Source organism: Zootoca vivipara, chromosome 14, assembly GCF_965207765.1.
Source record: "Zootoca vivipara chromosome 14, rZooViv2.hap1.1, whole genome shotgun sequence".
Taxonomy (NCBI): domain Eukaryota; kingdom Metazoa; phylum Chordata; class Lepidosauria; order Squamata; family Lacertidae; genus Zootoca; species Zootoca vivipara.
Genome location: NC_142597.1, coordinates 36853930 through 36926018, shown reverse-complemented (window position 1 = coordinate 36926018; position 72089 = coordinate 36853930). Strand labels below are relative to the sequence as shown.

At 43.9% G+C, this 72089-nt stretch overlaps 1 protein-coding gene across 1 annotated transcript; it reads left to right on the top strand.

Annotated features, from left to right (window-relative positions):
• Positions 1 to 15811: 15811 nt before the first annotated feature.
• On the top strand, positions 15812 to 64469 carry WSCD1 (WSC domain sialate O sulfotransferase 1). The gene is made up of 9 exons (XM_035140151.3): positions 15812 to 16048; positions 29594 to 30295; positions 34156 to 34270; positions 36104 to 36291; positions 46076 to 46197; positions 52357 to 52534; positions 56249 to 56413; positions 57884 to 58084; positions 62658 to 64469. The coding sequence occupies exons 2-9, from the start codon at positions 29869 to 29871 to the stop codon at positions 63008 to 63010; spliced, it is 1749 nt and encodes a 582-aa protein (XP_034996042.3). The 5' UTR covers positions 15812 to 16048; positions 29594 to 29868; the 3' UTR covers positions 63011 to 64469.
• Positions 64470 to 72089: the final 7620 nt, after the last annotated feature.

Here is a 72089-nt window from a genome sequence, read left to right as displayed (position 1 = left end):
CCTGAAGGAGAGGGGAGGGCCAACGCACCCGGCTCCCTGTCTCTCCCTGTAGGGTTTCCCCTTGTTGACAAGGCTAGTTTAGTTCTGTCCTTAGGGGACAGTTGGAGAACCAATGCCTACGCAATCACTCACATATTTTGTATTTTAATAAAGTTGTGGCCAAATTCATGCCAAAAACCCAAAACAAAAATTCTGTCTGTGATGTGAATTATTTTGAGGGGTGGTTTTGGGGACCTCCACACGCAATACCAAAAAAAAACCATGTCCTCCGCCTACTGTTTGGGCTCCCTGCTTTGTGTCTCAATGGGCATCAGCCCCGATTTCAAGGAGCTCTATAAAATTGCCCTTTAGCGGATTGAAAACCTTGTGATACAGGCTCCTTATTCGTTCTGGAGAGCAAGTTATAAAGAGATACTATTAATGCTGTATTTCAAAAAGCCAATGGTGGGTACATAAATACGGGCAGGCTATTTATTTATTTAAAAACCTCTTTCCTTAAAAATAGATATTACGAAGCCAAATGCAACCCTCTCTTTGCTGGTCAATTGGGCAAGAAAATGCAGAATCACAGTGGAAAGGCTTTTGGTTATGAAAACGTTCACAATATTGGGAAAGGTCCAAAAGACCACCACCACCCCTCATTTACATCTCACAAACAGCTCGTAGATCCAACTATAGCTAAAAGCACTATAAATACATCATTTTTCCAACTCAGCATATGAAATCCTCAGAGGGTGGAAAAGCCTCTAGTAGGCCATTTAATTATATACACTTGGCTCTCCATAAAATTGCAAGGGTTGGGGAAAAAATATTTCCTTTCTGCTGGTGTGGAACATTTCAACCTACGATGAGGCCAGCAGGCACCGTGATAGAGGGAGCGCAGGTTAGGGGCAGGCAACAAGATTTTCTGGGTCCTATCACACTGTATATGTATACTCCCTTGTTTCCCTCCCTTGCTTGGGTTGCCATGTGTTCTCATTTTTCAGGACACACCCTCTTTTTCATGGGTAGAGTCGTCATAGCAGTCCATAGTTAAAAGTAAAGGTAAAGGGACCCCTGACCATTAGGTCTAGTCACGGACGACTCTGGGGTTGCGGCGCTCACCTCGCTTTACTGACCGAGGGAGCCGGCGTACAGCTTCCGGGTCATGTGGCCAGCATGACAAAGCCGCTTCTGGCGAACCAGAGCAGCACACGGAAATGCTGTTTACCTTCCCGCTATTTATCTACTTGCACTTTGACATGCTTTCGAACTGCTAGGTTGGCAGGAGCTGGGACCGAACAACGGGAGTTCACTCCGTCGCAGGGATTCGAACCGCCGACCTTCTAATCGGCAAGCCCTAGGCTCTGTGGTTTAGACCACAGCACCACCCGCATCCCATAGTTAAAAGTAGAAGTCGGCAAATGTGTCCTCTTTTTTGCAACCCTATTTGCTTATGCCCCATAGGTGAGGTGGAGACCCCAAAAATAAACAAAGGGCCAGGCACAAGTTGCTTGACAGACTGAGTGTTAATGGGTGAGGTATTCCCTATAGTTGTATTTCCATACTAGAAAAGACTTGACTTGCTGAAAGTCTGCCTGCCACACATCCATTAAAGGCACAAGAACCCCCATCCCCCCCCATTGCTGCTGCTTAACCATGCAAAGAGTTCAGTTGGTAGAGCCTGAGACTCTTAATCTGAGGGCCATGGGTTCGAGCCCCACATTGGGCAAAAGATTCCTGCATTGCAGAAGGTTAGACTAGATGATTCTCGTCGTCCCTTCCAACTCTACAATTCTATGGTTCTATGGGATGTTGCAAGTCAGTGATGTTAGTTTAGGTGTGTCTTAGGCTGACAAGACTCTACTTGGGGCAAAAACCAGTCAAGGAATTTCAGATGGCAAGGAGTGCCAGGGTGTGTTTTGAATAAATGTGCAATTAATTGTTACTGTTTTGAATGTCGTTGCTATATTCCTTAGCGGGTCATGCAAACTGCTATTCTGAATATTCTTTTAAAGGGCAGTGGATACTGGAGATGAGTTTATGGAACCAAGGAGGCAGTGGCCCCAAAACATCACTGATCTAATTAATTCAATTTATATCCCACAAATCATTTTTAAAAATCAAAATGTCTTTAAAACAATTCCAGCGTAGATGCAGACTGGGAAAGATAACTTCTTTAAAAGGCTTGTTGGAAGAGGACAGCCTTCAGTAGGTGCCAAAAAGACAACAGAGATGGTGCCACTCTGATATTCATGGGGAAGGTATTCCAAAGGGCAGGTGCCAGAACACTAAAAGCCTGGTTCCTCTTCTCCTTCTGAAGACTCACCGATTCATAAGTTTGATTGCTCTTGACATTGCTGATTACCAAGCATTTGGCACTTCTGATTAACTTGATCCTGGGGGAAAAGACGCTGGGTAAAGGGAGGAGCTGTCTCTCAAAGAATATGCCTGTGCTAGGAATGGATATATCTGTCAATTTTAGTGGCTCAGTGGTCCAGTTAAAAATTCAGTTCTCTGCATTTCTGCAGCAAATTGCAAGTAAAAAAATTATAATGGACATTCCTAGGCATTTCAGTGCAGATATATCCTGATAAACACATTTATTTTGTATGCAGTTTTGACTAACATACACATTTTGTAAGCAATTTCCCCCTCATACATGTCTCTCCCATAGTGTACTTGCAGGATCTCATGGGATAGGGATCCACCCATGAGATCTTACGAGAAGAGGGAGGGATCAAGGTCTTAAAAAGGTTTCAGCTGTAATTGTTTGGGGTAATTTTGCCTTGTGAGCACTGGTGGAGGAACAGGGGTGCGGGGAGAGCCACAGGGGTGTGGGGTGCCATTGCGGCTGCTTCCTCCCCCCCTGCTGGGCGCCACACCCCCGGGATGCATGCAACACCCCTGCGGGTGGTGCACCACTCCCAGGGACATGCGCCAGCCATGCCCCCGCCTGCTCTCCGCCCCCCGGAGCTTGACGCTCCGCCACTGCTTGTGAGCTTCCCACCCACCTGCCCTCGGTGTTAGAGCCTCTCTGGGTCATCAAGGTCACTGGTTGACAGGGCCAGAAATAAATTCCTTTTCAATCTCAACTACAACTGGCCTGCTGTTTGGGTTTTCCCCTCAACTACCCCTAGCAGCCTGGCTTGCACCATGCCAGGGTTCAATGCTGGGTCGTTCCCATGGAGTAGGGCTAGGAGCTTCCCTAACCCAACACATTGCTATTCCACCAGAAGGGGCTAAGCGGAAAGCCAAAATTATCCTTGCCTTCTGCCACCCCAACCCCGGTTTCCAGGTGCACTGACTCTAGGAGGCAAAGGTGCCACCAGTCCCCTCAATATTCCTTAGCAGGGGGCTCAGCCCTCCCAACATTGAGGGCGGAGGAGGCCAAATTGCCAAGAGGAGCATGGTTCAGCATCCTCCTGAGCACAAGAGAGGAGGCATGGTGGCCATTGAAGCTGGGCAGAGCTGGGCAAGGCCTTCTCCAGACATTGTGTCTTCTGACAATGCATGTGTGATTTCACATGCACAACACAACACTAACCTCCCAATCTTTGGCCCAAGACAGCACCTATGCCATTTTCTGCTGCAGTCAGTAAAGGCTGGACCCGATTTCACCCGACACCTGTGCCCTGTAGTATTGGTTAGTCACCTGTTGTCTAATACCCTCCAACATTTTGCCAGTGAAAATAGGGGCGTCCTATTCCATTATTATTATTATTATTATTATTATTATTATTATTATTATTATTATTATTACCCATCTGACTGGGTTGCCCCAGCCACTCTAGGCGGCTTCCAACATATATAAAAGCATAGTTTTTAAAAAGTTCCTGTACAGGGCCGCATTCAGATGACTTCTAAAGATTACTTAGGTCCCTGGCTCCAGGTCGCATAATTTCATACCCTCCGATGAAAATAGGGGTGTCTTTCTGTGCCCTCCAACCTTTCTCCGGTGAAAATAGGGATGTCCTAAGGAAAAGTGGGACATTCTGGGATCAAATCAGAAACTGGGACAGCTTCTGTAAATCCGAGACTGTCCCTGGAAAATCGGGACATGTGGAGGGTCTGCTCTCTCGGGGCCTGGGAAGAGGCTGATAGGTCTCTCTTCCTTTGAGCAACTGTGCTGTAGAATTCTGCACTAACCGCAGTTTATGGACAAACTTTCTCCTTCAAAATTATAGGACGGTATCCTCCGCTGAATTCGTCACCAAGGAAGGACGGAAATCAAACGGTTCTCTGGCATACCAGGAAAAGGTGTTAATTGTGTGGTTTTTTAAAAAATAAAATAAAATAAAACAATCTCGGTTGCTCTCATTCATTTCCCGGCCTGGCCAGCTTCCTGCTAACTATCCTCTCCCCTTTGCTGGGCTTGCTGCAAGCATATTTTCTCACCCTCAATGTCCTGAAAATTAATGTGAAAGCAAAGGAATGGCGGCATGCCTGTTCTCACAATTTAGCTGAAGAAACAATAGTGATGGATGTTTAATAGATGTGAAACACCTGTTTTTAATCTCCTGTGCATCAGGTGCTACCTTTGCAGCTAAAGGGATTGTGGTGCATATTGAAAAATTGTCCCTATTTTTAATTGAGTTGCCATGTAAAAAGACATTCCGACTACTGTTACCGGTGTCTTTTTGATGTTGGAAAACTGTCCCCCTGCCCTGCCTCATCCGTATCCTCTTCACAGCATGGGACTGTTTCAGCAAAGCAAAGAAGAATAAATTTAGCATATTGGTGACAAGCCTTCACTGCTCACTTTTAGGCTCGCTTACTGGGGAGGTGGTCCCACTATGTTCCGTGTAACTTCCTTCATCCGTTAACACTGAGAACAATGCTGTACAATGCCAGGAAATGGGTATTTAGTGTCCTTTTGAAGAGAACAGGCCATGTATTATGGGGTCACAGCTGTGGCCCAATACTAAGCCAGGTGTGTTGGCTGCATAGCATACGTTCCGCAGTTTATAGTTATAACAAGTAGGCTTGTTGGACAATACCTTGGCAGGATTTTAAGAACACTTGTAATTTTAGAGTTATTATGGGGAAAAATAGGCTGAATTCTTTTTTTCTTTTTTTTCTTTTTTCGAGTAATAAAAAATGCAGTTGAAAAGGAGAATTAAGGAACCAGGGGAGGGGTGGGGAGGGAAGTCATGGGATTCGGAGAATCCCTAAATTTGGATTTGAAATTATTTCTGTATATAGTTTTGTGTATGTGTTTTCTATTACTGTTGTTACTATGGTTTCTTTTATTGTTGTATGGTTGGGAAAAGTTAATAAAAATAAATAAACTGTATACTAAGTAATATAATAATAGTAATTTGGAGCTCTTTAAGCAGAGCCTTGACAGGCATATGTCAAGAATGCTTTGATGGTGTTTCCTGCTTGGCAGGGGGTTGGACTGGATGGCCCTTGTGGTCTCTTCCAACTCTATGATTCTAATTTATGGGCAGCTTTCAACAGAACATTGAAAGCAGAATAAAACCTCCTCCTCCTCCTCCTCCTCCTCCTCCTCCTCCTCCTCCTCCTCCTCCTCCTCCTCCTCCTCCTCCTCCTCCTCCTCCTCTTCTTCTTCTTCTTCTTCTTCTTCTTCTTCTTCTTCTTCTTCTTCTTCTTCTTCTTCTTCTTCTTCTTCTTCTTCTTCCAAAAACACGGACCACAGTAGTGGCATACATAAATAACCTTTTTGACACCTGGGAATTCCCATCTGAATTATCCCCAACAAAAAGGGCTCTGATTTTTTTTTTTGAAAGGTACTTTTAAAACATAGCTGCCAAGTCTCCCTTATTCCCCGGGAAACTCCCGTTTTTCCAGCCGTTTCCCGCTAGCAGCCTGGATTTTTTAAAAACCCCGCAAATCCCCCAGATTCTTACCGGCCCGAGGAGGCTTCTTCTGCGCATGTCTGGAGTCTCTGGACATGCGCAGAAGCGATTTCTGGTGCTGCGGCCATTTTGGAAATGGGCAGAGAGCATGCGTAGAAGCGACTTCCGGTGCTGCTCTGCCCAGTCCCAAAAAGGCCGCAGTGCGACTTCCGGTGCTGCGTCGCTGTCGATCCCGGATTTTTCAATCTGGGAGTTGGCACCTATGTTTTAAACATTTTTTCCAATTCATTTTAAATTATTTCCCAATACTCATACCCTCATACCTCATACCCTCAACCTCATTGCATCTCCCCATTGCCATTTAAACCCCACAACACCCTTGTGTGGTCAGTTAGGTTGAGAGGCAGTGACTGGCCCAAGGTCACCCAGTCAACGTCATGGCTCTGTGGGAATTTGAACCCTGGTCCAACCCTAACCACTACATCACACTGGCTCTCAAGTGTGTAAACTGATGTGTGGTTTGGAATTTAACTATCCTTCATATTCCACACTTTCCAAATGTTCCCGTGGAGTTAGTGGTTTTAAAAAGGGGGGCATTAAAAATCATTTGAACATGTGTGTTTTGATCGGATACACCATGCATTTAAATGCAGTTTTCTTTCTTTCTTTTTAATGGCAGATTAATTCAGAAATGTGACAGAATGAATTTAAAGTGTCAAAGTGAGATGAATCAGCAACAGATTATTTGTCCAACTCTGTTTTGGAAGAGTCCCTGCCAAATGCAAAGAACTGTACAGTGGAACCTCGGTTTATGAACACCTCGGTTTATGAATTTTCGGTTTATGAACGCCGTGGACCCATCTGGAACGGATTAATTCACTTTCCATTACTTTTAATGGGAAAGTTCGCTTCAGTTTATGAACGCTTCAGTTTATGAACAGACTTCCGAAACCAATTACACCCATGTTTCAGTTTATGAACGCTTCGGTTTAAGTACTTCGCGGACCTGTCTGGAACGGATTAATCCACTTTCCATTACTTTCAATGGAAAAGTTCGCTTCAGTTTATGAACGGTTACTCCGCGGACCGTCTGGAACGGATTAATCCACGTTCCATTACTTTCAATGGGAAAGTTCGCTTCAGTTTATGAACGCTTCAGTTTATGAACAGACTTCCGGAACCAATTGTGTTCATAAACCGAGGTACCACTGTAATAAAGAGGAGCGGGAGAAGAAGGGCAATTGTATCTGGAGAAGCCCTCAAATCTCAAAATTAAGAACAGTTGCAATTCGTAAAGAACTGAAGAGAAGTGAAGAGAGCTATTGGAAGGGGGACACATGGTCAGGGTTCTCTTCATTCGTTATTCTTTGCCATTCCAACTCCTTTTTGAACGATGGCACAACGCCTTTCTTCCTGCAGCTCCCTTCTGTTCGTGCCAGCTCCAAAATTTCAAAGTGTGTTCTTGTGAATGCAGCAGGGATATTGCAGTTGTTGCTTGGTAACTGGCCGTGACATTTCAAAAATGCCTTGCTTTTCAATGAAGCTTCCCAAACTAATGACTTTAAAAGGAACAGTTGTTCTTTCAGAATCATTTTGTATCTCTCCTTCTTTTAAGCTTCTTTTCAGAGGCGAGGGTATATTCGCATCTGGGCTTGGAAAAACCTGCCCTGTCACTGGCCCCGCCTGGGAATCAAAAACCCTTTCGAAAACAAACAAGCTCCCTTTTCCTTTGGGAGTTGATAAATTGTCGCTCAAGAGCGTCGTCAGTCTTTTGGTGTCTCCACTCCTCTTTTTACCAATGTTATATGTGCTGTTCCTCGAGGAGATTCCAGGAGGTGGGTCTGTCTGCCGCCATCTACTGAATCAGGCCAATTTGCTTCAGGCTTCAGGCTTTGGCCAAATCCCATGAACAGATAGATATTGATATGTAGGTAAGGGCTTTTAACAGATAATGCTTATTTTTAGAGGACTTTCCGGTGCATCGTGTTGCAAAATAATTTACCCGCTACACGTAGCATATTGTGTGTTCTGCAACTTATTCAGAACACACTTTCCAAAAATAAAAAATAAAAGATACCTGTGTTTCAAAAATGCAAGATATACACTTCCAAATTGTGTTATTATCTTGCCATTCTGATATTTTGCTTCAGGTTGGCTCTGTCTTATATGTTTTCCATAGAAGTCCGCTTACCTTAAACGGTCAGGTTAAAGGGATCCGTGAAGAGTTGTTTCTGTTCGATGCCCTGATGAGGGTAGGGCCTTAGAACTCCTCCAGTGGGAACCCCTATTTGATGTAAGTAATAGGGCCCCCCAATGTTGTACTTTACCCTTAGATACACTCCCAGCAGACAGGCTGGAGTGAATTAGATGGCTTCACCCAGTGCCTATGCCAAACTGTCCACGTCTTTATCCAATAAAGTCATGGCCTATTTGTCTAGTATGTCTAGTATGGTTATTTCATCATACAGGGAGTGACTGGGCCATGGGGCCTTGGCACACAATTACTTAATCACCCCTTTCAGCTTTTAGTCTCAACGAAGCAATGGACCACTACAAGCTTTCCAAATCTTTCGTGTTTCTGTTGTGAATAAATTACAGTTCCACTCCTCTCATCTTTGGATGAGGCAGCCTGACAGTTCTCTTAATTTTGTTGGTTGCGTCCTTTAGAGGAAAACTCCCCCCCTCCCACTGGAGTGGTGGTGGTCACTCTTAATTGGCTGGACTGTCTTCCGCCCTGAAACATTATGCTAATGGAGTTGAAATTGACCGAGGTAGACTAATTGCAGTGTCTTTACTATTTCTCCTTCTGATGCCAGGGAGGTAGGGAATGCTAACGACAAGAGCTGACCCATGAAGGAACAAAGCACACTGTCATTGCTCTAATTTGGAGTCTGGATCAGCGTGATCGCCGCTGCTCTCCGTGTCGGCCGCTTGCTAATTGCTGCTGTCAGTTCCCAATAATGAATGACTGAGTCAGCACAGCATGGTGTTTGGGGGGGGGAGGGCAGGGAACCCAACCCTGATTTAATGCTGCAACCATCTTAACTATGCTCTGCCTCCCTAAAGGCTTTTCTTAGATGTTGGGGCTGTTGTTTCCCCCCTCTTCCGTCAGCTATAGCCATTTGGTAACTATGTGCATGACGACACACACACGCCTTGCACCGGGAAACACCCCCCCCCAAAAAAAATACTGGGAGCGACTTGGTGCCTCTGCTAGCCACCAAGGCTACCTAACAGCACCTTCATCTTTGCAACCCACTTAGGTTGTTGAACAAAATTGCCCTTCTTTTTATTATATACAGTTGTACCCAGGTTTTCGAACAGCTTGGTTCTCGAACATTTCGGCTCCTGAACGCCGCAAACCTGGAAGTGAGTGTTCCCGTTTGTGACTATTTTTGGAAGCTGGAAATCTGATGGGGCTTCCACAGCTTCCGATCAGCTGCAGGAGCTTCGGTTTCCGGATGTTTTGGAAGTCAAACGGACTTCCTGAACAGATTCCATTCAACTTCCAAGGTACGACTGTACAGTATATTCTAATATTGGTGGGGTTTCCTCTCTCTCTCTCTCTTTCTACTCTTGGCTCCCTCTGATTAGTCAGATTTTTTTAAAGCCAACAGCTGAAACAGTCCTTATCATCTTATCAGTTTCAGTTAAACTTCTTCAAAAACCTTGTTGTTGTTCCTGCAGAGCATCCACACACACACCCCCGACATTGTGTTGGCACCATGAATGAAATCATTCACAAACTACTGGCCACTGAAAGTGAATGCTAGCGATTCTCCTCCACACACTTCAGAATTGGCTCAGTCCTATTCATCGGGCTTACGATATTGGTGCATGAATCTCATGTATGTTCTTTAATGTACTATCCACTAGGAATTTTGGCTTCCAGAACAAACCTTGGTGCCAAGTTACTAAGAAATGCAACCACCTGATTCCCACTTGCCCATCCTAGCTTTGTTCAGGTTTTGTGTATCTCGGTGGTAGATTTTTGCATGTGGAATATCCCAGATTCAGTCTTTGACTTCTCCAAGTAAAACTTGGAGTAGGGAAAGAAAGGACCTCTAGAGGTTCTCCTATTTCCAATCTTAAATTTGGTTCTCATTTCTGCTGCAATTTGCAATATGAAACCAAATCTCTCTACTTCCCCTGCAATCCCTAAGCGTAAAAGAGCACTCTGGAAGATGGGAGTCGGTTCCCTGGAATGTCAAAGATACGCAGACAATATTTTTCAAATGAAGAAACTTGGCTAAGATTAAGGCTAAAGGATGAATGGCATATCAGAGAAGTAGCATAAAGGGGGAAACAATTACTCTCTAAATACTGTACAGTGGTACCTCGGTTTAAGTACACAATTGCTTCTGGAAGTCTGTACTCAACCTGAAGCGTACTTAACCTGAAGTGAACTTTCCCATTGAAAGTAATGGAAAGTGGATTAATCCGTTCCAGGCGGGTCCGCGGAGTACTTAAACTGAAAGTACTCAAACCGAGGCGTACTTAAACCGAGGTATGACTGTACATGAAATACAGTGGTACCTCATGTTGTGAACAGGATCCGTTCTGGCAGCCCGTTCGCTACATGAAAAGGCCGCAACATGAAGCGCCGCATCTGCACACGTGCGTGGCGCAATGCAGCGCTTCTGCGCATGTGTGCAGGTCACGGATGCGCCGAACCTGGACTTCCGGGTTCGGCGTGTCTGTAACCTGAAAAGACGCAACCCGCAGTGGACGTATCCTGAGGTATGACTGTAGTATTAAAGAGAGATCTCCCAACCTGCAAAAAAGGGGGGTATGAAGCAAGTATCACACATGCCAGGCCTTTTTTTTTCAGCCGGAACTCACTGGAACTCAGTTCTCGCACCTCTCAGGTGGGCACCATTGTCATTATAAGAGAACGAGGGAGATGTTCATGGTGAGTTCCGGCACCTCTTTTTCTAGAAAAATAGCACTGGAACATGCTCCTTAGCTGATGGTAAACTGCTGTCAAAATTCATAAGGCCTTTTTTTATCCCTGCAAAATAAAATAAAAAGGGGCGCTGAGGGAATGTAAGAGAATACACTGATCTAGTGTGACTGTGGTGGGTGTGATGTACTCAACATGTAGGCAAGGCACACCTGTGGAGATTAACTATTAACACTTCCCTCCCCTCCAAAAAAAAAATCTGTAGGAGGAAAAGGTGTAAACAGGTAGGAGTCTCTAACCCTGGTAGACAAGAATCCATGATGGGAAATCTTAGCTGCTTATTCATCTGAGAGATGCTTGAGAGACATGGTTGGAACAGCTGCTCTGAAACAGAGAAGCCAGGTCATTGTGGCAGGGATTAGTGGATTTTAAAAGTCACCGCCATTTTATCCTCCTGCCTTTCGACACAGGGAGTGCCAAAATCTTGGTGCAACCACTGTGGAGGCCCTCTCTCAAGTTACAACCACACCTACATTTGATGCTTAGGGACAGAACATGAGCAGGGAGTTTTAAAATATGGGGAGAGAGAAAGCACAACCCTTTGTATTTCCATGTGGGCTGCAAATGGCCCATGTCTGAACCCTGAAGAGCTGTTGCCAATCCTGTAAACAGTACTGAGCTATTGAGAATAATAGCCTATTGGTCTGGCTCAGTATAAAGCAGCTTTCTACGTGCACCTTAAATATAATAACGCAAGGTCTGAGGGGGCACGGCACACCCACCATGTTGAAGCTAAGCAGGGCTGGATTTGATTCTTAACCTGGATGAGAGACTGTCTGGCACCCTGTAAACTAGAGGCCACCAAACTTTTGTGGCAAATGGCCACATCTGGAGATTTGAGAAAGCACCATGGGTGCCAGTCATGAAATGTGGCTGTGTGGCATAGCTTAAAATGGCTGCTGTAGGGGTGTGGGACAACACAAAATGGCTGCCATGGTGTATCTGTGCGTGGCTTCCACATCCAAAAGAGCAGAATAAAATGTAGGGCCACGGAATAGTATGAGGGTGCCCATTATCAGTCCACCCTATGAACGGGGTGTGAGGGAGACACCACACTTGCTCACAGAGATAAGCTGTCCAAAATGGGTAGGAGGATGGAAGTCCAATTCTGGCATCCAATGCAATGGGGACATGTTTAAAGCGGGACGTGTTTAATGTAGGAGAGGTCAAGACAGCGCAAAGAGGAACTGAGCGAGGAGAACAAAGTCTCTCGTGTCTTGTGGGGTTTTGAGGAGTTATTTCCTGAGACCTTTTGCGGGCGCCATAGGAGGTTCGGCCAGGTACACTGGTGCCCATAGGCACCGTATTTGCAATCCCTGCTGTAAATATTGCATTGAGTTCTATGATGAACTAAAAAAGGCAATGGAATTCTGGGCTGCATCAATAGGAGTATAGCGTCTAGATCAAGGGAAGTAATAGTACCACTGTATTCTGCTCTGGTCAGACCTCACCTGGAGTACTGTGTCCAGTTCTGGGCACCACAGTTCAAGAAGGATACTGACAAGCTGGAACGTGTCCAGAGGAAGGCAACCAAAATGGTCAAAGGCCTGGAAACAATGCCTTATGAGGAACGGCTTAGGGAGCTGGGTATGTTTAGCCTGGAGAAGAGAAGGTTAAGGGGTGATCTGATAGCCATGTTCAAATATATAAAAGGATGTCATATAGAGGAGGGAGAAAGGTTGTTTTCTGCTGCTCCAGAGAAGCGGACACAGAGCAATGGATTCAAACTACAAGAAAGAAGATTCCACCTAAACATTAGGAAGAACTTCCTGACAGTAAGAGCTGTTCGACAGTGGAATTTGCTGCCAAGAAGTGTGGTGGAGTCTCCTTCTCTGGAGGTCTTTAAGCAGAGGCTTGACAGCCATATGTCAAGAATGCTTTGATGGTGTTTCCTGCTTGGCAGGGGGTTGGACTGGATGGCCCTTGTGGTCTCTTCCAACTCTATGATTCTATGAAGGATATGGATGCAATATTTCTGTTGTTGTTGTTGTTGTTTAGTCGTTTAGTCATGTCCGACTCTTTGTGACCCCATGGACCAGAACACGCCAGGCACTCCTGTCTTCCACTGCCTCCCGCAGTTTGGTCAAACTCATGTTAGTAGCTTCGAGAACACTGTCCAACCATCTCGTCCTCTATCGCCCCCTTCTCCTAGTGCCCTCAATCTTTCCCAACATCAAGGGTCTTTTCCAGGGAGTCTTCTCTTCTCATGAGGTGGCCAAAGTATTGGAGCCTCAGCTTCAGGATCTGTCCTTCCAGTGAGCACTCAGGGCTGATTTCCTTCAGAATGGATAGGTTTGATCCGCTTGCAGTCCATGGAACTCTCAAGAGTCTCCTCCAGCACCATATTTCTGCTAGAAATACAGTGGTACCTCTACTTATGAATTTAATGGATTCTGAACGCACATTCGTAAGTCGAAAATATTTGTAAGTCAAATCCCATAGGAATGCATTGGGAGAAAAAAATTCGTAAGTCGAAGCAACCCTATCTAAAAAAAAGTAGAAAAAATCCTATCTAAACCGCATCCAAGATGGCGGACGGAGCTCCATTCGTAAGTAGAAACATTTGTAAGTAGATAGTTACAGGTAGGTAGCCGTGTTGGTCTGAGTCGAAACAAAATAAAACAATTCCTTCAGTAGAACCTTAAAGACCAACTAAGTTTTTATTTTGGTATGAGCTTTCGTGTGCATGCACACTGATGTATCTGATGAAGTGTGCATGCACACGAAAGCTCATACCAAAATAAAAACTTAGTTGGTCTTTAAGGTGCTACTGAAGGAATTTTTTTATTTTGATTCGTAAGTAGAGTTATTTGTAAGTAAAGGTACCACTGTAGTGTAAAACTGGGGTGGGTGTCCATCACATTCTGTCCCTGAGTTATCAGGCAGATCCACCCTCCTGACTGTGACTCACCTCCAGGTATATTTTCCATCTCCACCAGGCTGAGTATATAAGGACATAAGAAGAATCTGCTGGATCAAGTCAATGGCTCATACAGTCCAGCAGACTGTTCTGGTGAAGGCGCACAAGATGACCCTATGGGAAGCCCCAAAGCAGAACATGAGCAGAAGAGAGCACTCTCTCCTACTGCAGTTTTCTAAAGCACCACTGCCTTCAACGTTGGAGGCAGAGTATAGACACCATGAATCGACTGTTACATTTTTAAACTGTTGTTTTAAAATTATATATAGTCAATTAAAAGAAACTAATTAAAGAGAAATCAGCACCATTTTATTTTATTTTAAAAAAGAAAATAACATCCCGGTTGCATCATTATACTGCATCTCTGTTGAGTGAGACTTGCTTTCAAATCCAAAATCTCTGCATGTCTCTTGGTAAATTTTCTAAGCAGTTGTTTACAATCTTAAACCAAACGGTGGAAGCAGGTGTTTGCGAGAGGTGTTTGCAAGAACGCAGAAATAGCTAAGACTAAATTATTAGCTTTTATTTCATTTATGACTCATTTCCCATGAGGCATGCTGAGGTGATCTACAATATTACTATATACGAAACAGCAAGATACATAAAAACAGTTGAAAAAAATGGATATATATTTATTTATATAATTGGTTTTTTGAAATCGTTTTTATGTGTGCAATTGTTTTAACAGTTTTTATGTACATAACTATTTTATAAGTGGTAAATATAAACTGTTTTTATTTATTTATGCACAATGTGTGTGTGTGTGTGTGTGTGTGTATTTTTGCATTTATTTATAAAAAAAATGTATATTTAATTTTATTTATTTATAAAAAGTGAATTTCCATACTGCTCTATCACTAAAATATCATGGTGTTATACACTGACACCCCCCCCAAAAAAAAAAACATTTTGAAAATAATATAATCATTAAGATGACTAGTTGTTCAAGAAAAACCTGGATGTCAAAGATGAGGTTGCCTGGTGAACCTCTCCTGGAAGGGTTTCCCACAGTCTGGGACCAGTGACACTACATGCTTGGCTTCTAGTTGATGTCTTTGGGGCCTTGGTAACACAGGGGACACCAAGCAGTGCTCCTCCAGATGGTCTAAATCAGGCATCCCCCAAACTTCAGCCCTCCAGATGTTTTGGACTACAATTCCCATCTTCCCCAACCACTGGTCCTGTTAGCTAGGGATCATGGGAGTTGTAGGCCAAAACATCTGGAGGGCCACAGTTTGGGGATGCCTGGTCTAAATGATCAAGCTGGGGTGTAAGAGTTCAGGTGGTCCTTAAAGTATCCTGGGCCCAAGCAATTCCAGCCTTGAACCTGAACCCAGTAGTCTATGGACAGTCATTGCAGAGTTTTTAGCAGAGTTGTCACATTCTGCCAGCCACCTGCCCTCCTCAGCTGCATTCAGCACCATCTCAAACTTCAAGACCTGGACCCAAAGGGCAGCCCCACACAGAGCACATTGCAGCAATCCAGCCTGAAGGTTACCAAAGTATGGAATATAGTGGCCAGCGCATTCCAATCCAGATATGGCTGTAGCTGCCAAACCAGATGAAGCTGCATTACAACGATGAAATAAATAGAAAACAACAACAAATAAAATCCGTGCAGATTTATATGATTTGATTTACATTCAGCATAGTAATAGCATTAAGGCATTGCTTATGCAACTGTCATCTTCAGCAGCTTTGCGAAAACCCACAAAGAGAGGCAGAACAATTGTGGAGAAATTGCGGTCATGAGCGGTAGAAATGTTAACAGCTTCCTGGGGATGTTTGGGGAGGGGGGAAAACCTTTATATGCCATCAGACAAAACCAAGCTGCTGATATGGATGCCATTTCCTACCGTGTGTGTGTGTCCTTCTCTTTCCTGTAGCTTGCAAGGAAAGCAGACAAGGCAGCGCTCTTATTTCCCCGAGTACCAAAGTCAACACAAGTGATATTTTGCATCCTGTGCTGCTGTACTGAACGGTGGCTGGGTGAGTCACTTAGGACCCTGGAGAGCGCCAGCTTGTGCAGTGGCGAAGCCCGGTCCGCAGTGAGCATGTGCGAAGTGGGTCTGCTCTCTTTGGGCTCGGTTAGTTACTGATATAAACAGCTGGAGGTATTCAAGTGCTGAGCTTAGAGACGAGCAGAGCTGCGAGAAGGAGGATGCAGGAGGATTACAGCTTCTGTATACTGAAATCTGGGTGGTAGAAGGAGGATTAACGGAGCAGGGCACTGGGAGACGGATTGAGCTGCTTTACAGAGCTGCATTACAGTTTTCTGGTAATATTTCACTGGATTTGCGGAGGACTTTGCCTCTCTCTCTCTCGAATTGGAGTTCTGATTACATGCGCAACTATATATGTAAGGTGAGTGTTTCTTCCCTTCTTATTGGCACGCTGAAAAGTGTTTGCAAATATCCATCGATCACTGCCTAAGTCAGAACTGGACAACTTTTCTTTCTTTCTTTTTCTTCTTCCACCGTTGCTCCTGAGCCATTAGCAATTGCATGCATTACGGAGGCAGGTATCTGTGGGGTTGATGAAAATGATCTGTGCTATCTCAAGCATGCGGTGTGTGTGTAGCAGGATTGTGTTGTGAAGATTGTGCTAGGAGGCTGAGGCACCGTGAAGCCTGGATTTTGTATACTTGAAAAGGGAGACCATACATGTGCATGTCTGCAAGAGAGACTGTTACCCCTGTGTTCTGAAGACCACAAGGAGAGGCCAGTGTTTCTCCGAAACCCCCCTACCCCAAATGCATCCACATACATTTTTGCAGCACTTTATAAATAACATTTCTCTCCATTTTTGCTTGGTTGCTATTGCAGCCCTGTAGTGTTTCCCAAACCCTCAACCGTAGGGCCTCTCGAAATATACATTTGGGGTTATATTATTCCTTGCTGAAAGAAGAAGCCTTTCTGAAACTACCATTATGCAGAGCGTCATCTCACACGTTGCCCCTTAGAGAAAAACTTACTTCTGGCTGTCATACCAGAACCATATTGGTTTGCAGAAATGATGACAAAGAAAGCAGCTTGACCTACAGTTCTGGGAGATCAAAGTGAGGGACACGTTTGCAAATAGGATTTCTTCCCCTTGAATTTTTCAAGATCTTAAGTTTTATCAGATTTCCTCTTTCTCAGCCTTCCCTTAACCTCCTTTAAAAATAAAATAAAGACAGAAGTCAGAATCCTTTTGCACTGTATGTATACATTTGCCATAGCACAAGTCCCCTCCTCTGTGGCTCTCTATCTCATAACAGTGTGTTTTCATTTCACCCTATAATTTGGCAGTTTTGCCACTGACCTAGAAAAAAAAGAGCATTGATGGCAAAGTTCATGAAAACAGGCATATCATTTCATCTCAGTTCATTCTGCTGAAGAAGGAAGGAAGCAGTTTTTAAGTCTCCAGTTTCTTCAACTCAAAGGGATTTGCTTCTCCCTCTTGATTTCAGACATCCTTATTTCCCCGGAGTAGCAACATTGCTATTGAAAGAGGATTGTGTTTCCTTCCTCAAAACGATCTTTGCAATTAAACTTTGGCTTTCCCAGAAGAGCCTAGCAAACAGATGTTTAACCTCAGATTTAGTGACCCGACAATGGACACCCTTGGTTCGTTTTGATACCTGAGCCGAAGTGCTTTCCTGTCATTAGTAATGGTCTCCCTACTGGGAAAGATGGTTTGAATGGTCCTTGAACAGGGAGATTTTAAAAAGGCTTAACTATATGGGTGGGAAAAGAACTTGTTGCCCTATTTCTTTTTCTCACTGCAGCTGTCTCCAGCCTCATATGAACATTTCAGCCTCTGAAGGCATCATGATCTATCTCCTGCCCTCTGCTACCTCCTTAGGCACCCAGGCACTCTCCCTCATCCCCAGTGTTCCTTCCATTTCTCCTGCACTGCTGCTTCAAGCATCTTGCTCTGAATGACTAAGGCCCGATAGCCCTTTGCCACCTTGTTGTCTGTTGTGGGCCTTGCTGCAGTTGCAAACCCCCCCCCAGGCCAGGACTTAGCACAACAGTTACCAGAAATGGCCAGATCCGCTTTGAATAGGGCAGAGTGGAAGAAACACCTGTTCTGGAGCACAGGGAAACAGGTTCTCTATATCAGGGGTGGCCAACTCTCAAGAGACTGCGATCTACTCACAGTTAAAAACTGGCAGGGATCTACCCCCTTTTTGGGGGGTTGGGTAAAAGTTGTTGAGTTTTTTCAGGGAGGAAGTAAAATGTTGAGCTTTTTTTAAGGGGAGCCACAGTTGTTCAGCTTCTTTGGGGGGAGCCAATGATCTACCAGTGATCTACCACAGACGTCCAGTGATCTACCAGTAGATCATGATCTACCTGTTGGACATGCCTGATCTATATCTACAAGCCATAAAGGCTATGCTGTGCCTCCATAGTGGGAGGTTGTACGCTTCTGAATATTAGTTGCTTGAAACCACAGGAGACAAGAGCGTCCATACAGCTGGGTCTTGCTTGTGGGCTTCCCAGAAGAGGCATGTGGTTGGTCACTGTGAGAAGAGGGTGCTGGACTAGATGGGCCATTGGCCTGATCCAGAAGGCTCTTATTTATGTTCTTAGATTTGGGGTTTCTCAAAGTGGTTGGTACTGACCTCTTGGGGGCTGACAAGATTGTTCAGAGGTGTGTGTGTGTGTGAATAAAGTCCTAAGTGCTGAAAGAGGTTGGAAAAGGGCCCAGAGTGGAAATGAAGCTGATGAGATATGGTGTGAAAAATGTAGGAACTATAAATAGGATATAAAAGGAACGGGCATGTACAGAGTGTATCTCCCGTGCCCGTGAGGAACCTCTGTATTTAATAAGGTGATTCCAAAATACAACAGCATCCCTTATTTTCCTTCCTGGTGGAGGTGACTGGTGATATTTCTTGACTTTATTCAATTTACATTCCTAAGAATTTGGGCTGTGGTCAATTACCACTTTACAAGCTCATAAAGGGAGCCAGTGAACTGGGAAGCTTGTGAAACCCTGTCCAAGATTAGGGAGGAAGTTGGTAGTTACAAGTGCCAACTTCAGCACTGGATGCCACAAGGAGCAAATTCAGAACAGTGCTGATACCCACCATCAAATGGTATTCAGTGGCATATCACTTCCATAGCTGCCAAGTTATCCCTTTTTTTCAGGGATTTTCCATTATGCTGAATAGGCTTCCTCGCGAGAAAAGGAAAAACTTGGCAGCTATGATCACTTCAGGATATAGACATTCATAGAATCATAGAATCCATAGAATCATAGAATTCCACACAGCCTTCACAACTAATAGGCAACAGGAAGGGAGGGCTTCCAGAAAGCATTTGGTAGACCACCATGGACCTCAAGGTGGACCAGACGAACTGTTTACATCACCTAACAGAGCTCAGTTCTGATTAACCCTGACAGTTAAGAATAGAACTCCCATATTCAGAGGCAGTGTACCTTAAGAGCACCAGATGCTGAGGAACAAATATAAAGGAAAGTCCTTTTCCTTCATGCCCTGTTCAAGGCCTTCCCAGAAGCATGTGATTGACCACAGAGGGAAATAAGTTGCTGGGCTAGACAGGCCTTTCATCTAATCCAGCAGGCCTTACCTGAAACTCTGGAGAGCCACTGTCACACAGCTAGGTGGACCAATGGTCTGACGTGGTAGAAGGCAGCTCCCCATGTTCCTTTTGGGAATATGACACTGGGCAGCAGCTAACAACTTTTACATGCAAGCTTTCATAGGAGCAGTCTATCTGAGCAGCGCTAATGCGGAATGTTGGCAGCAGCATGTTCAGATTCACTTTTGTGTCCTTCACTGGCTCTCCAACCCCATGCTCCACACTGTTGATCCATAAGGGATAAAAAGATCCGTCAGTTTCACTTCTATCATTTTCCCAATCTGAAAGTCAGTTCCCCACATTTCTGCAGCAATGTGTGATCTTTTTGCTTGTTTAAATCCTCATGATTTTTTTTTTACCATTATAGTGTGAATTTCTTCTAACAAACACTTTTTTGGGGTGTGCAGTTTTGATTAGTGTACACATTTTTGCAAGCGGGTTTCCTTAATATGAATTCATGTATGCTATTTCTACTGGTATCCTTCCCCCCTAAGATATGCATTTTTGTAAACATTGTTAGGTTGGAAAACTACATCACAGCATTCAGAAAAGTGTGAATCTCAAAGGATGGCTATGTTTCGGTTTTCATACTGTTTCAGAAGGTGGAGATTTGATAGATTTGGCATTAAAATGCAAACTGAATTGAATTTATCCACCATCCCTACTCATGGATAAAACACTGCTTAAAACAACAACAAATCATTTTGATTTCATTGTGCATAGGATATTCTCTAAATTACTTTTGAATGGTGTTTCTTTTTAACGGAATCCACAGACTGTTTTTGCATGTTGTTGATAAACATCATGTGTGTGGGGGGGGGGAATCTCAATAGGTTTGGATAGGATTTATCCTTCTTATAATATGGCAGGACAATAACTTTTAAGAAGTAGCATTGTTTTATTCTTACTGGTGTTTTCTTTGAGCATTTGCATGGATATATCCTTACAGTTGTAAGTCACATTGAGACATTTCATGCAGTAAGCAACAAACAAACATAATTAATAAGACAATAATTTGTGGAAATTGCAAATTTCAGCAAAATGCTATTTATTTATTTATAGACTGCAATTTCATAAATAAAAATCAAAGCTGTTTACAACAACAAAAAAATGCCTAAAACCGTACTGTAAAAATCATATTTAAAAAGCTAAAACAGACCATTGCAGAAAGATGTGTTTTTAATTGCCTGCATAAGCCTAGTGAAACAGGAAAGTTTTTAGCATGCATTTAAAAGTCGAAACAGAAGAAAAGTTTCCCAGAACAAGAACAACAGAACAGACCTAAGCCATACACAGCTAGCCTTTTGATATTCTCGACCTGATCTGTGGACAGAGAAACTGGAGGACACCATATCACAAATTTCTCCAGGTGGAGGAGAAATTTTTCTAACAGTTTGTTTGGGGTGAAGGGAAGGGGCTCACCAGTACCAAAGGCAGAAGTAGCACAGGTTCTTTTGAGTACCCGAATACACTTTTGAGTCACCAAATACACCTTTGGTGACCACTCCAGCGTGGTAGGGTGGTTAAGAGCGGTAAACTCGTGATCTGGTGAACCAGGTTCGCATCTCTGCTCCACCACATGCAGCTGCTGGGTGACATTGGGCTAGTCACACTTCTTTGAAGTCTCTCAGCCCCACTCAGCTCACAGAGTGTTTGTTGTGGGGGAGGAAGGGAAAGGAGAATGTTAGCTGCTTTGAGACTCCATCGGGTAGGGATAAAGCAGGATATCAAATCCAAACTCTTCTTCTTCTTCTTCTTCTTCTTCTTCTTCTTCTTCTTCTTCTTCTTCTTCTTCTTCTTCTTCTAGCAGCAGCATCTACTGTACCAGCAACCTGGCCAATATTTTGTATTGTCTGCAGTGTCCCAGACCTTTAGCCTTGCTCCAAGACATGGTTGGGGGCAAATGACAGCTGAATAGTAAAAAAAAAAATTCTTCAAAGTAGCTTTCTTTTTCAGCTCAGCACTGGAACAGAATGCCTCAAGGGGTAGTGGGCTTCTGCTCATTAGATGCATGGCAACCTATCAGGGATGTCATAGATGCAACCTATCAGGGATGTCATAGATGCAACCTGCATTATGGAACTTGCACTGAGGAGAGGGGTTTGGCTACATGTTCCCTAAAATCTCTTCCAATGCTATGATTCTATCCATGATGAGACCTCTGGGCTTTTCTTTCAACTTTGGAGGCACCACAGGAGGCTCCACTTTTGATCAGAGCAGTGAGGGAAAGTATATTACTCTGGGATCTTTCCTCCCCACTCTGTTGCTAGACCTGGAAAAGGAAAAACAACCCAAAATCAGGACTCTTGTCTTTTTCTCCTGTGTAGGTCTAATAACACTTTTCGCTGGAGTGGCGAGGAATTTAGGTCGGGGTAATGGAATAGGACCTCTCTTTGTCCAAGGGCCACATTCCCTTTTGCCATTGGTGGGTGGGGCTGCAGGAAAAATTGGGCAGGGCAAGAAATGTACAATTTATTTTTGGACAGTTGCTTGGGTTGCCCTTTCTGCACCTTTCCCAGTGCTACAATAGCTTATTTGAGATATACAGGAAGCTTCCTTATACTGAGCCAGACCATCTATCTCAGTATGGTCCACATTGACTGGCAGTGACTTCCCAAGGTTTCAGATAGGGAGGCTCTCCTGGAGATGCCATGAATTGGACCCAAGACCTTCTGTGTGCAAAGTGGATATTCTGCCTACAAATGGACTCAAAGGAATGTAAACATTGCCATCTTCATGTTCCATCTCTAAGCGGGAGGTGAATGCAGCTTGGCAATAGACTAGTGTGCATCCATAGAAATGCAAACCAAGGCATCAACTTGCGCACAGCTTGCCATCAGGATCAGGCAGTGGCTCCTTGTGTGATAACAGTGCACCCTCTTCCTCTCTTTTTAACGTATGTTGACACCATCCACCGTAAGTGCCTTCACTGTGAACAGGCAAGATAAATATATAATTAGACTTTAATAAATGCATGCATACAGTCACACATGGACTTTCGGAGTATCTGAAATGTTGGAAGACATCTCTTTGCTGCTGTAGATTTGAAGACCCAAACAGACCACGATGAGAAACCCTGGTGAAGGATTTCCACCAGGACAACAAAGGGTTAGTAATGCCCACAAGATATAGTAATGCCCACCAACACTGATGGCATCAAAAGAGCATTAGAATAATTCATGGCATTAAAAGAGTAATAGACTAACTAATGGTGGAGGAGGAGGCTATCAGCGGTTACTAGCATGACAGCTATGTGCTATCTTCTAGTCTTAACTTTTCCATTTTCTGTTGGAACTGAATGCAATTTGCATGCATGGTTGGCGCTTCTGGGGGATGGAGCCTGCCAACTTCCAGAGTGACAATTGCAATGCTTTCCTCACAAGGCTATAGACTTGACCCTTCCAGGGCAGACCACTTGGCTTCTCCCATTGTTTGGTGGGCAGTCTGTATGGAAACTGCTGACATGAGAGCGGTGCCCCTGGGTCAGAAATCTGCCAAAGCACAGACAAGTAGAGAGTCTTTAATTCTTTTGTTTCCTTCTTGTTGCTTGAAATGGGATTGGGTGGTTAATTTAAACAGGAAATTGTTGGAAAGGGTGAGAGGAAGGAGGCAGGAATGGCACCCAGTCCACCAGAACCCTTTTAGGAACCCTGTTCCAGAGAGACAGAATTTTGCAATGGAGCAACAATTGCATGAAACAAAAACTATTTCACTCAACAGTCCTCACCCAAAGCACTGTGATTGGGAAGCCCAGGAAAAATCTTAAAAGCTAGGCCTGTTCTTCAAAGCAAACTCTGCCTCCCCCACATTTCCCATAAGCTACTCCAGAGCGTTCCCCTTATACAGAGGTACCTCGGTTTAAGAACAGCCCTGTTTACAAACTATTCGGTATAAGAACTCCGCAAAACCGGAAGTAGTGTTCCGGTTAGCGAACTTTATCTCAGTCTAAGAACAGAATCTGAATGGTGGAAGGGCACCGGCAGTGGGAGGCCTCATTAGAGAAAGCGCACCTCGGTTTAAGAACGGCTTTGGTTTAAGAACGGACTTCCGGAACGGATTAAGTTCGTAAACCAAGGCACCACTGTAGTCAGTTTGGTTTCACATTTAGAACAAAGGATACCTGCAGCAGTTTTTCTCCTGCCTCTTTTTTTTGGGGGGGGAGGGCTAGGCAATAGGCCTGGGATCTGAGATTTTTGGGATATAGCATTGCCTCTCTGACTTAGGGTGCCTTGTTCCTATAGTGCTTCAACTCAGAAATGTAAACACACACACACACACACACACACACACACACACTGAGGCACCTTGATTTACTCAGGGTGGACCCAGGTGGCGCTGTGATTAAACCACTGAGCCTAGGGCTTGCTGATCAGAAGGTCGGCAGTTCGAATCCCTGTGACGGGGTGAGCTCCCGTTGCTTGGTCCCAGCTCCTGCCAACCTAGCAGTTCGAAAGCACATCAAAATGCAAGTAGATAAATAGGTACCGCTCCAGCGGAAAGGTAAACGGCGTTTCCATGTGCTGTTCTGGTTTGCCAGAAGCGGCTTTGTCATGCTGGCCACATGACCTGGAAGCTATACGCCGGCTCCCTCAGCCAATAATGTGAGATGAGCACCGCAACCCCAGAGTCGGTCACGACTGGACCTAATGGTCAGGGGTCCCTTTACCCTTTTATTGCACACTTGTAATTTCCTGTCTTTCCACCTAATATCAACATTGGCAGTTGTCCATCAAGTCAAGCACTGTCTACTCTGGCTGGCAGTGGCTCTCCATTAGGTCAGCTACCTTCTGGGCTTCATCTCAGCTGGAACTCCAGCCAGGCTCTCACTGCCTCTTCACTTTGCTTCTCTTCCTCCTCAGGTATAAGAAACTCTGAAGGCTCACTGCCGGCTGCTGTGTCTCCGCCCTGCAGCTTCTTGTCTGCTTTATCAGGCCCCACTGCAGGAAGGGGAAATGGCTGCAAGCTTCCCTCTCAGCATTTATCCACCAGGAAGCCCTGCTAGCTGGGGCTCTAATCCTGCACCTATATGGAGGGATGTACAGAGGGAAGTGGGACTGCCCCTGGTGGACCTTCACAATTATGGTGATGATCATAGAATCATAGAATTGTAACGGTGGGAGGGACCACAAAGATCATCTAGTCCCACCCCCAGTAGTGCAGGAGCCACAGCTAAGCAACCGTAGCGTTATCATGCTGTGACGGCTACACATTCTTCTGAAGAAAGGGTAAACCAAAGCATCTAGATAAACAAACAAAATGCTCGGATTTGTATGTGAGCATGTTTTCCCCAGTTTGCTTTGGCTTCACGCTGAGTGATCTGCGTGTACAAGTTATTATATTAATACTGACTTTCCTCCCCTAATAAAGCTGCAGGGGAAAAATGGATGTCTATATCCAGAAGGCAGGCTGGAAGCCAAAAATCTATTTTGGTTAGGTCCCGAAATTATTTCCAAGCTTGAATACATTTGTTCTCAAAGAGAGCTGACAAAGTAGAAAAGCAAAATTAAATGGGTCCATAGGGTTGTTTACACCCCTCTCTCCCAAATAAATGGTTGATAATGTTTTAATATATTAGCCTGAAGGTTTTCATTTAATTTAATGACAAGGATTACCATGTTAGGAGATATTCTGGGTCCGTGCAATAGATCCACTGCAACAAAATGTCCCAGTATATTCAGGAGTGTTCCTGGGCAGCGTTCCTACACCCTTCTCGAGGATGTTGTAAGGCAGGTATGGGGAACTTGCAAATCCCATCATCCCTGGCCATCGGCAGTGCCTTTTTTCTTGGGGGAAAAAAAGTTGCCAGTACTCACCATGCAGTTGTTACAGTAAGGGCTTGTTTTGTCATTGGCCACGACACCAACCTCCCCGGCCGCATTGCAGGGGGTTGGACTAGATGACATTTTGGGTCCCTTCCCATTTTGCAGTTCTTCAAAGCCAGATGACCTCCCTCCCTCCCATCCATTACCTGGGGCTCTTGCTGCACTAACTCAGGATTTTGGCCCCTCCAGTGGCTCTTGCACCCCATCCCACCATGACCATCGTGAGCACTGCCAGTGGGTTGGACCAGGGTGCACATGGATAGCAACAGAGTGCAGTGCCCTGGCAGTGGCCAAGCGCCACAGGGCTTTCCTCATGCCATGACTCCCCATGTGGTGGTGGTGGTGTTGGGGAGTTGCCAGTACTGCATAATGGTAAGTATTATCAGGGGGGAAAGCACTGGCCACCAGTCACAATTTCTGGGCTGATAGGAGTTGTAGTTTGGCAACATCTGGGGGAGCCAGTGGTTCCCCACATCTATAAGATGCATTATATCAGGGTTTCCCAAACTTGGGGCTCCATCTGTTTTTGAACTACAACTCCCATTATCCCTAGCTAGCAGCACCAGTGGTCAGGGATGCTGGGAACTGCAGTCCAAAAACAGCTGGTGAAGCTGACCTGTCTGTTACTTCACTGGGGATTTTTGTTTTTGCAGCAGCTGCTGCTGCCTGCAAGTTGCCCGATGTATTGAGGGTGAGCCCACACCGAGAGAAGTGGCAACTCCACTTCTGCACTGCAGGGGGTTGGACTAGATGACCCTTGGGGGTCCCTTCCAACTCTACAGCTCTATGATTCCAGCAGCAAGGACCCCCTTGCCTCATGTCTTCAGGCAAAGTACTTAGAGACAGCAATTGCTGGAGTGGTCAAGGCTGGACAGCAACTGAAAAAAACACGGTCTAAACTAAAGCAACTTGTCCAGCCAAGGAAATGACCACCATGCAAATGAAACAAGAACGGCCCGGTTTTCTCTTTGCTCTGCTCTGCTTTTGCACAAGCAGTGCTCCTTGGAAGCACCAGAGCAGACGCTTGGCCAGGAGACAGCTTTCGTTTGTTATAAAAAGAGGTTAAAGGTTACCAGGAGCACAAAAAGTGTTTTTCTCTTTCAAGAACAATCCTGCCGCTGTGTGACTCAGGATAACAAAGAGCCCAGTGAGGTCTTGGTGCTGACTAGAGATGTCTGACAAACCTCAGACTTGAAGGGGGTGTGTGTGTTTCTAATTACACTGCGTGGATGCCTGTTCAAAATTTCCACCTGCTCAAATATCTGCAGAGAGCTATTTGCTCAAACCTTGAGCAATATCTTAGATTAGCAAGCATTCCCCTTTCCTTTAGGGGGTGACCTCTGACCCTCCTGGTGTAGTTGGAGACCGCAGGTTCCCTCATCCCTGACCATTGGCCATGCTACCTAGGACTGATGGGAATCAAAGATCACCAACATTAGGGGGCAAAGGATTAGCCACCCCTGGTTTAAGTAGTGATGTTTTCCTCTTAACACCCACTTTTCCATCATCAGCTGACCAAGCAGAGCTGCTCTTAGGCTTAAGGACAAAACATTACACAATCCCTGTTGTTGTTGTTGTTTTTTTTAAAGATGTGGGGAGCCCTTGGCCCTCCAGATTCCCCACACCTGCTCTAAAAGGTGCTTGTTATGCCTGCATATTGTCCAGCTGTTTTCATTGATTAAAGGCCATCCTGTTTTCCCTCTTTTTCTTGCTATTTGAGAATGACATATTCAACTGCTGCTAGCGTAAGGTGCTAGCACTGTCATTTTTCAGGGTTCAGCTTTCTCTCAAGCCTCCACAATGTCAATATATGAGTGGGTTCATCTTGCCTCCAATGTGCGTGCATAGAAATTTGGGGTGTGAGAAGCCCGTGATTTCCATTCCTACCTGTTTTCATCGCAACCAGTCCTGTCTTCCAGTGTGAGAGCCAGTGTGGTGTAGTGGTTAAGAGCGGTAGACTCGTAATCTGGGGAACCGGGTTCGCGTCTCCGCTCCTCCACATGCAGCTGCTGGGTGACCTTGGGCTAGTCACACTTCTCCGAAGTCTCTCAGCCCCACTCACCTCACAGAGTGTTTGTTGTGGGGGAGGAAGGGAAAGGAGAATGTTAGCCGCTTTGAGACTCCTTCGGGTGGTGATAAAGCGGGATATCAAATCCAAACTCTTCTTCTTCTCTTCTTCTTCCATTTCACTAGAGTTCAGTTTCTGCCAAATGCTATGCTATTAATTTTGCTGCCCGCTATTTAAGCTAAGTCTCCTAACCTGATGTAGCTACTCACGCAACTAATGTAGCTTGCATACAATTCAACGTAAAGGAAATGTCAAAACAACGTTAAAAAACAGTCAGTAATCATGCATTGTTTGCAGACTTAAAAGCAACGATGCCAGTGAATAGCAATCATATTCGCTTGACTGATTTCCGTTCCTGAGCACACAAACTGCTTCAATTTCTACTCCCTTTTGCATTTTTACTGAAATTCTTTGCCATCCCTAATAGAAAAGCATGCACATGACCACTAAGGTACCATGCAGCGCTCGGCCTGCCATTTACATTCACTGTGCTGTTTTCTCAGCTATTTTGGAAGGGAGATTTAGGATGCAGCCCTGAGGATGTGCATTTGTGTGTGTGAGGGGATTAATGGTGATTAAACTGCCTCCTCCAATCTGCTTGCACCAACCGGGTGGAAGTGAGCCTTCCTTCCTTCCTTCCTTCCTTCCTTCCTTCCTTCCTTCCTTCCTCTTTTTTTTTTACTTTCACAGTTTCTTCCCATTATTCCCAATGGGAGAGAAATTAATGGGATGGAACTATGCCAGCGCCAGAGCTGGCATGTTTCCCTGCCTGGTTTGCAGGCATGTCTGAGGTCTGGAAAGGCATTGCATCCTTCAGATCCAAGCCTTCCCCGGTCCAGCCTCAAACCACTACCAGCATACACCCTTTGTGGCCTTACCAATGTAGGACCTCAGACCTTTGGATAGAAATAGCAGGTAAGCAGATTTTGGCTATGTTATGTACTGAGCTGAATCATAGAACAATAGGATCCAGAATCAGCAGTCTGATTGGTCCACAGGAGCCACCCAATCCAACTCCAGGTGGAAGTGAATCCGCAACCTGATTGGCCTGCAGGAGCAGCCAATGAGGCGGCTGGCAGAAGTGAATCCGCAACCTGATTGGTCTGCACGAGCAGCCAATCAGGCTGCTGGCAGAAGTCAATCCACAAACTGATTGGCCCACAGGTGTAGCCCTGAAGTAGCCATTCACGCAAAGCCCATTGTGTAAATAATGTATATAAGCAGATGGTTTTGGGGAAAGGGTATTCTTCTCCTTGATGACTACGAGCTGAATAAAGAGCATGAAATTCACTCTCGACTCCGAGTATATTTCAGGCTAAATATTAGGAGAAGCCTCCAGTGGCAAAACCTGCATGATAGTGGAGCTGTCTGTCTCAGAAGGCAGTGGGTTCTCCTTTGCTAGCCGTATTTGAGCACAGTGTGTTGTTGCATCCTGCAATGGGCAGGGAATTGGACTAGTTTGCCAATGGTAGAGAACATGCTTTCACATGTTTACAGCAGGGATAGCCAATATGGTACCTGTAAGGGTGACTCCTTACAGGGAGCCAGCCCCCATCATCCTAACGTCCACCTCGCCAAGCACAGGGAGCAGCAGTGGGTCTGAAGCAGCCAGGAGGGAGGGGGAAGACTCGGAGGAAGAGAGAAGCCAGCATGTGAAACGATGGGAAGGCTCAGGGGAGGAGAGATGTAGGCAAGGGCTCAAGGATGCTGGGGAGCCCTTCCACTGCCTTGACAGGGAGGAGGCTGAGAGGGCATCGCTCCTTCCGGCGCAAGAGTTAAGGAGAGCACCATGACGCAGGTCAAGGGGGAGGCGTTTTAGGGTGCCTTGATTACTTTGTTGGCGTAGGACCAGACGTACGCCATTGCCGTGTTCTGATTCGGAATGAGAGGTCATGTTTTAAGCTGCCTCTGCACTGTAAATGCTTTGCACAGACAAACTGGACTCAAGTGGAGTTACTCTAGAGTAGCCACAATGACCCTCTGACAGTACCCTTGAGATGTAGCTGTTCCCCTCATTCTTGGCGTTTGCCATGCTGTCTGGGACTGGTAGGAGTTGTAGTTCAACACCTGGAGGGCAGCCTATTGACTACATCTGCTTCAGGGCCTTGGGTTGTTCCCTGGCAACTGCGATTAAAGAGTCCCAGGTGTGTTTCTAGGAGTGTACATTTTGTATATTCCCCAAACTTTCCAAATTAGAACCTCCCCTTTAATTTGAAGCAAAAGAGAAACAGTGTGTTGACGCAGCTGAAGAGCTGTGTTCTGCTGCTTTGCAACCCCCAATCAGCCATTCTTGCGGGATTATTGTCTTTAAAGTGCAGAATGATAAACAACAGATGGGGGAGTGTTTCACACAAAGGAAGGGCGCACGCCATGAGAACAAATCACTGCGCTTCGGAACTGAACAGATTTTGCTTTAATATTGCAGATCTGGGGGACTCTGAAATGTGAAGCGCTGCAACCAGGGCTGTGAAATGTGACATGTTGCTTGTGATGGTCAGCAGCAATAGTTCAAGGATCCTTCAAAGCACCAAAGCACCCTGAATACAGAGGAATATGGATATCCATCCAACCGTGATAGTGGAAGAAAACATTTTTGAGAGAGGAAAGGTTCCGAGATAATGAGGTGGACCTGTGGGAGGAATGAGTGAGAAGCCTAGCAGTGTGCTAAAGGCGTGAGGAGGCCAGGTTCACAGCAAGGGTATGGCCAAACCTTTTTTCAGACCACAGAAGTTTCTTCGGAGGACCCAGTTTCTGCTTTTCTTCCTCACTGCAGCTTATCTGATGGCTGGTAGCCTCCTGCTACTGCAGCGATCCCGCTTTGTCCTCCAGCAAGGTTTCCATGGGGCCTCTGGGAACCAGGCCCTGCCAGTTGTGGACGCTTTGGCAGGTGCCGGGAGCGCAGATACGAGACCTGTGCAAAACACTCACTTGACTCCTAAACTCCTAGTGAACATGAATACATTCCATGGACCAACACCGGACCAGAAGTATGGGCCGCGGTGGCTGATGTCCAGAAACTCTGAACTGAGGCAGTTACGAAGGAGGTGGTTCCTCCGGTTTGTAAACGAGCAAGAGCCAATGCAAGCTGTGGGAATGAAGAGGCTGAAACACACATCCGAAAGCAAAGGTAAGTGGCTTTCTAAAGCTCACAATGTCAGTGGTGGCTGATGCTCATTTGGACTGGTGGGGCAAAAATCAGGGCACCCAAATAGGAGATAGAAGGGTGGTTGTTAGGGGGGTGCAAAATTCCCACACCTGGCGCTGCCTTAGAAAGCTGTGTGCTTCTGTTGCTGGGCTCTACTGAAAATGGTTTCTCCATGCAAACCAGCAAGTGACCTCTCCAGACAACAGAATGACTCTTCTTATCTCTGCGGCTGCGATCTCCTGGGTAACACAGACAACGTTAGGCAGTTGAATGTGCATGTGTACTCTGTCTGTTTCCTTCCCTCCAAACCCCCTCTGCATGGCCCCAGGCACTGGCAACCTACGCTATGCCACTAATAAGAGATGAAGCAAAAGCCAACAACAGGCAGCGATCTCTAACTCCAGTTTTGCCCCCAGCCTCCTCCCTGCTGAGTTCTATGAAGGCAACACTGGGATTGAGGAAGAGGAAGCTGGCAGGCAGCACTACCCCTTGTCATGGTTGCAAGTAAGAAGGTAGGAAGGTGGAGATTGGCTTAGGAAAAGCAGAGGTTAGTGAGTGCAGTAACTGACTAACCACCAGTGAATAATAGAGAAGGGAAATTGGGAAATGCATTATCTAAATCAGGCATCCCCAAACTGCGGCCCTCCAGATGTTTTGGCCTACAACTCCCATGATCCTTAGCTAACAGGACCAGTGGTTAGGGAAGATGAGAATTGTAGTCCAAAACATCTGGAGGGCTGAAGTTTGGGGATGCCTGATCTAAATCATTGGTGGTGATCCTTTTGCCCTGCTAGAACTCCGACTCCCATCAACTTTAGCCAGCATGATCAATCGCCAAGCAGAGCCACCTTGTGACTGGTTGCTATTAAAACTGCCAGGCAGGTGAGGGTTGGCTGAGGACAGACTGAGATTGGTGGGCAATGCCCCATTCACCCTCATGGACCAGCCTCTCTTCGCATCAGATGAGATTGCTGTAGAGGTGTCAACTTCAGTGGGGCTGAGAGTTTTTGCCCCCTTCCAAATAATGTTTTTTTGGGGGGGCAGGCCCCCACAAGGTTTCCTTACCATCAGGGGGTGGAGGAGGCCAAGAACAGAGTCGAGCGTGGCTTCCATGGCAGGCTCCTCCTCTTCCTGTCACTATAGGCTGCCAAGAGAGAGAGAGAGAGAGAGAGAGAGAGAGAGAGAGAGAGATCGGAGAAGGAGCCACTGTGCCCTTTGCTTATGACACTATCCCTTGGCTCCTCCCAAAACATCATGTGACATCGTGTGACGCATGTATAACATCACACAGCATGCCAGACCTGTGTGACGGGTGTGAAATTGCATACATGACCAGGCCCCCTCAATCTTTGGTGCAAGTTGGCGCCTTTGCTCCACAGTCTCAGACCCCAACAGCAGTATACATTTAAAGAAGTATCATATCACTTGCAACAGTCATGGCTTCCCCGAGATCATTCTAGGAAGCGTAGTTTGTTTCCTTTGTTTCCTTTACAGGGCTACAATCCCCCATCCCAGAGAACTCTGGGAATTGTAGCTCCTTGAGGGGGATACTGGGGGAGGCTCAGTTTATCTGCAAATGGGAAAAATTAGTCCTGTGAAACGCAACCCAAAGAAACATAGAGAAGCTGTCTATAGCTTGCTCTTGCCTGCACCTTCTAACTGGGTTATTGTGGGTGTCTGTTCGCGCTGTACGAACTTCCTAATTGCACATTTGCAAATTGCTCCTTGTCTCAACATCTTATTTCCAGAGTTCTGCTTTTTCCTTGTATATATATAATGTGTGTGTGTGTGTGCATGTTCACGCATGTGTGCGCACAAACCTGGAACCATACAATTATCTGCTTATTCTGAATCAATCTGTGGAACACCATCATTCAATATGTTGACTGAATTGTATACTTGGGACACCTATGCAAATCTGGTTCCCCAACCATACGGAGAGAGCCTATCTTTGTGTTATTTCTTAGTGAGTAGATCCTGCTTAGAATGTGAATGAGCACATTTGGCTAGGGAGCAAAAAATGAATGGTTTACACCAGGGGTGGCCAACTCTCAAGAGACTGCGATATACACACAGAGTTAAAAACTGGCAGTGATCTACCCCCTTTTTCTTGAGCTTTTTTTACGAAAGAGGAAGGCCCATTTTGGGGGGGTTCGGGTCAAAGTTGTTGGTTTTTTTCAGGGAGGAGATAAAATGTCAAGCTTTTTTTAGGGGAGTCGCAGTTGTTCAGCTTCTTTGGAGGAAGCCAATGATCTACCAATGATCTACCGCAGACGTCCAGTGATCTACCAGTAGATCACGATCTACCTGTTGGACATGTCTGGTTTACACCATCCCAAATAACACATTCAGTCATCAGGAATATGTTGTCTGAACAGGACAAAAGTCACTACTCCCTCAACCCAACCCTTCAATTACTCTTAGCTTCATGGCTCCAGGACACACACAGACTCTCACACACACACACTTTAAAAAAGTTTAAAGACAAAGGTGAGCAAGAGGAGATGAAGGTGCATAAAAATTAGGCACAATGTGGAGAAAGTGAATTGGAAGAGTTCTTTCCCCCTCTCTCATAATACTAGTGGGCATCCAATTCAGCACAGACAAAAAGACTTCATGAAGCACTATGTAATTTGCTACAAGAAGATGTGATGATGGTTGTAACGGATTAGCCCCAGGATGGAAGATTTATTACACCCTGGATTAGAAAGAGTTAATCCACCTTCAGTTTAACTGACAGCGCATCTTTAGGAGGCGGGACGGTGCCTGGTTTAAAAAGGAGGGAATAACCGTTTTGGCAGTTGGAAGAGGAAGAGGGGGAGTGTGGTGACGAAGAGGGAAGAAGAAGGGTGTGGGGCCAGGATAGTGGTGGTTTAGGTTAGGCTTAGGATAACTTGAAGTTAAAGTCTGACAGAGTTAATGTATAACTGTAACTAAGCTTGTAAACTTATGCATCGTTAAGAAAAGAAAAACCTATGTTCTCAAGAAAATAAAATTCATCTTCTTTTTGTGCCAAAGAGTATCGTCTTGGTTATTCCAGCAGCGTATTAAAACTCACCGAGGTGGAGACTCAGAAAAGGGCAAAACTTACCTAAGGAAAAGGGGATAGTCTGTGTCCTAGAGTCACACAGGAAGGGCAGTATGGTGAAAACCTAGAGTGCCACAAGTTTGTCAAGGTGATATGGCAGACTGATACAGGGGGGATCTGAGTTGAGAGAGTCCCTGTTCTGTAGGCAAGAGGTTGTTCATTCAAATAGCCCTGAGTGTTTGTGAGATCAGGCCACGAAAGCTGGAATTAGACTCTCTTTACCGAGAAGCCCAGAATCGAGGGGTTTATTTTAAGGCGTAAGGAATTGAGTGGGGATTGCTTTACCCCTGTACCCTTTCGTCTCATAATCTATTGGCAACATCGGCGAGGGGGTTCGTCGCAATGGCTACCAACTTGGATGACATTTAAAGGGGATTAGACCAATTTTAAAAGGGATTAGACCAATTAAATGGCCGGTAGCCATGACTGCTATGTTCTACCACCACTGTCAGACGCCATATGCCCTTGAATCCTAGTTACTGGGATTCACAGGTCCCGGTCATACTCGGGTTCTGCTTGTGGGCATCCCATTTGGGCATCTGGTCAACATCTGTGAAAACAGAGTGGTGGATTAGATTCCAGCACCAAAGAGTGGTTTAAAAGTCATTCCATCTTCTTGGGGAACTAAGACCACAGGAGCTGGGACAGGATATACATATCTGGCAGTGAGGGTGGGCGAAACCCTTGCATTTGCAATCAAATGTTCCAGTCTACAATATTATTTCAAACTCTGTGCTATTTTCATCTACTCAAGGCACTTACATTGGATGCTTCGGTGACGATTCCAGGGAGAGGACTCTGAAAGGTGCTGTGTTTTATGACTTGAGAAAAATGACTATTTCTCACTGCCAGGATGCATGCTCTGAGAGGTAAAAATTTATGTACATCTTTCTCTGTATAAATATATTTGTGTCCTTCGTGCTTTTACATCTCTTTACCAGAATTCAAAGGAACTTCAAATTCCATTCGCTTAAGAAAGGAACTTACTTATATTATATTATATTATTTATTCGTTCATTCATTTGCTTGTTTGTTTCATTGTTGTTCCTCCCCCCTTTCATGGACAAGTGATCCCAGGGCAGGTTATGCAGTACCACAAAATCAAAATCAAAACACAAGAATAGTTCAACAAAACATTAAAAGAGGGTAAAAAATACTGCACCTGCTCCTTCTCAATATTGAGACCCCTGTCCTCCAAAATCAACACCTCTCTCTGTCAGTAAAAAGGTAAAGGTAAAGGGACCCCTGACCATTAGGTCTAGTCGTGACTGACTCTGGGGTTGCGCGCTCATCTCACATTATTGGCCGAGGGAGCCGGCGTACAGCTTCCCGGTCATGTGGCCAGCATGACAAAGCCGCTTCTGGCAAATCAGAGCAGCTCATGGAAACGCCGTTTACCTTCCCGCTGTAGCGGTTCCTATTTATCTACTTGCATTTTGACATGCTTTCGAACTGCTAGGTTGGCAGGAGCTGGGACCAAGCAATGGGAGCTCACCCCGTCACAGGGATTCGAACTGCCGACCTTCTGATCGGCAAGCCCTAGGCTCAGTGGTTTAACCCACAGCGCCACCTGGCACCAAAACTAAGCAGTGCCATATCTCAAAGAGAAAGGCTTTCTGCAACTGGGAGGTGGAAGGTGTGGTGATGGTGCCACCATGACCAAAACTCTTTCTTGAGTCTTTCAGCCATGAACATCACTCAGAGATGGCTGCTAGCCAATGTGCCTCTGAAAAGCAGGTGGGGAGAGCATTGTTGTGTTCATGGACTTCTCTGCTTGGTGACTGAGAACAGAATGCTGCACCAGATGGCCCACTGGTCTGATGAGCAGAGCTCATATTTTGCTCTTATGGAGCAACAATAATGTCCTAAATGGCCTCGGTCCTGTATACCTGAAGGAGCATCTCCACCCCCATCATTCAGCCCAGACACTGAGGTCCAGCACCGAGGGCCTTCTGGCAGTTCCCTCATTGCGAGAAGTGAGGTTACAGGGAACTAGACAGAGGGCCTTCTCGGTGGTGGGGCCTACCCTGTGGAATGCCCTCCCAGCAGATGTCAAGGCAATAAACAACTATTTTACTTTTAGAAGACAACTGAAGGCGGCCCTGTTTAGGGAAGTTTTTAATGTTTGATGCTGTACTGTTTTTAATATTCGGTTGGAAGCCACCCAGAGTGGCTGGGGAAACCTAGCCAGATGGGCGGGGTATAAATAATAAAGTATTATATATTATTATATTCAAGCCTCAGCAGAGGTAGAGGTCTTCATTTGGATAACTGGGTCTTGTAGGGCTTTAGAGGTCATCACTATAACACTGAACTATCCTCCATAGCATGCAGACTCTTCGAAACAAATGCTACAAAGTTCCAGCTGGCTGAACCGATCCAGACACTTTTGGCCACATTCTGTGCCGGTTGAAGCTTCCAAACCATAAAAATCATGGAATTGTAGAGTTGGAAAGCACCCCGAGGAACATCTAGTCCAATCCCCTCCCTGCAATTCCGGAATATGCAGCTGTCTCACGCAGGGTTCAAACATGCAATTTGGGTGTTATCAGTACCAAGTTCTAACCAACTGAGCTATCCAGAGCATCTGCATACACTATGCACAGCTCTGATATAAATTAAATGCCATGATGTGCTGAGTCGAAGTTTGCTACAAAACTGCTGGATTTTACAGTGAGGGGGTTCGTTTTGTACCCATCTAGGGCTTACACCTATGCTGGCTTGGAGTATGGAGCCGAATGCTATTGTGGAAACAAGTTGCCCACGACTTTGGCAAAGCAGGAGGAGTGCAACAATGAATGCAAAGGAGAGAAAGGAACAATGTGTGGAGGCATCAACAGGCTATCTGTTTATCGTGTGGAGGAGCAGCCATGGGCTGGACCAAAACGACGTAAGTGATGTAAGGCTCTTAAGTGAGTATTTGCTACCAGCAGGGGTGGGCAGCAGAATGCCTGCTCCTCTCGTGTCTTCCATTACAATGACAACATGGATCAGGGATGGCTAGGGGATTCTCCTTCCGTCGCAGGCAGTAGTGACTGGTGCCCAGAAGGCAGGGAGACCAACAGCAGGGGGAGATAGAGCCAATGACGGGCAGAGCTGAGTAATTCTACTTTAGCTCCATCCTCCTCCCTGCCAAGTCCTACAAGGGCAACACTGGTGCTCAGGAGGAGGAGGGTGACAGCCAGTGCCACCCGCTGGTCTGGCTGCAAGTAAAAAGGCAGGCAGATGGAGGCTGGCTAAGGCTGTGCCCCACTTGCCATAATGAATCAGCCTCCACTGACTGGAGAGATTCCCATTATACAGGTGAAACTCAGAATATTAGAATATTGTCAAAAAGTGCATTTATTTCAGTAATGCAACTTATTATTTTTTTATTTTTCTTTTAATTTTTACAAGTGCTTTATTTTGGAAATTCCGCAGTAATAAAACAAATAGTTACAATAATACAAAAATAAACATCACCATTACATTTCATTAATTTCATTCCATTTATAACTGACCCGCCTAATGACAAATAATTACAATTACAACAAATCAAGGCTTGACATAGCTTGCTTTGCATGTCATGCATCTATCTCATATATTGGTTTCCCCTTTTAAGTTGCATTACTGAAATAAATGCACTTTTCGGCGATATTCTAATTTACCGAGTTTCACCTGTATTTGTTCCATGTTCCACGGGCCTCCTTCCACTAGAGTGCTGACATTTTCATGAGTCTGGTGGCAGGTCCAACATTAGAGGAAGGAAGAATTCAGCGCTGTTCAAGATCCACACTCTTACACGTCCACAGCCAATCTCTGGAAACCCCTGGCCCTGTGTTTCAATCTCCTACCATCACTGCTCCTACCCTCTCTGAGCACACAAGCAGTGATATGAAAGGGGAGATATAGCCATTTTCTTCCCCGGGGTTGTTTTGCTATCTGTGTGCCATGTACCTATATGAGCATGTACCTATATGAGGTGGAGCCAGATAGTTGCTCTGCAGAGAATCCCCTTTGCTTTAACTGTGGTAGAATGCACCAAGTTCGGAGAGACTCAGTGTTTGGATGGCTTTAAAAGAGGATTAGGCAAAATCATGGAGGAAAACAAGGCTATCAAGTGGCTACCATCCATGATGGCTATGTTCTACCTGAAGAGCAGAGAGCGCTCTTGTGCTCAGGGCCTGTTTGTGGGTTTCCAACAGACACCTGGTTGGCCATCATGCAAACACGATGCTGGATGATGGACCATTGGCCTGATCCAGCTGGTTCTTATGACATCTAGAAAAAGTATTAAGATTTCAGCAGTATTAAGATGACACCATGAAAAAACAAAATCAGGGACAACGTCAGGATAGCGAACCAGGACAACAATCTACGGTACCTGAGACAGACCAGAAAACATTTCTAGTCTCTGGTTAAAAAGCAACAGTTGACACCTCTTGCGGTTCTGTCTGAGAACTAGGCCTGTGTCCATAGTCTGTGACTTGCCCTGTGTGCACATAACTTAAAGTACGATGATACGATGTGCAGAAATAAGCACCCTCAAAATCACAGTTGGATGCTGTGATAGAAACAGGCACTGCCTGCTGCTGGCCCCAGTCCTTTGCATTTGGTAACAAAAGGGATATTCTTTCTGAATGTAGAGGCCCCAGCTCATATGCATTTGAAAGGAATTCCAGGAGATGTGGAACTGCAATCTTACTGACCGCTCATTTGCAAAGTGTCACTGCCCTTGCAAAACCGGTTCATGATAAGTTCATGGAGATTTTTGAGGGCACCTCTGTATTTTCCCACTGGTGAAGGAATTGGGTCTCAGCTTAAGATCAAAGCAGGAGTTGGCCGTATTGCTGGCATGCCTTCTTGTGAGCTTTCATTCTCCGTATTCCTGCCTCTGCCTCAAATGCAAGAGGTGGACTTGGTTTGTAGATTGAATCTTGCTGGAGTGTCAGTAATCCAGCGCTTCATTTCTTTGGTTCCCATGGTTACAGGGACTCTTTATAAGCAGAAAGACTGAAGCAAAGCAAGTCAGTGGAGCTGAATGAAAAGACCAAAAAGGGGTAAACAATTGGGGGGGGGTGCTGATTCACATTGAGGGGGTCAGAAGCCATCCCTAGTTCTCATGACACTCTCCATCTTCTTCTTTTTTAAATAATAATTTTATTAAGTTTTCAATTTTAAATTTTACAATTTTACATTTCCATATAAACATTTTACAAACTTTTAATATATCCAATGACCTCCCTTCTCCTTCCATGATTCATTTTACATATCATGCATCATATTTTGCTATAACTATTCAAATCAGTTTTCCATTTTTACATCCATCAAAAAATATTTGTTCAGTTTATCTTAGTGCTTTCAGCTGTGTATACAGTTATTTTCTATATATTCAATAAATGTTTTCCAATCTTCTTTAAATGTATGTTCTTCTTGCTCTCTTATTCTATGTGTTAAATCTGCATATTCTGTCAACTTAAGTTGCCAGTCCTCTTTAGTTGGGACCTTGCTCACTTTCCATTTGGGGGCTAACAAAACACAGGCCGCAGTTGTTGCATACATAAATAACCTTTTCTGACGCCTAGGAATTTCAGTCTGGGTTATTCCCAACAAAAAACGACTCTGGGTTTTTTGGGGGGGAAGTAGTTTTAAACATCCCTCCCCCCCAATTCATCATAAATCATGAACCTTTACCTTTTTACATGTCCTTTGCCTTTGATTATATGGATACCATCACCAAACAGGACAAAAGATTCCCAAAGGGTTTGGGGAGAAAATCACTTTGAGTTGTGCTCGGAAACGAACTGGGCCGCTCCCAGTCACCAGTCTAGCTGCCGCATTCTGGATTAGTTGTAGTTTCCAAGTCACCTTCAAAGGTAGCCCTACGTAGAGCGCATTGCAGTAGTCCAAGCGAGAGATAACTAGAGCATGCACCACTCTGGAGAGACAGTCTGCAGGCAGGTAGTGTCTCAGCCCGCGTACCAGATGGAGCTGGTAGACAGCCGCCCTGGACACAGAATTGACCTGCACCTCCATGGACAGCTGTGAGTCCAAAATGACTCCCAGGCTGCACACCTGGTCCTTCAGGGGCACAGTTACCCCATTCAGGACCAGAGAGTCCTCCACACCTGCCCGCCTCCTGTCCCCCACAAACAGTATTTCTGTCTTGTTAGGATTCAACCTCAATCTGTTAGCTGCTCACCCTACCTTTACCATCATAGACTTCCCTCTCCATTATCACTATTATAGGGGTGCCTGGATTCCACTCCCCTTCTGCATATCTTGAGGCAAAGAAAAAGGGGGCCCAATACCTGGCTGGCGAAACCCAGTAAATCCACCAGCTCAAGGAGCAGCAATGATACGTATTGTAATACCATAGCCAGCTAAACCACCCAATCAATATTTCAACTGCAATGTACAATGTTCATTCAGCAGGTGCTTGATATAACCATATATTCCATCAGACAGCAGAAGCACCAGGCACAAGTGATGACAATAGAAGATAAATAACAAAATATCAACAGATCAAAATTCACCGCGCTTCAGAGGCTGGCATATTATCCCTCGGAATTCTCACTAAGAGTGAAACCATAATTCAAAACTCTCCTTTCTTCTCACATAGGGGGATAACAATACCACCTCTAAATGCCCACCCTCGATAAGCCAGTCCCCTCCCTAAGTCTCTCTATGTTAAGAGCATTTTAGAACCAGCATTATGCAAGTTTGTTGTATTCTACTATTGTAAGTGTACTTTGACACGCCCTAAGACAATTAATTGTTCCTAGCCCTTTAAGAAATGGAGCTCCACTCAGTATACAGTGGAACCTCGGTTTATGAATTTTCGGTTTATGAACGCCACGGACCCATCTGGAACGGATTAATTCATTTTCCATTACTTTCAATGGGAAAGTTCGCTTCAGTTTATGAACGCTTCAGTTTAAGTACTCCGCGGACTGTCTGGAACGGATTAATCCACTTTCCATTACTTTCAATGGGAAAGTTCGCTTCAGTTTATGAACGCTTCAGTTTATGAACAGTCTTCCGGAACCAATTGTGTTCATAAACCGAGGTACCACTGTATAAGCCAAGAATCAGAAACAGAAGGCATCTTAAGGCAGCCCTGTTTAGGGAAGCTTTTAATGTTTGATGGATTTCTGTATTTTAATGTTTTGTTGGAAGCCGCCCAGAGTGGCTGGGGGAACCCGGCCAGATGGGCGGGGTATAAATAAATTATTATTATTATTATTATTATTATTATTATTATTATTATTATTATTATTAACACCCTCCAGCAGTCTGAACAATGGCATCACAACATCACAACTAGGAGAGCTTTTACAGCCCTTTACTTAATCTTTTCCTAAGAGCAATGATATTCATTAGTTGAATTGTCCCATAGGTTAGCTAATCTTTAGTTTAAACAACTATAGTCTTATCTTGAGGAAGTTTATCCCTAACTGCTATGAAATTTTCCATTCTTTTCAGAGTTTACAGCTCCTGTTTAGTTTTTGATTATAAGGAAACCTCAGCCCCTAAACATTTTCCTTCTGAGGAAACAGAGAGAGATTTTCCAGTGAAACGAGTCACTTAGCCAGCACCTCATGAACGGTGGTCCCTGACCATCAGTTCCAGTCGTGTCCGACTCTGGGGTTGCGGCGCTCATCTCGCTCTATAGGCCGAGGGAGCCACCGTTTGTCCGCAGACAGCTTCCGGGTCATGTGGCCAGCATGACAAAGCTGCTTCTGGCGAACCAGAGCAGCGCACGAAAACACAATTTACCTTCCCGCCGGAGCGGCCCCTATTTATCTACTTGCACTTTGATGTGCTTTTGAACAGCTTGGTGGGCAGGAGCTGGGACCGAGCAATGGGAGCTCACTCCGTTGCAGGGATTCGAACCGCCGACCTTCTGATCAGCAAGCCTTAGACTCTGTGGTTTAACCCACAGCGCCACCTGGGTCCCTTTTAGAGGTTATTTTGAGAATTCATGTCTTTTCTATATCAAAGTTTCTTTTGGGAAGTTTAAACCTATTATGTTTCTTTGAGTAATCATTAGTTGAGTTTTAGTATTACTCCCCTCCCTTAGGCAGGAATAACTAGCTGCACGCATTTAAAATGGGGCATAGCTGGCCTGCCAGTAGTACATGTGAAAAGGGATCTAGGGGTCTTAGTAGGCCACAAGCTTAACATGAATCAATGGTGTGATGCAACAGCAGCAGCAAAACAAAAAAAAACAAAAAAAACGTACAATTCTAGACTGTAACAGAAGTATAGTGTAAGATCAAGGGAAGTCATAGTCCCACTCTGTTCTGCCTTGGTAAGACCGCAGCTATGTCTAGTTCTGCATGCCACAATTTAAGAAGGATGTTGAGAAGCTAGAATGTGTTGAGAGGAGGGTGATCAATATGATAAAGGGTCTGGATACCAAGCCTTATGAGAAATGGTTGAGGAAGTTGGGCATATTTAGCCTGGAAAAGAGGAGATTGGGAGGCGATATGATAGCCATCTTTATATATCTCAAGGACTGTCTGTCACATGGAAGATGGAGCAAGCTTGTATTCTGCTGCTCTGGAGGGTAGGACCTGATTCAGGTTACAATAAAGGAGATTCCGACTAAACATCAAGAAGAGCTTTCTGGTGGTAAGAGCTGTTTGGCTGTGGAATGGACTTATTTGGAAGATTTATTTTTATTTATTTATTATTTATTATTTATACCCTGCCCATCTGGCTGGGTTTCCCCCGCCACTCTGGGCGGCTTCCAACAAATACCAAAATACATTAAAATATCACAGATTAAAAAAACAGGGCTGCCTTTAGGTGTTTTCTAAATGTCAGGTAGTTGTTTATCTCCTTGACCTCCAATGGGAGGGCGTTCCACAGGGCAGACTCTCCTTCATTGGAAACTTTTAAGAAGAGGTTGGATTGCCATCTGCCATGGATGCTTTAATTGAGATTCCTACATTACAGGGGGTTGGACTAGATGACCCTCCGGGGTCCCTTCCAGCTCTACAATTCTTTGATTCTATTATTCCTTCTTTCTTGTACAGCAGGGAACCCCTTTTCCAGAATAGTATTTACTGTGCACATGCAGATATCACCCAAGAACAAGCAAATAATGCTTCTTCCCTCCCCCATCTGGACGACTGTTTCACTCCTATGCAGATCTAATCAACAACTTAATTGAATTAATCAATTTAAATGCATACAATCGCTTGACTAAGATTTCTTTAATTGTGGACTAGAACTCCCCCATTTCCTCTTCTGAAACCAAATCTTTTTAACTGTTTCGGTTAAGAGGTGGCGATTTTGACCAAGTTGCTGCCAAGGATTATCCGAGCAAATGCCCAGGATGGATTGAGATTTCAATCCTCACTGCCACCCTCTTCTTTACCTGGTCACTTGCTGGTTCACAGCTGAGCCTCATCTGATTTATTCCTCCTCCTGAGGGAGGAGAGGTGGAAGGAAGGCTGAACCTCTTCTCCCAAGAAAACCCCCAGAAATAAAGCTTGCTGGCGACCCAATGCATATCAATTTGGGGGTGGTCAGCAACCACCTTTGCTCTTGAGGTCCAGAGACGAAGGTGGAGAATTGGGGGGGGGTGGTCAAGGCATGGTTCAGAATGTGGTCAGGGCCTCAGACATAATATCTGTGAGACTATAGGGCCCTTCATATGGCTTGTTTATTGAGCATTCATCCTTGTTAATTTGCTCAAAGCTGGCATGGGAGACAAAATTGCATTCATTCTGATTTGTTTATGTGATTTGTTATGTGTCCAGTTATTGTTGTTTAGTTGTTTAGTCATGTCAGACTCTTCATGAACCCATGGACCAGAGCACGCCAGGCACTCCTGTCTTCCACTGCCTCCCGCAGTTTGGTCAGACTCATGTTGGTAGCTTCGAGAACACTTTCCAACCATCTCATCCTCTGTCGTCCCCTTCTCCTAGTGCCCTCAATCTTTCCCAACATCAGGGTCTTTTCCAGGGAGTCTTCTCTTCCCATGAGGTGGCCAAAGTATTGGAGCCTCAGCTTCACGATCTGTCCTTCCAGTGAGCACTCAGTGCTGATTTCCTTAAGAATGGAGAGGTTTGATCTTCTTGCAGTCCATGGGACTCTCAAGAGTCTCCTCCAGCACCATAATTCAAAAGCATCAATTCTTCGGCGATCAGCCAAATGTCCAGTAGTCATCCCTATTTGCTTTCAGGGTGTTTCCACATTTCCCTGTCACTCATTTGTTAGTCCCAATGCATTGCCCCATTACTTTCCTAACCACAAAAAACAATTTATTTCTTTATTAAAAAGCTAATTTGTTGTGCTAGGGTGACAGCACTGCGTAATAATCCATTTTAACTGCCCAAGCCTAAGTTGTCCATGTTCTGGCAACTTCTCCTTTGGCCTACTGTAATATGGGGCTGCCTTTGAAGATGTTCCAGAATGCAACTGATAGAAGAAGAAGAGTTTGGATTTGATATCCTTCTCTATCACTGCTCTAAGGAGTCTCAAAGTGGCTCACATTCTCCTTTCCCTTCCTCCCCCACAACAAACACTCTGTGAGGTGAGTGGGGCTGGGAGACTTCAGAGAAGTGTGATTAGTTCAAGGTCACCCAGCAGCTGCATGTGGAGGAGCAGCGATGCGAACCCGGTTCCTCAGATTACGAGTCTACCGCTCTTAACCACTACACCACACTGGCTAGTAAATGGGGCAGCCTGATGGGAGTGGTCAGTCGTCCTGAAAGCACTGCATGTAAATATCTCGGGACCTGGGTTGGGACCATGTCTATCCATAAGAACATAAGAAGGGCCCTCTGGCAGTGGTGCAGCATGGGGGGCACAGGGGAGGTTGCCCCGGATGCAAAATTGTTTAGGGGGTGCAAAATTTCAACACCTGGTACTGCCTTAGTACAGCTGCGTGCTTCTGTCGTTCTGTCTATTGGAAACAGTTTCTCCATGCAAAGCAGCAAGTGACCTCTCCAGACAACAGAACGACTCTTGTTCTTTTTATCTCTGCGGCTCTAATCTCCTGGATGATGCAGACACCATTAGGCAGTTGAATTCACATGCATTCTCTGTCCATTTCCTTTCTTTCTTTCCTCCCTCCCACCCAGCCTCTCTGCGTGGCCCCAGGTGCTAGCAACCCACGCTACACCACTGGATCAGATCAATGGCCCAATTTTCCATCACAGTAGCTGAACAATTGCCTGTGGGAAATCAGCAAGCAGGATTCAAGCACAAGAGCACTCTCCCCTCCTGCGGTTTCCAGCAACTTGTATTCAGAAGCATTGATGTGGAGGCAGAACATATCCATTTTTGGCTAGTAGCCATTGATATCTCTCTCATCCACGAGTTTCTTTAATCCTCTTTTAAAGCCACCCAAGTCAGTGGGCCATCACTGCCTCCTGTGGGAGCGAGTCCCATAGCTTAACTATGCGCCGTGCATAGTCCATCTAACAAATATGATCAGTATTCTTGGTGGTTGTTGCTTTCGGTCCTCATACAATATGTGATTGATTATCACTATGTTTCCTTCGCATTGAAATGAATGGGGTCGAACGATGTATTGACAATGCAATTCACGTAAGTTACATAATTACTTATGTAAATTTCATAAACTACATAACTTTGCTACAGTGGGCAGCCAGGTAAATAACATAGTTTTGGACAGAATATGAACTGTAGCAGAATGGAAGCAATGCTGTCTGTGACAGACACAGTGTGGGATTTTGGTCATCCGATACCTCAGTCGGTAGAGTACGAGACTCTTAATCTCAAGGTCATGGGTTTGAGCCCCATGTTGGGCAAAAGATTCCTGCAATGCAGGAGGTGGGACTAGATGACCCTTGTGGTCCCTTCCAGCTCTACATTTCTATGATCCTATGATCTATGAATGCAAAACTATGCCTTCTTACATCCCTTACAGGAATATACGGTTGCTCTGTGAGGGACCTCATTATTATTTATGTTTTTTTCTGAGTTTTCTGTGTTTATTTTGACTGCCGCGCACAAATAGCAAAATTAACATAACGTAACCATGCAAACTATATGGAGGTGGCATTTAGATTTAAAAGGCAGGGCTGGTTTGGTCAGATGACCCCTGAGTTGCTTCCAGTTCTTTACAACCCCATGAATTCATGATCCAGCCCACATGTTCCTGTCTCTTTGGCTGTCGCAGCAGAAATCTATTTTAGCTCCTGAAGGTTGCATATAATCCTCTCTGGCTTGGAAAAGAATGAATATGAGAAGGTGCTGTGGATGGAGTAGTAACCAAACACACCCGCATAGCCCTGGAATGGGGCTCCCTGAAGGTGTTTCAACAACTCATTGAAATTCCATTTTGTTCCTGGTGCAGCTCATGAAAAGCTTTGTAGATTTTTATCAGCGCTTTCAAAGCCTTGCAGGGGAAAGTCAGGAGGGGGTGGGAGGGAATCTTCAAAAGAAAACCAAGGCATGAAAACAATAGCAGAGGCCTCCTCTGGGGGGGATTTAATTCCAACTCTTCTGTGCTAAGGCACACTTTAACAGCCAGGACTCCAGTAGAAGCTGTGTGTTCATTTCAGCAGAGCAAATTTTCTCACTTTCCATCTCAATGCCAATTATTGCATCCAAATAGTGAATGTATTCCGAAACTAATATTCTTCCCGTTGATAGTAAGAGGCTGCTATGGTTGTTGTTTCTCGAGAGATAACTATTTCTTATCCCTGCAGGGCAGAATATTATCTATCGAGGGTGTTTCAGAGCACCAGAGAATTTAACAAACACCTTGCCGGTCTCTTTGATACACGCCAATTTGACAGTGGAGATGTGCTCCGAATTTTGCTCCAAGAAAGTAAGGACAGTTCCCTTTCTTTTCTTCTCCCCATCCCTTCATCTGATTTTGATCGGTTTCCTAGCGCCTCTGGAGCCTGATACTAGGAAGAGAAAGAGAGAGAGAAAGAGAGCGCTCTGAGGTTCTGGGGTGGGAAATGTGTGTATAATTGCATTTTAGAACTATAGCTGATTATGCACATTTCAAAGCAAATCAGATTGCTGTGCTGCTTTTCCTCAGTGACACCTAACAACTTTGAATTCAGGCAGCTCTCATAAGTTTCAGCATCCAGAGGTATTTCAGCTTATAGTTCCAGTACAAGTTTCTAGACCTTGTGAGTGCAGAGAAGGGGTTGAAAGTGATGGATCTTTCCCAAGCATCGCATTCCCGCAGGCCACCTAGCTCTTTGGCAATGGAAGCTGAGCTGTTTCATTTTTATATCAACTTGTTCAATGCTGGGGGGGGAGTATTATATAGATGCTTACTGGAGAATGGGGGGGGGAGAGATCCCAAGCCTTGAATACTATTATGATGCTTGCCAGCTTCGGCAGATGAGTGTGCACCGTGGGTAAAAATGGAAAAACGCTGCTATAGATGGAACTCTGTTGAGTGTTTACCCATTTTGGAAACACAATTTTCAATCTTTGGCATAGTTTTTGAAGCATTTTGAGGGAAAGAAATCACTTACATCTTCCAGGACCTTGACTCCACTGTTACAGCAGATGAATCTTGAGAGGTTTCCAGAGCGCTGCCTAGTCCTGTTGTGCTGGATGTGTTTCAGTTATTAAGGCTCGAGGAAGTGGACAAGGTTCTTAGATTGGTCAGAGTGACCACTTGTGCTCTGGCCCCTTGTTCCCCTTGGCTGATAAAAACTAACAGGGAAGGGACAGCTGGCTGGGCCAGGGAGGTGATGAATGCCTCTGCCTGCTTGAAGGAGGCAGTGTTAAAACCACTCCTCAAGAAACCCTCCTAATATTTGGAAAATCTAAGCAGTTGCTAATCTTCCCTTCTTGGGCAAGTCTCTTGAGCAGGTGGTTGCAGAACCAGATCCAGGCACTCTTGGAGGAAATTGATTTTCTAGATCCATTTAAATCAAGGTTTAGGCCTGGCACTGAAAATGTTTTGGTTCCCCTGTATGATGACTTCTGTTGGAAGAGAGAAGGGAGAAAGTGTCCTTGTTAATTCTCCCTGACCTCTCAGTGGCTTTCAGTATCATCGACTATGGTATCCTTCTGGAGTGGCTGTCTGAATTAGGGGTGGGTTTTGGTCCTACTTGGATGGCCGTTTCCAAAGGGGGGTGCTTGGGGGGGGGTGTTCTTCGGCCCCACGGAGACTTCAATGCAGGGTTCCTCAGGGCGCAGTTTCATCCCTCATGTTGATGAAACCAATGAGTGGGGTCATCCAGAGTTTTAGTTTTTCAAGTCCTGCCCCCCTTCTCCTTTCTTGGGACTCCTATTTAATTCAGATGTGGGCAGGAGAGGACTCCTTTGAACTAGAGGACTCCTTTGAACAGAGGGCTGTATTCTGACAGCCAATAAAATAGAGCAAAGATAGCCAACATGGTATGCTTCAGATGTTATCCTAGTTCCCACAAATGTTCCCATTTGATCATAATTTCTCCAACATTCTCATTCAACGCCTTTACTTATAAATCAGAAGAAGATGCTTGGTGTTATTTGTTTTGTGGAAATGAGCTGTTAGAAATCCTCTCTGGAGCTGAAAATTGCTCTGCATTTTCCAAAGCAAAGCCAGGCTGCTCAAATCATAATATTGTAAATAAAGCAGCATTATCATCAAAAATTCTCAAATCATTGAGTAAAATGTGCAGAGATGTGACAGTTTAATATGCTTAAAGAAAGAAAACATTACAGTAAGTTGAGTGAGCAAGCTTCTTTTGATTATTGCAAATGCCAACAAATTAAAGTCAATGACATTCCAGGCAGAGAAAGTATGCTTTTGTTATGTTTCATTCTCTAAATTGGTGTCTGAGATGTTTTATTCTCTAATTTGATGACTGAAATCTCAATCTGTATACTCATTTGGATTTATTTTTTCTTGCATTTAAATGCCGCGACAGCCTAACTGCCTAATTCAGGTGGAAGTAAGTCAGATCCACTCAAAGTAAGTCCAGATAGGACGATTATTGTTAAGGGAATTCAGTTCAGTTCATGACAGTGCTGGTGACCAGCAATCAGGACCATGGTTAGCTCCAAGTGAACTCTGCTAGCTGAGCTGCAGAAATATGTTATCTCAGCAAAGGAAGCTCTGCATCCCTGTCTACAATCCTTAAATGACGTGTATCTTGTTCTGTAGTCACATGTTTCTCTGTGGCTGTAGAGCAGGTTAAGTTCTCATTGTCTGAGCTGCATCCCCGGGCTTCCGGGGGAGGAGGAGGAGGAGGAGGAGAGTTTGGACTTGATTTCCTGCCTTTCACTCCCCTTAAGGAGTGATATCCTGCCTTTCACTCCTTTCCCTTCCTCCCCCACAACAAACACTCTGTGAGATGAGTGAGGCTGAGAGACTTCAGAGAAGTGTGACTAACCCAGCAGCTGCATGCGGAGGAACAGGGAAGTGAACCCGGTTCACCAGATTACGAGTCCAGCGCTCTTAACCACTACACCATGCTGGCTGGTAGAAGGGATTGCTGCGGGCTTCTGCCTGAGTGAAGTGTCCTATGATTCACCCTAAACTGAATCCTCCTCAGGAGCATACTAGGATGCAGGGGGCATGACACTTGGCTTCCACCATTCCAAGTATCTGTGTTGACCAGAAAAAAACTTTTTATGCTTTTGACCTGGGCTATAAGTATAAAGCACCTGGGTATCTAATAAATGTCCTAATGCCCTATGGACCTGCCTAGTCTTTTTGCATCTTCAGAGGCTCTTCTCTAGGTGTTATTGCCTTCAGGGATCAGGGCCTTTTCTGTAGCAGTGCCTCATTGTAGACCAGCCGCAGGCAGGAATGCTTGAACACGCCTGATCTACACCTCCTGGATTCATATGCAAATTGAAATATGGTTGTCTTCAGAATACACACCCACAAAAAATATTTAAGGTGCTCCCCCTCTTTTCTTTTTCTTTTTAAAAACAAAAACAGGCAATAGCTGCCTGAAGAGGTTCCCGCCCTACACACTGAAAACTCGACTGCCAATGCCCCTGGAGAACCAGGGAACAAGCTCCATACTCAGTGGGAAATTCCTAGGAAAATGAACGCCTCCCTTGTTCTCTTATAATGGCAATGACACACATACCTGGGAGGTGCTGGAACTGAGTTCCAGTGAGTTCCTACTGAAAAAAGCTACTGCCACCACCACCACCAATTCTACCCCACCTTTTCCCTTGACAAGGACTCAAGATGGCATATCATCATTCCCTCTTGCAGGACGAAATCCCCAAGTTTAACTCTGGGTTGCATGAAGAAGGCTTTCTTTGGTCTGTCCTCAAGCTTCCAACACTCTGCTTCTTTGGATGAGCCCAACTTCTAGTGTTATGTGAAAGGGAGAAATAAAACCACCTCTCTCTATTCACTTCCTCATAGAACCATAGAATCATAGAGTTGAAAGGGACCCTGAGGTTTATCTGCTCCAGCCTATATCCTGTCTATTCTTATTTGCCTTTTCTTTTCTCAACTAAAAAAAGCTCCAAATGGTGAACCTTTCTTCAGAGAGGAGCTCCCACACCCCTTGATCATTTTGGCTCCATTTTCTGAAGCTTTCAAAGCTCTGCAACATTATTTTTGAGGTGAGGTGATCAGAATTGTGCACAATATTTCAAGAGCTGTGCCAACATAGATTTGTAAAGCAGCATTATGATATTGGCAGTTTTCTTTTCAATCCCTCTTCTAATGAACCCTGGAACAGAATTCATCTATTTGTCCTCCACAGCTGCCAGGCACTGAGTCAGCATCTTCATCAAGCTATCCACCATGACCCCAAGGTTCATAGTCCCCTACCAGTTCGTACCCCATATGGGGACATGACACAAAGTCTCCCTCCACACCACACACCTGTAACAAGTTCTGTTTTTTAAAGAACGACTCATAGCCTATCGCCCACAAATTTACTCAGCAGGAAGCCCCACTGTGACCAATGGGTCTTCCTCCCTGGTAACAGTCGTCTACAATTTTGATCACCACCTGTTCCTTGCTTAAAACAAATTTAAAAAGAGAATTTTAAATCCGACCAAACTGAATCTCCTCGTAGAATTCATACAAATAGTTTAAAAGAGCCACTGTTTTTTCTCCCTGCCATGTTTAACCTAAAGGGGAAGTCAGAATGGGATGGTTTGAACCCAATTATGTTGACAACTATTTAATGCCTCGTCATGCTGCCAGAACACTGGAAGAGAGCCTTAGGGACTCTCCATAAATTACCTCATTAGGAGTGGATCATTACATTTGTCCAACAGAGCCTGCATGAGAACAACACAGGGAATTTTTTTTGCATAGGACACATCTAGGTGTCCTGCTGCTTTGATCAGACACTTTTTATGCATTGCTTAGGGAAAGACCTACCACAATTATCCCACCCCCACTGTAAAGATGAACAGGTTTAATGGAGGTGTGTGTGTGCCCGTGAACATGTTTAGCTTTATCAAGAGTTATGTAACATGGTTTAATTGGGCCTCATTTTTCCACGTACAGAGTTTGCATCTCTTTTGCTGCTGGGGTTTCCTTTGTTCTGTTCTGGGGCCCCAATCCTGGGCTGACCTGTGCCAATCATATCTGGCCAGAATTGATCTGGCCTGAATCACTTTGGGGGGGGGGGAAGGTTGGTATAGGGATTTGACAGAAATGGTTCAGCTTAGGTAGAGAATGGAGGAGAAATTTGGTTCAGTACACATTCGAAGAAAAATATAGCCAATTCATCCTTCCTGAAACAATTGAAAAACATAATGAAATGCAGATATTTTTTGGAACCCGGACTTCTCTGAATTTTGCAATGCATTCAGGAAGTGATATGTATCAAGATGCATATACCAGGGTAAAGTGTGTTACACTGTCATGGGTGTATGGCTTCTTGTTTTAGAACAAGGGTAGGCAACCTAAGGCCTGGGGCCAGATGTGGCCCAATCGCCTTCTAAATCCAGCCTGCGGACGGTCCGGGAATCAGCGTGTTTTTACATGAGTAGATTGTGCCCTTTTATTTAAAATGCATCTCTGGGTTATTTGTGGGGCATAGGAATTCGTTCATTTTTTTCTCTCCAAAATATAGTCCGGTCCACCACATGGTCTGAGGGACAGTGGACCGGCCCACGGCTGAAAAAGCTTGCTGACCCCTGTTTTGGAACAACTGAGTTGTGTCCAATGCTGGTCCTACTCAGAGTAGACCCATTGAAGTTAATAGACCTGACTAACTTAGATTCCTTACCTTCATTGGGTCTATTTGGAGTAGAACCTACTTGAACACAACTCACTGTTTTCTTACTTTGCATTGTATGCATCAATCAATCCAGTCTAACTCACACAATTAATTGGCTAAGAAGTTAGCCTGATTAACCCTCTAAATTCTGACAGCATCCACCATAGGAAATGTGAACAAGAAATGGTTTGGAAAAGGAGAATATTTGTCTGAGACAGGACAAGGCCACTGAGACCACATAACACCGGTCTTGAAAGATCTACATTGGCTCCCAGTACGTTTCCGAGCACAGTCCAAAGTGTTGGTGCTGACCTTTAAAGCCCTAAACGGCCTCGGTCCAGTATACCTAAAGGAGCGTCTCCACCCCCATCATTCTCCACCCCCATCATGAGGTCCAGCTCCGAGGGCCTTCTGGCGGTTCCCTCATTGCAAGAAGCCAAGTTGCAGGGAACCAGGCAGAGGACCTTCTCGGTGGTGGCGCCTGCCCTATGGAACGCCCTCCCATCAGATGTCAAAAAGGAAAACAGCTACCAGATTTTTAGAAGACATCTGAAGACAGCCCTGTTTAGGGAGGCTTTTAATGTTTAAGAAATTAGTGTATTTTAATGTTTCTGTTGGAAGCCGCCCAGAGTGGCTGGGGAAACCCAGCCAGATGGGCGGGGTATAAATAATAAATAATAAATTATTATTATTATTATTATTACAATTCAGAAGAGGAAAATTGAACTTTAGGATTTCCCTTCACATTCATTTCAGTTCCAGGTGATGCTTCCTAATGTTTGCTAGCCTTTTTAATTCCAGCCTTTTATTTTATTTTCTAGGAATTCCCTTTGGCAGCCATCAGAGGACCCCAGTGCCGCTGTGGCTTCCCAACAATTCATTTCCCGTTACGCAACAGTTCAGACAGCTTATTCTGTAGCAAGTTGCAAAATGGCAGCAGCACGGCTGAAGAGCCAAAGAGGGGGGACTATCTCTTTGTCTATCAAACTCCTGTCCAAGGTAAGAGAGAGGTTGAATATATATAATATCAATAACTATTTGCAAGGAGGTGCTGTGCATCTTACACCTCAAGCAATGAGGCAAGACACTTGCTGTTGGGTTAAATAGTGCCATAATTTTATTAATGCATAACAGGAGAAATCTGCTGTGAATACTGCAAGCTGTTCTAGGACATTGGATAAGGATGAACAGCCTTGCAACCCCCACCGTTGCCTAGGATAGTGTGTCTGACAGTGCCCTGAGTCTACGGACTTAGTTAAGCAGCTGCAAATAAAACGTTTAAAATGTGTTGTAAACTGCAATAGGCAAATAGGACGCTAGATGGCGAAAGTGAGCTGTGCAAAATCCAATGTTTTTTTCAAAACTTTTTTTTTAAAAAAACAACAACATTTCCACAGTGTCCTTTAATATGTGTGTAGATTCCACCTAGCTTTTAAGGATGGGGAACAAATTCAATTCAGTTTGCATTTAAAGGTAAACCTACCCAGTTCTCACTTTCTGAAATGGCACACGAACGCTCTGAAATGCACTCATGTTTTGAAATTTGCTCTTCTCCAGATTTTTTCAATGCCGTTCTCCAACTAAGTAATGTATACAAAAAATGCAGAGACCAAATTCAAAATTATTATCAAACGTTCAGCTTGCCTCATGCTGGAGTGACATTTACAGGGAAGGTCACACTCATCAATGGTGTATCAAAGACAGACAAATCCCAGGCAATATGGTAGGATCTCATATCCTGTATTAATGAAAACCACTTGCAGCAGCACTTACTGACTGCCTCTCTTTCTGTATGGAACTTGTGAATGACACCGCACACACACAAACACACACAGACAAACATTGGCTCATCTGTATTAATACATTTTCTCCTGCACACCGAAATCTCCAATGTCCCTTTGTTTTTTGCATGTGTTTTTTGAGTAGTGGTCTTCTTTGTTTGTACAGTGGTACCTCTACTTACGAATTTAATGTGTTCCAATGCACATTTGTAAGTCGAAAAAAATTGTAAGTCGAATCCCATAGGAATGCGTTGGGAGAAAAAAATCGTAAGCCAAAGCAACCCTATCTAAACATCATCCAAGATGGCGGACGGAGCTCCATTCGTAAGTAGAAACATTCGTAAGTCGAGTCATTCGTAAGCAGAGGTACCACTGTATCTGATTTTCTATATATACAAAACCAATAAAAAAGCAATTCTTTAAAAAAATGCACAAACTGGTGTAAAGTGTGTGCATTAAACAACTATAAGCCCAGACTGGACCTTAGGAGTCTACCTTCAATAGAGGAGAAGCCTTGTGTCTAGCTTAGATCCATTAAAGTCATAGATCTAAGTCAGTCGTGTTCATTCATTTCAATGGTTCTACCCTGAGGAGGAGTAGCATTGCATACATCCTGGGCTCATTGTCTGCTTCAACCACAGCATGGGGGAGACTGTGGTTCTACTAGATCTTCTGGGCTGGAGTCCTCAGAGCTGAAGGCAACCTCTTCAAGCCAGAAAGTGCTGGCTGTTGCTGTTCCAGAGGTTCTGGAGCAGTAAGGTTCCAGAGGTTCTGGAGCAGTAAGGTTCTGGGGGCTGGTTCGGGAGCCAGGCCCTCAAAATCCATGGATCATCCTCTGAGGAGGGCTGTACTGTACTTATAAACCATGACCAGAAATCAGGAGACATATTTTTAGATGAACCTTAGGGGCTCATCCTGAGGAGAAATATTGGAAGAATTTCAAGGGAGACCAAAAGAGAGTCAATAAGACTACTGAAATGTATTAAAGCTGTTCTACACTTCCCTTAACTATTCACAATGAACCGACATTGATTTTGACTGGGATGATATGGCACAGGGAAATCCATCTCTCTCTTTCTCTCTCATCTTGTGGTAATGCAGAATATATCCACTGCACTTGCAATATTGATCTGCCCTTAAGGGAGGAAGAAAAAAAAATGCAATACAGATAGGCAAGACTAGCATTGAGAAATAAGAGTCAGGGAGTATATATTCAAACATGTCTGATTTGGATCTTTTCCTGGAGAAACCGCTAGCACAGACAAGTCTTAAGTAGATAATTAAGAGACAAACATTAAGCGTGTCCAAATCTATCTTGCTGGTAGGCAGAAAATCCTTTGTTTTATGGTGATAGAAAAGCTTAGCTGGAATTCTAGGGCTGGAGGGGATGAAATTATTATGCCATCCAACCCCCTGTTCCAAAAGCAAGACCACCAGCCTCAATAGATCAAGCTGCGCAGTCTTAACCACAACGCACCCCAAGCAGAGAGTTGGTCCTTTGTTAAATAAAATTTAAAAAACCAAATACAGAGCAAATACTTAATGCAAAACAGCCAAGCCGCATATATTGTTGTGGTTGTTTAAAAAAAGGCTTGCAGGGCAAATATGTTAATTCAATAACCATCTACTGAAGTGGAAGGTAAAACTAACAAAAGTGACAAGCCAATCTGATCAGGGTTGTCAAGAGATGAATACAAAAGGTACACTCTGAAATCTTTCTTTCTTTCTTTCTTTCTTTCTTTCTTTCTTTCTTTCTTTCTTTCTAAAACGAGTAGCCTGCCTAGAAGAAAATATATGAAGCTTTTTGGATATGAAACCAACCTGCTACTCCAACCTTTCATTGTTTCTAGCCAATGAGTGAAGTCAGAGCTGTAATTCAAAAATGAGTTCTTTGGGTGCTGGGTGATAAGAATCCCTTTGGTCCTAAATAGCTGCTGTTCTCCCCCTCTCCTTCAGTGCAACTTCTATTCCTGCTTCTGTGAAACTGCATTTGCTCAGGGTACCTGTTGTTGTTTATCAAGCTTAACTAACTGGTTTTTATTTGTGGTTTGCTGTAAAATACCAGGAGTTGAATGCAGCTATCAAAGCATTTGGGGGGGGGGGGTGAATTTCCTACCTCCCTGGCCGTGTGTGTGTGTGTGGTGTGTGTTTTCCTTAGTGACTCATAACTTCTCTTTGTCCATGAGTGCTGTATTGCTTGCACACACACACACCAATTTTTATTGGTTTTTAAACAAATGCAAATGCAACTATAAAACACTTATCCAGCCGTACAGATGTTTGTTATATCCACTGTCTCTAGACATACTCATACTTTCAACATTCAAACATATTACTTGGCATAACCCCTCCACTGAGAATACTGAGTCTTGATTTGGGCCATCAACATAGTTAAAGAAAGGGGTCCATGTTTCTTGGAAGGGGTGTCTAACTTACAGGTGTTCATTTTTATTTTTGCCATCTTTCCTCTAAAATGGCAAGGATGTAGCAGTGGAATGGAAAAACTGAAATGTTATCCAGCCTCCTGGTGTGTGCATGTTTAGGGAAGGAAAGTCCTGTATGTGGGTGTGCTTGGTTATTGCTATTATGCTCAATGTATAGGGTGATTAATTGCTTTCCCACCCACAGAGGGAAAATTTGTGGTTTCCTTAGGGTGAGTTATTGTTGCTGATATGCATACTTAAATTGGCATCTACATCTGCAAGAATCAAACAAAAGAAGGATCAGGTATGAGATATTAATGGCCACAACAGTTGATCTTAGAATACATCGCTTGCTTTTTTTTAGAATTTAAATCTTTAATTTATCAAAGTGCAACCATGTGAAAAATAATTGTTGTAAATCTCAATGATTCTCTCATTTTGTGTGTGTATTTGTTGGGGTGGGGAGATTACTTTGCTAACAATGAAATGCCATCTGTATCCGGTTGTAGACACCCGCTGCACTGACCGGATGTTTCTCCCCACCAAATCCAAAGCGTTTGTGGCATTGTCGAGCTTCCCTGGAGCTGGCAACACCTGGGCTCGTCATTTGATAGAACACGCTACAGGATTCTACACAGGGAGCTACTATTTTGATGGAACCCTATATAATAAAGGTAGGCTATTAAGCTGTGTTTGTCCTGTCCTGTCCTGCTTGTTTGTTTGTTTTTAAGAATACACTGCCAACTTTGGGCCCTGAGTGTTTTTGTCAAAAAGTGGGCTCACTAAACGGGGTGGAAAGGGGTGTGTGCCACATTAGATCAGAACAATATACAGTGGTACCTCGGTGTTATGTACTGAGCTGAATCCTAGAACAATAGGATTCAGAATCAGCGGGAGCTACCCAATCCAACTCCAGGTGGAAGTGAATCCGCAACCTGATTGGCCTGCTGGAGCAGCCAATCAGGCGGCTGGCAGAAGCGAATCTGCTACCTGATTGGCCTGTAGGAGCAGCCAATCAGGCTGCAGGCAGAAGTCAATCCACAATATAATTGGCCCACAGGTGTAGCCCTGAAGTAGCCAATCACGCAAGGCCCATTGTGTAAATAATGTATATAAGCAGATGGTTTTGGGAAAAGAGCCATTCTTCTTCTCCTCTTCTCCTTGATGACTATGAGCTGAATAAAGAGCATGAAATTCACTCTCGACTCCGAGTACATTTCACTCGGGTTAAGTACTTAATTGGTTACAGAAGTCCGTACTTAACCTGAAGCGTACATAACCTCAAGCGAAATTTCCCATTGAAAGTAATGGAAAGTAGATTAATCTGTTCCAGATGGGTCCGCAAAGTACTTAAATTGAAAGTACTCAACCTGAAGCATACTTAACCCGAAGTATGAGTATACAGTGGTACCTCTACTTACGAATGTTTCTACTTACGAATGGAGCTCTGTCTGCCATCTTGGATGTGGTTTAGATAGGATTTTTTTCTACTTACGAATTTTTTCTCCCAATGCATTCCTATGGGATTTGACTTACAATTTTTTTTTGACTTACAAATGTGCATTCGGAACGCATTAAATTCGTAAGTAGAGGTACCACTGTAATTGGTTCTGGAAGTCCATACTTAACCTGAAGCGTACTTAACCTGAAGCAAACTTTCCTATTGAAAGTAATTGAAAGTGGATTAATCTGTTCCAGACGGGTCCACGGAGTACTTAAATTGAAAGTACTCTACCTGAAGAGTACTTAACCTGAAGTATGACTGTAGTAGTAGGATTCATGATAGGGGTGGGTAGGAAGAAGAGGTTACCAGAAGGTGTGGGAGAAGGGGGTGAGGGAAAAGGAGAGTGTGCCAAGGATACAAAAAGACAGACAGGGGCTCATGGGCAAGTTGGGGAGAGAAAGGGTCCCAAACAAGGAAATAGTGGAAGTGTATGAAAGAGGGAATTGCTGGTAGGGCCATGATAAAATTGTAATGGTTTGAGATATATATTGTTTGAGATATATATTATTGTGTTTAGATCATATCTATCTATCTATCTATCTATCTATCTATCTATCTATCCATCCATCCATCCATCCATCCATCTATCATCTATCCACACAAACACACACTTTATATCACTTTATATACATACACACAGGTTTCAAAGGGGAAAAGGATCACTGGAGAAGCAGGAGAACTATTTGTGTCAAAACTCACGAGAGTGGCCAAAAAGAAATTGAAATGTTTGACTCGGCCATCTTATTGATACGGAATCCATACAAGTCACTGGTGGCAGAATTCAACCGGAAGTGTGCAGGACATCTCGGGTATGCCACAGATCGCAACTGGAAAAGCAAAGGTAAGTGAACTCTAAGCCATTGCTTTCTGACGTCATGTCAAAGAGGGATTTAAGGAAACATGCTTCACTCCTGTTTTCTTTATTCGTCAAAATTATAGTCCGTTTCAAAGCATAAAGCCATCAAATTAGCATATAAGAGAAAAAGAGGATAAAACACCCAGTTCTAAAACAAACAAACAGTAACACGGAGTCATAGAATTGTAGAGTTGGAAGGAACACCATTTCAAGGACGCTAATTCTAAAAAACAATAAAGCAGTTTATGTAGGTATATACTGTAACTGATATTCCATAAATGACCGGGTTTCTCAGGAAAAAAAATCTTAAACAAAAACATCTTCAGCAGGTATCTAAACACCATGATTTGAGGTGCATGTTTCATTTCAGCTAGCAATTGATTCCATAGAGTTGGAGCTGCTGCACTAAAAGCTCGGTTTCTAGTACAAACTCAGCACACATCTGGGGCATGTGGGATGCTCAGCAGTGAGAGGTATAGTTGCTGGGCAGTGATACATAGGATGAGGTGGTTCTTTAGATACCCTGGTCCCAAGTGAACATTTCTTCGTGTTAGAGGAACGTCTACCACCATTTTTTTCCAAGCAGGAAAGTCCCTTGTTCTGTCTCTGACATCACCACTTGTAAGAATCAGGGCTACATCTGCACCATCAAGGTAAAGACAAAGGGACCCCTGACCATTAGGTCCAGTCATGACCAACTCTGGGGTTGCGGCGCTCATCTCGCATTATTGGCCGAGGGAGCCGGCGTACAGCTTCCAGGTCATGTGGCCAGCATGACAAAGCCGCTTCTGGTGAACCAGAGCAGCACACGGAAACGCCGTTTACCTTCCCGCTTGGAGCGGTACCTATTTATCTACTTGCACTTTGACGTGCTTTCAAACTGCTAGGTTGGCAGGAGCTGGGACCGAGCAATGGGAGCAATCCGAACCGCCGACCTTCTGATCAGCAAGCCCTAAGCTCTGTGGTTTAATCCACAGCACCACCCGCATCCCATCTGCACCATATTGTACACCTAAAGCGCCTAATGTATTTTAAATCTTTGTTGGAAGCCCCCAAAACCCAGCCAGATGGGTGGGGTACAAATAAATCACCACCACCATCATCATTATCATTATTATCATTATTATCATTATTATTATATCCCTCTCAGAGTCATGGCTTCCCCCCAAAGAATCCTGTGGAACTGCTGAGATTTGTTAGGAGATAGAGCTGCAATTCCCCAAATGGTTTAACAACCAATCCTGCTTGCCAGGGAACACTGGGAATTGTAGCTCTGTGAGGGGCATAGGGCTCTCCCAACAAACTCTTGGTACCCTTAATGAACTACAGTTCCCAACATTCTTTGGGGGAAGCCATGAGCGTTTAAAGTGGTGTGATAGTGGTATAATGTATTGAGCATTAAATGTGCAGATTGGGAGTAAATGAACTAATGCTTTTCAGAAGAGAGCTTTCCAAGAAAAAAAGACTCTTCACCTCCTCTCCCTCAAGAATTTTCAAGCAACCTTCCCCTCAATTTTGCCACACACAAATAGCACTAACAGAAAGTGGGTATCTGCTTCTGATATCATTTTAAAGCAGTCTTTCTTTGCCATCCTTTTTCTATTTGGCAACAGCTGGGTTTGAAGACAGATAAGCCAATATCCTTTATTCTGACTTTCACTTTGCTGAGTGGCCAGATTTTTGTTTTTAATTTTTCAAATTTTATTTATTTTGTTTAAGTAAGTAGTATAGAAAAACAACAACAAAAAAGAAAGAAAAAAGATTGAAAACAATCCAAAAACATTGAAAGCAAATATTACATACCGGTACTTATCATATAATACCGTGTTTCCCCCTTTTTAAGGCGTAGTCATAAAATAAGCCATAGCAGCATTTCTAAGCATTTGAGAAATATAAACCGTACCCCGAAAATAAGCCATAGTGATAGGCGCTGTGCGGAAGAGAGCACTGAGCTCCCCGAGTCAGCAGCAGCAACGCCGGCCGCAGCAGTGTTTGCTGAGTCCTTTCTTGCTTTTGGGACTTGGTTACTGTGCTGGCTTGGGATGGTGTGTGTGCAATTGCTGTTGCTGCTTCGTGTTTTTCAGCAGGATTCTCTGGGTGCTAAGCACTTTCCCCCGTTTGTTTGCGAAGCAGCACTCGGCTGCAGCCCCTGCCTCTCCCGGCGGCTGCATGAATGCGAGGCTGGTCGATCCCCAGGAGGCTGTAGTTGATCGCTATCTCCTTTTCCATTTCTTTTGTCTTTGAGCACCCGGCCCCGCCCCCTCTCCCCTTCGTGGAATGAAGAACAGAGTTTTAGCAGCATTTCCTCATTATAAAAAAAAGGTCAGGAACTTTTACTTTAACCTCAAAAATTGGATATTTCCTCTCTCTAAAAACAACTCTGACCTGAACACCAATAAAACGGGGGTAGATCACCTCCAGTTTATAAATCCGCAAGTAGATCGCAGTCTCCTGGAAGTTGGGCTATATACTTTGGCTGATTGCAAGCCTTTGCATCTTTAAAAAACAAAAACCATGCGCTTCTCAGTCTTAATTTTCCTTTAATTCATCCCCCTATACCCTCCTCCAACCATTGCCTCCTTCCATTCCTTACCCCCCTCCCTCTCTCCCCACTTCCCTCACTCCTGTGCGATCTCATTTAGTCATATACTTGCTTTTTCTGTTGTGTTGTCTATTTTATATTAAATATTATTACCCTTTATGATGTTATTTTTCCCCTTGCGATAATTATTTATTTTTTTATCTTTAACTAACTTTCCTTTCCATATTTTTCCATATATAACTCAACACTTTCCCATTCCTTCTTAACTCTTTGGATAGAGTGCCCCCCGCATTATTGTTGTTAATTTTACAATTCCTGGATTTTTTATGGAACCGAACAGCTCGGGTGCTTCAGAATGTGCCTTCTGTTGCTACAGGGCTTCACTATTTGACCCCCCCCCCCAGGTTGGGATTTTTAAAGTAGTTCTGTGGGTCCCAGGGCGCAGAATCACCCCCGATCCTTTCCTTTGTCTAAACAGACCTCTTCCCCCCTGACTTTGGAAGGCTGTGCTTCAAGGGTGATACCAGGGGTTTTTTAAGACCTGCGCATCTTAAGGATTGTTACAGTCCATAACTTCCATTGCTTTCTACAGGGTTGGGGGTTTAAAGCACTGCCACCCCCCACCCCACCCTGCAGGCGCTCGGAACTGGCAGCGCCAACAACGCGTCCAGCAGCGTGCAGAAGAGAGCACTGAGCGTCCTGAGCCAGTGGGTCCCACTTGTACCAGCACTTTTTTTTTAAAAAAAGACACCCCCTGAAAATAAGCCACTGTGTGTTTTTTTGAGGGAAAAAAGTTATAAGACGGTGTCTTAAAAAAGGGGAAACACGGTACTCCCCCCCACCCGCAGCTTCCCTCCGCTACAGTTTGACTTCTTTGAATCTCTATTTCCACCTTTATCTTTGCATTCTCCAAATGTGTCATTCTTTGTATTTCTTTTATCTCTTCTCTTTTCCAAATCATAGATATACTTTACATTTTTATTCTAGGCATATTAGCATATCTTTCTTAGAACAATATTTTAGCATATAATCTTTGAAACATTCCCATTCCTTTTTAAATTTTTGATTTGACTGATATCTTATGATTGAGGTTAGCTTTGTCAGTTCTAAATATTCCCCATACTAAGCATTCCGCCTCGTGATATAATTTTAAATTTGGCATTGCTAGTCCCCTTCCCTCTTTTTTATCTGTCAAGACCTTATATTTTATACGAGGCTTCTGGCCTTCTTCAAAGCAGAATTCTTTATTTTGGTATGGTTTGGAACAAATATAACATTTTTGGTAGAACATTCATCTTAATTATGGAGATTCTTCCCCATAATGACACTCTTAACCTGCTCCAGGTTTCAAAATCTTTCCTAATTTATTTCCACACTTTTCCATAGTTATTTTCAAACAAATCAATATTTTTCATTGTTAATTCTATGCCTAGATATTTTGCCTTTTTAACTATTTGCAGACCAATCTCCTCCTGGAGTTCTTTTTGTTCCTGTTCCTGCATATTTTTAACCATAAGTTTTGTCTTTGCCGGTTTGAAGACAGATAAGTCAATATCTGTAAGGGGGAGGGCTTATAGGGAACACACACCCCCATCAGATTGAGCTCTTCGCAGAGCAGCAAGTCCAGTAGCGGATCGGATTACAGGAATCAGGAAGTAGAGAGGGAGGGGAGAGGCTCTGACAGCATGCGAGAGCCTCAGCACCGAGTAGAGAAGGAAGCAGCTGGGGAGGAAATGACGGGAGAGCAGTCAGAAGGACAGCCCTTCCCCCTGATGCCTGAATTGAGGCGCACGGCACCCTGTAGGGCGAGAGGGAGGCGCTTTGGGGTTCCCAAGATGTTATGTTGGGCACGAAACAGAAAGAAGCCATTGCAAGGTTCTGACTTGGACTAAGCAGACATGTTTTCCAGACTCTGCACTGTAGATAATATGCACAAAGGAGGTGTGGAGTGTCGTTACTCAAGAGTAGCCACAAGAACCTCTGACAGTATCCTTTATTTTGTCTTTCACTTTGCAGAGTGGCCAGATTTTGTAAACAGCTATGCTTCCTGGTGGGCTTCTCATGTGTTGGACTGGCTTAAATATGGCAAACGTCTCCTTGTCATCCACTACGAAGACTTGAAGCAGGCCCTGCTCCCTAATCTGAAAGAAATGGTCAGATTCCTGAACATCACAGTGACGGAGGACCGCTTGCTCTGTGTTGAGAACAACCGAGATGGGAACTTCAAGCGGTCAGGAGCCAGGCAGAAGGGATTTGACCCGTTCACAGAGGAGATGAAAAACATGATCAATAAATACATTATGATGGTGGACAAAGCCCTGAGAGAGAGAAACTTTATCGGGCTTCCAAAAGAGTATTTGCCCAGATGATGTCATATGACCAGCTAGCTACATTTTAAAACAAGAGATCCTGATAATGAAATTTTTTAAAAGGCCAGAATTTTATAGCAGTAAAAAGGCAAGATTTGCACAGGGTCTGCTGATGAATGCAAATTCTTGAGACTTGGACGCTCTTCAGGGGTACTAAGTGCTACAAAAGGCGAGCAATGAAGGATGGAAATTGGGTTATAAACCAAGGCAAAAGACATTAGCATCTCTGCCTCTGTGTGTCCTTTTCTCTATAAATGGCTACAAATTTTAACACTTGTGTGCACTGCTAATTATGGGAAATGTGTGTGGGGTGGGGTGGAGTGGGGGAGGCAGACAGTTCCTTTGTATCCCCCTAACTGGTATTTCTCAAGGGTAACTATAACTTTTATAACAGTTTTGGCCATTCAAATGTGCAGGTTACCCCCTTGCTTTGTTTTAAACTAACCATGAAAAATATTTTTAGCAAAGTAGTTCGAGGTGGGGGGGAGTTGTTTTCTCTGCCTTCTTCCTTTATTTGTGAATTTTAAAAACTGGGTCTTTTGTCCTCCACGAAAAGGACATGTCTAGAGGGTTGTAATCTAAAGTGGGGACATTCCCGCCTCAAGATTTTCAATGAAATGAAAATGGGAGCAATTATTCCTCTTGCTTTTCCCACTGGAGATGGCTGAATGGATATCTATCTCCAACAAAATTCTACTCAGAGGAAACCCATTGATGTTAATGGGCCTAAGTTAGTCATTAAAAAAATAATAATCACTAGGTCTACTTGGAATAAGACTCAGTCATTGAATGCAACCCATATTCTTTAAACTAGGATTCATTTGAATTCCAAATTATGCATCTTGTTGGGTTTGGGGATTTTAGAGGGCAAAGGCATAGAATTCTAGAATTTGGCAGTGGTGATGTTGCATTAATTTTTTTTAACTTGGGCAGAGTGTCTCTCAAATTTTAATTTCTAAAGAAAAATGGGAAAATCCAAAATTGAATTCAGTTTAGTCAGATTTATCAGATTTGTGGAAATATTTACTATAGCTGCAGCTTGCTCCAGCCCTGACAATCTCTTACCAGCACGCCTTTGGTGAGCTCTGGCATGAAACGAGAGGCAACTATGCAATGAGAACAGGGTGGACTCTCATTCAGCCAAAGGTTTTAAAGCAGAGATTGGGTAACTAGGTAACTAGTGCAATGGATTCCCTGGATTGGCAGAAAGTTTAGACTGCATTATCTTTGAGGTTCCTTCCCGCACTATGATTGCAACCAGCAACAATATTGTCCGGTGGTGGTGGTGGGGCATCAGAAGATTGAAATGGAGCTCCTATGACAGGACAGATCAGGGACCACACAGTGTGCCTTGTGACACTGCTTAAAGTGCATACAATATTGTCTTACTTGCTAACCAAGAGGGAAATGCCAGCATGGAGTTTCCATCACAAGTGAAACATAAAATGCGTAATGTGGAGGTGTGTGGGAGACTGACATGTCTAACTTTCAACCACAGTGGTTTGGAGGAGGGATAAATAAATATAAGCAAAAACCACATGGAGGAATATGGATGCCTTTTTGTATAGCATTGCAGAAAATTCATCTGATCCTATTTGTCTGCAGTTTAGCAGGTTTGTTACCCAGAGACACGTCTCTCATGTCAGCAGACTATCAAGGGCCCATCAAGTTGGAAATCCTGTTGCCCAGGAGGGCCGACCAGATGCCTCCAGGAAGCCCCCTCCCCCCAGGAGGGCTGGAAGCTTGGCTTGACCTCTGTCCAAATAAGCACACCATTTTCACTTTGTACACACACAAACACACACACTTGGGTGGGCATGACTTATTCTGGATGACAAATCATCCAAATTACTCAAGTGATTTTCAGTTGTGAAGTTTCCTATTAATTAATTAATAAATATAAATATTAATAATTTATTAATATTTTATTTTATTTATACCCTGCCCTCCCCGGCCAAGACTGGGCTCAGGGTGGCTAACACTGAATAGAAATACATTAAAAATATTACAAAAGAAAACAAAAGAAAAACACAGTTGATTAAAATATAAGTTAGAATACAGTTTAAAATGCAGCTTAAAATGCAGCCTCAATTTAGTGGTAGCCTATAGATCAAAGCCATAAGGGGAGAAAACGTCAAATATTCACCGGGGCCAGCTATCCATGCTGGTCCTACATGGGCCAGCAAAAAGAGCCGAGGGAAAATTTATATACAAATCCCATATAAGCGGTTCCATATAAATATAAATAATATAAATATAAATATAAATTGACCATCATTGCTGGTAGGCATGTCACAGCAAGACTCCCAGGAGATGTTGCATAGCAGAATGTTATAAGTGGGACCTACCTCTTGCAAAGAAAATTGCAACCGGGGTGCTCCTGCACAGGGTCCTGGTCAGGATAGCCTATCTATTCCCCTTTGTAACCCGTTTCCATCTTCTCCCACCACAATAAGTCAGCATCCTACGGTCAATGAGAACACTACAGTGGTACCTCTACTTACGAATTTAATGCGTTCCGAACACACATTTGTAATTCGAAAAAAATTGTAAGTCGAATCCCATAGGAATGCATTGGGAGAAAAAATTTGCAAGTCGAAGCAACCCTATCTAAAAATTCGTAAGTAGAAAAAATCCTATCTAAACCGCATCCAAGATGGCGGACGGAGCTCCATTTGTAAGTAGAAAAATTCATAAGTAAAGTTATTTGTAAGTAGAGGTACCACTGTACATCCAAACAGGGCTTTCTTTGAGGCACTTCCATACTCAATTCCACCATCACCCCAAAGATTTGAAGAGGCGAGGAGCTGTTGGGAGCCCCTTATTTCCCTTTCAGACCTACAATTCCCAGAGTGGTTTAACAAGTAACCCCTCTTTCCAGGGAACTCTGGAAACTTCAGCTCTCTGAAGGGAATATTGGGTCCCCTAACAACTCTCAGCACTACAGTTCCCATTGTGTTTTGGGGGAAGCCATGACTGTCCAAGTGGTATGAGTGCTTTAAATGTATGGTCCTGGCAGCGATCATCTGAGAGAGACAGGAGGCAAAGCTGTAACAAGAAGTAGTATGGTGTGAATGTGGCCATAGAGAGAATCTGCACATAGCTGCCTACGCCCAGTGAGATAATGAACAAGATCTTCAGAACTTGAGCAAATGGCTGCAGTATCAAAGTCCTCATGATCCTGGAGAAACCAACACTTAACACATGCTCACTGTATTCTCCTAACATCCTAATCAGAACATACCCCATTTAGAAAATGGCTTTTGAAAGCTTACTTCATCATATAATTGGTTACACGCTACAGTTGTAGGCTCACGATAGCATGCGTTCCTCCCAATGAAAGGTATGAGGTGTCTTTGACCAGCAGAACTTTGCATTAGCACAACCCTTCAAAGATGCCTGGAGAGCAGGGATGTAAGAAGGCACTATTTTCTATATCCATCACATGCAGCACTGTTTCCATGCTGCTGCGGTCTGCCTGTCCCCAACGCTACATTATTTGTAACACTGTGGCAAAATTACATAAGTTGTATAATGATATTGCCATTACATTACAGTCATACCTCGGTTTAAGTGCGCCTTGGTTTGAGTATTTTCAGTTTAAGTACTCTGCGGACCCATCTGGAACAGATTAATCCACCTTCCTTTACTTTCAGTGGGAAAGTTCGCTTCAGGTTAAGTACACTTCAGGTTAAGTACAGACTTCCAGAACCAATTACACTCATACCTCGGGTTAAGTACGCTTCAGGTTGAGTACTCCGCGGACCCATCTGGAATGGATTAATCCACTTTCCATTACTTTCAATGGGAAAGTTCGCTTCAGGTTAAGTACAGACCTCCGGAACCAATTGTGTTTGTAAACCGAGGTACCCTGTTTCTCCTAAAATAAGACATACCCGTAAAATAAGCCGTAGCAGGATTTCTAAGCATTTGCACAATATAAGCCATACCCCGAAAATAAGACATAGTGATAGGCGCAGTTCTGGAGGGCGCCAAGAAAGAGGCTAGGCTGGACATGTAATTAAAAAATAATATATCCCCTGAAAATAAGCCGCCGTGTTGTTTTTTTTGAGGAAAAATAAATATAAGACGGTGTCTTATTTCTGGAGAAAAACGGTATCACTGTATTCCACACTGTTGGCTGCAATGTGATGTGTTGGGGGGAGCGTAATCAATTAGCTATCATTTGCAGACTGAAACCAATCACATTCACTGAACTGATTTCAGTTTCAGATATGAATGAATAAACACTGGCAATTTCTGCTTCCATTTTTGTTTTCCTTCTCTGGCACCTTTACTGGGGAGTCAACAAGTATAGAAGGTCTCTATAGTTGGATAATGAGGGAGACTTCTGGATTTCAGCTTCATTGTGTTTATAATGCTAGAATCCTTGCAAACGTACAATAAAACCTCCTTCCCCTTTTCACCCATTAATGTAACAGTAACACAGTAGACTCACAGGTCTTCATCACAATGACACTACAATAAAACTGTTCAGTCCATACAATCAAACCTGTGAATGATTTGATAGGATTACAACTGGTGGATTCCTTTGAGAACAATTCTTTCCACTCTAGCTGGAATATTGTGCAAGTCTATTCTTCAGAATTCTTTGTTCTATAAAGATCGGAATAAATGATAATGTCACTTACATTTTAGAGACAGTTAAGTCCCCGCTGCCTTGACACTGTGCTGTGGAGAGAATTTGTTTCCTTAGACATTTCCTTCCCTTCCCATTCATTTAAATGGGTTCCACTGTGCCTGTTTTATGGTTCTTTTTCATTCCTATCTGTACTAAATTAAGTTCTGGATTTTGAAAAGAAATATCAATAGCACATAACATCTGAAATAATTTCCTGCAACCCAAAGAGAACAGCAGAGAGGAACAGCTTTGCCTGTCATTTATGTCGTGTTTAACATCCAGGTTCTGACTTTGAAAGCAACCTTCAATCCTAAATGTGTGCTTTAGTCATCATACTGACTGGTGGTGTCCTGGAACTAAAAGCATTGTTTTGAAAAGGTCAGCACAGAATTAGTCCTCCCCCACTTTACTGAAGAATGCTGAGTAAAGTATCATTAATTAACCCAAAATATGAACAGGTATGTACACATTGATTCCATTAAGAAACTGACTGCTAGGTTGCACATTTCCTCGTGTGCATTCTCTTTGCAGTCCTGGATAGGGGTTTGAGTGTTAAGTTCGCCCATATTTATAAAACAACAACAACAACAACAACAACAACAACAACAACAACAACAATTTATTATTTATACCCCGCCCATCTGCCTGGGTTTCCCCAGCCACTCTGGGCAGCTTCCAACAGAAAAATGAAATAAAACAATCTATTAAACATTAAAAACTTCCCTAAACAGGGCTGCCTTTAGGTGTTTTCTAAATGCCAGGCAGTTGTTTATCTCCTTGACCTCCGATGGGAGGGCGTTCCACAGGGCGGGTGCCACTACCGAGAAGGCCCTCTGCCTGGTTCCCTGTAACTTAGCTTCTCGCAACGAGGGAACCGCCAGAAGGCCCTCGGTACTGGACCTCAGTGTCCGGGCAGAACGATGGGGGTGGAGATGCTCCTTCAGGTATATTTATTTCTGATGCAGAGTTTAGTTGATTACTGATAATACTTGTCAAGTGATTATACAAAAACCAACAAATTAACAAATTCATACATTTGTGTAAAATTAGAGATAGGCGACAGAGCAGCCACGGTGATGAGGAAGCTGAGCTGCATTTCAGACATAACAGACTCAGATGAAGTTTCTGGAAAACATCTTATGCCTCTGCCTTTATTGGCAGCACTAATTAAGATAGCTTTTGCAATTTTCTACAAAGAACCAATGAAACTAGCAAGGTGAGAAACAGGTATTTCTAGGAGAGGAATAATGCTCTGAAAAAGAAGGAACGTGCTGCGAACTTTTAGGATATAGGCTGCAAATATTTTGAAGGAAGGAAAAATCGGATTATACCAAATGCTATTCAAATATGATGGGCAAAACCAGTTATACGCCTGATAAACTGTGAGACATATGACTAAGACTAAGAATGTGAGAAGAGCCCTGTTAGATTAGACCAAAAGCCTATTTATTACTGGGAAGCTCAGGTCAGCTGGCGATTTGGCTTTTCTCTGTGCAAGAAGTTTGGTGCGATTGCAAAGGAACAGAGACAGCAAACGCTGGCTTAAGCTGGCTGGTGTCTCTAGGCTAGTTTGAGCAATAGCTTTGGTGACAATATATGCAGAATCCTAATTTGTTCCCAGAAACTTCTCCATATCTAATGAAGGCGCATCTCCATTTTTTGCCATTAATATATCCTCAAGATTTCCTTTCAGCAAGCAAAGTAATTAGGTGGAATCTTAATTTACATTTCCTGCGAAAGGACCATTGCCTTTCCTCAAGAGGGACACCTTTGTGAATTGGTTGTTGACTCTGATTGGCCAAAGACCTGTCATGACTATCCTGTAAACTCTGCGGTGGGGAACCTATAGAGTGGTACCTTGGTTTAAGTACACAATTGGTTCCGGAAGTCTATACTTAACCTGAAGCGTACTTAACCTGAAGTGAACTTTCCCATTGAAAGTAATGGAAAGTGGATTAATCCGTTCCAGACGGGTCCGCGGAGTACTCAACCTGAAGCGTACTTAACGCGAAGTATTAATGTAATTGGTTCTGGAAGTCCGTACTTAACCTGAAGTGAACTTTCCCATTGAAAGTAATGGAAAGTGGATTAATCCGTTACAGACGGGTCCACGGAGTACTTAAACTGAAAGTACTCAAACTGAAGCGTACTCAAACCAAGGTATGACTGCATTGTTCTGCATAGTCTTGATCCCATACTTGAGTTAATTACAATTTAATCTCCTCTTTGTTCAATAAACTCCTACGGTTTTTGCTTATGGCACACCACACATTCTGAACTCTCTTTCCTATAAATGGACATCCTTCAGACTAAAAAAACCCCCAGCTTTTTCCGATACACCAGGAGGCTGCTACATTAGGGCATGTCATTTTAGGGGGTGAAGTATTTTGAATTCCCAAGTCATATTGCAACGTTTTAGAATCCCTCATTTTTGAAAGCTGAAAATTCAACACATATCCCCCTACTCTTCCCTAGATCTCTTCTCCTTGTCTCATCTCCCTGTCTCTCAGCCATGCTTGCTATTTTGTTTCGGGTTAGTCATGGCCCTTGTAGGAAGCCACAAGCGAGCATTTTTTTCTCTTTTAAGGAAACATATTGGCTAATAGAATGCAAGCTTGTTGGATTCCTCTCTGCCATGGAACAGACCAGTCATCAAAGCCCCACCAAACACCTGCTACCTTGCCCTTGCAATTCATAGGGAAACTCAGAGAACCATTTCCTTCTTTTCTGATTTCCTCAGGACAGGCAGCTACTGTCTGATCTCTCACCACAATGTCTACCTTTTCTATTTCCCCACTCTCGCTGTCTTTGTATCCTCACAATGCCATTTCCATTCAAGCTTCTGCCTACTACATCTAGGTTTCCATTGAAGCCCATCTGCTTCCCTTGCACCCACACCCTCCACATACAGTAAACTCCCTACCCTCAATCTCTTCCTGGCACTACCATTGGAAGGGTTTAAGCTATTGGTCCAGTCAGCGTGAGTGTGGGTAGCCTATACATTAATTTGTAGCAACTCACCATCTCACTCTTTGCTAACCTGGCAGTTGACATGTCAAGCCACGTAAATCCATTTTATTTATGATTCCTATTATTCATGATCCATTCTTTGAGTAGTGTGTTCATGATCCAATCTTTGAGTAGTGTGAGATTACAGGGGTTCCAGGCACTTACCCAGCGTCCGTGTTTGTGCAGTATCTTTATGATATATGGTTTCTTTACACATATATACAACCTGAGCCTATGATGGAGGGGTCTTGCTTCTTCCATAGCCCAGCCTTGAATTCAAACATATATCATTTAGGGAGGCTTTTAATCTTTAATCAATTATTTTATTCTTCTGTTGGAAGCCACCCAGAGTGGCTGGGGAAACCCAGCCAGATGGGCGGGGTATAAATAATAAATTATTATTATTATTATTATTATTATTATTATTATTATTATTATTATCAAACATTGCTCTTTGACCCTTTGCTTGCTGTTTTGCTTCTAGCTCAGAAAACTCTACACTTCAAACTCAGGCTTTATCTTTCTACCTACAGTGGTACCTTGGTTCTCGAACTTAATTCATTCCAGAGTCCGTTCGACTCCCGAAATGTTTGAAAACCAAGGTAGGGCTTCTGATTGGCTGCGAGAGCTTCCTGCACTCAAGTGGAAACCGCGCCAGCTTCTGAAAAACGTTCGGAAATTGGAACACTTACTTCTGGGTTTTCGGCATTTGGGAGCTGATTTGTTTAACAACTAAGCCATTCACAATCCAAGTTATGACTGTATTTGAGAGTTGGAGGAGGGCCCCACTCATTTGCTGTCTGGCATAGAGTCCCATCTCTTAATGGTCCATCACCCCAGGCAGTTACCTTATCAGAGAGCTAGCCTGGCTTATATTTTAACATTTGCTGGGTTCAGGGGTTAAAAAGGTCTGGCCCGCACAAACACATAGCAGTACCCAGAGGTGCTGAATGTATGCTATAAAAAAACCCCAGCCCCACAAAACCTAAACACCTTGGATCTGTAACAGAGCCTTTATGTGTTGCATAAAACATTTCATTTTAATAATGCACTTTCATTGTATATATTGTTACAGTGATCGCTTGACATCATTTATGTGAAGGAGTTTAGCTCTCCCTCTCATTAGGATAGATGTAATAGGACTTGGCCAAAACTAAGCACCCATTAAGAAGCATGACTGGAAATGAAATAATTCCTAATGTGATTCTCTTGCTTTCTAACAGATGTATAGTGAAATTTGCTTGATTAGCAGAATGGGATCAGATTTACATTAGCACCAAACTTCATCTTAGTTACGGTGGAGTCATCACATCTGCAAACAAGTACAGACAGTAAGAAGGTTATCTAATTTTAAACAGAAGTGCTTGGACATGACCCTTAGAAAAGTAGTGGGCAACTTCAGACTTAAGTACCAATTGTAGCCCTCCA

Coding starts and splice junctions, on each gene's coding strand:
- WSCD1 (XM_035140151.3), top strand. CDS start 29,869: ATGGCCAAACCTTTTTTCAGACCACAGAAGTTTCTTCGGAGGACCCAG. Junction 34,271..36,103: donor CAGGATGCATGCTCTGAGAG/GTAAAAATTTAT, acceptor GTACCCATCTAG/GGCTTACACCTATGCTGGCT. Junction 56,414..57,883: donor TGGAACCCTATATAATAAAG/GTAGGCTATTAA, acceptor ACATACACACAG/GTTTCAAAGGGGAAAAGGAT.